The 72,089-nt window shown below is 42.3% G+C and overlaps 1 protein-coding gene and 1 pseudogene across 7 annotated transcripts; both read right to left on the bottom strand.

Moving 5' to 3' along the window:
* Positions 1-12,619: 12,619 nt before the first annotated feature.
* Plek (pleckstrin) lies at positions 12,620-71,701 on the bottom strand. 7 transcript variants are annotated; one of them, XM_052734779.1, is made up of 12 exons: positions 70,525-71,701; positions 60,756-60,825; positions 58,249-58,511; positions 44,439-44,594; positions 43,935-44,116; positions 41,595-41,686; positions 38,369-38,553; positions 36,632-36,736; positions 32,405-32,488; positions 25,923-25,992; positions 23,503-23,635; positions 12,620-14,637 (listed from the first exon to the last, which is right to left on the bottom strand). In XM_052734779.1, exons 3-12 carry the CDS (start codon positions 58,288-58,290, stop codon positions 14,634-14,636), a joined length of 1,053 nt encoding a protein of 350 aa, XP_052590739.1. In that variant the 5' UTR covers positions 58,291-58,511; positions 60,756-60,825; positions 70,525-71,701; the 3' UTR covers positions 12,620-14,633. The 7 variants fall into 7 exon arrangements, with proteins under 7 accessions (XP_052590739.1, XP_052590743.1, XP_052590738.1 ...); XM_052734783.1 differs by lacking the exon at positions 12,620-14,637 and adding an exon at positions 56,950-57,030 and having other exon boundaries at positions 22,241-23,635; positions 70,525-71,455; XM_052734778.1 differs by lacking the exon at positions 12,620-14,637 and having other exon boundaries at positions 22,241-23,635; positions 70,525-71,412.
* LOC128108996 (S-formylglutathione hydrolase-like) lies at positions 25,999-32,250 on the bottom strand (annotated as a pseudogene).
* Positions 71,702-72,089: the final 388 nt, after the last annotated feature.

The raw sequence follows: 72,089 nt of genomic DNA, 5'->3' as shown, positions 1-72,089 counted from the left end.
AGTCACAGGATCTAGCTGGTGGAGTTTATTGGTGATTTGGAAATAATGATAATAATGTGTTCAGGCAGATAGGAAAAAAATAGATGAAGCTAGATCAAAATAGAGTCTTTTGCCAGAAAACTAGAGGATTGGAGCAGGAGAGGGAGGGGAGACAGAAAGCCACAACTACAACGTAGGGTGAAGTTGAAAAGAAAAATGGGATATTATTTTTTTAAAAAAAGCTTTTAATAAATTGAGAAATAGCACCTGCCTTTGCCCTGCTTGAAGCCTTCCAGAGGGTGCCATTGCTTCAAGGCCAACACCAGAATAAAGCAGATGCCTCACATTTCTGTTTCACAAAGGATCTATTATTTTATTCTCTTCTAGCTGTCCTCTCAACCCCAACTTCTCTACCTTCCATAAAGTTCCCATGTGCCTCAGCCCTACTCTCTCTCTCTCTCTCTCTCCCTCTCTCTCTCTCTCTCTCTCTCTCTCTCTCTCTCTCTCTCTCTCTCTCTCCTCTCCTCTCTCTCTCTCTCTCTCTCTCTCTCTCTCTCTCTCTCTCTCACACACACACACACACACACACACACACACACACACACACACACACACACACACACTGGTCTACGTAGGACCCCTAGATGGTGTCAGAGAACCCATAGTGGTAACTGGTCCTCTGAAAGTTCCAGGGCCTCCTGAGGCCGGATGGGTGGTCTTCAGGGAGAAGAACCACACTGACTCTGCTCTTCAGAGACCCAGAAGTTGGGAGCTGTCCCCTCCACTGATACTTAGGCATGGGGCATTCCATAGGCTAGTTGGTCTTGGCTGTTGGAATGGTAACTCACCTTTCTCCACGTGTTGCAACAAGCTCTCCCTTCACTTGTTGGCCCCGAGCGTTGGTGGATCCCAGGCTCTTGTCTACTACTGAGCCCCAGATCTTCATCTTCTGGACTAACTGCTGTCTCGGTGCTGTCTGGTTCCTTAGGAGGGATCCACATCTTCATCAGATTGTGTTCTCGAACTGTTGGTTCTCCCACATACTCCAATAGCTCTCCACTGTAGAATTTCCCTAGCTCTTCCATAAGGCAGGCATTTGGCTGGGAGATCTTGCCTTTCCCTGTCAAAGTCCCAGGGACTTAAGCTGGAGCACTGTCTCTGCCAGCGCCCTTCCCTGCATAAACAGGTTTAAAACAGATAAAACCTTTGGCCTTGTTTGTCTTCCTTTGTCTGCCTAGTTGACACCCAGAGTGACTTCTAGGGTACTAAGGCATCAAAATGCTAATGGCTGGAGAACAGGTCTGATGTGGGTTTGTAATGCTTCTGCCTCGATGGATTGTGACTCCCCACCCTCTGCTCTGAAAGATGCAGGATCCTCAAGACATTGGAACTGAGATGCTTTGGGTCTTCCAGATTCTTCCAGGGAGTGTCACCCTAAGTTAGCATATTCCAGGCTTGCAGCCCACACTCCAGGGTGGGTGACAACTGGGCACAGAGGAGGTTCTATTCACCATGGGTTCTGATCCCACAGAACTGACAAACCCCCTGTTTCTACACCCTTCTAGGCTCCCATGAACAATGTGCCCTGCCCCTTGTCCTTGTCAGGGTTTTTCCCTTCTCCCCCTGAAGGGTCTCAAAGTGACACTGGTGTCCCTGGGTCAGCTGAGTCATGGCTAGGCTCCTGGCTGGACCCATGGGGAAGATCAGGTTCAACTTATTGGCTGAATTACTGTTTCTTTTTTCTTTTTTTCGCCTCATGGGCCATTTTTGGGTGACAAAAATACCTGTTAGAATGAGTATATCTGTAATATTGTATGGGTAATATTACACCAAAATGTTCCTTTTTTAATCTGAAATTCAGCTTTAACTGGACCACCCATATTTAACTTAGCAATCTCAACTCTAAAAGACAGGGGGATGTGCTGAGCCTAAATTAATGTAGAAATGTCAGAGTTACTATTAATTGAAAAGGCTACGCTTACACAGTGCCCATCCCTATCTCAACTCCACACTCCTCATGAAACTAAAATGGCGACCTACGTAATCACATGGTGTCTCGGTCTCTTCCCGATATACTCTACCTGATGGGACAGCGCTTTGTCTTTTGTTCTCATTTTTATTAGAGTTTATTAATTGTGCAAACCAATGGGCTTCACTGACACTTCATACATATGATAGACTTTGATGATCTTAAATCCCTTGTATCCTATCCTGTTCCTCTTCTTCCACCTCTTGAAGAACCAAAGCACCCCCATTTCAAGCAAGCCCCTCACCCCAGCTTGAAACAGGCCTGAGTTTTGAAATTCTCAGAGCTGCTGGCATAGGTCCCAGGACAAAGTCAGGATGTTTGAAGAGCCATCTGGTAGCAACTGATTGACCATGGAATGCCCCAATGCTGGAGATGGTCAAAAGTACAAGGTCAGGATGTTTGAAGGACTATGTGATAGCAACTGATTAACCACAGAATGCCCCCAATGCCAGAGGTAGTCTGTAAAGTTTGACAAACAACTGGTTTAAACTACAAAGTAAGATAACACAGAAATTCTGGAAAGCCCCTAAAACTTGAGCCAATCAGAATTGTACCCGTACTAGCACCCCTAAATGATGTAACCTTGTGGTTTTTGCTTTCAAAAACTGAGCTTGCAGAGGGGCGGGCACCTCCTCCAGCCTCTACTGTGTTGCATGGCTTGAACTGCTCCAATAAAACTTGCTTTTGCATTTCGGTGAGTTCGTGTCTCTGGTGGTCTCTTGGGGGGGGGGGGGGGGAGTCTCATGCCCAGGGCACAACACTCTAATCCCTCCAGATTTCTCTGTTGTTCTTTTCATTATTGTTATGCTACATACATGTAAATATATAAATGCAACCTGCTGAGTCCATTCAATGTTGCTTCTATGTATGTTTTTAGGGCTGACCACTTGGTATTGGATAACCACTTAAGGGGTTCATCCCTAGGGAAGCCTCATTCTCCCTCCCTCAGCAGTCGGCAACACCTGGAGTTCCTCACCTAGGGGTGGGCCTTGTGAAATTCTCCTTTTTCAAATTGACGTGTCAACTGGTGCTGTAATTGCTCAGGTCTTTTTCAGGCCACCACATTGCTGAGATTTCATGGGTGCTGTTTTCCTGTCCTGTGTAGAAAATACAAACTCACAGCAGATGTCCTGGTCCTCTGGATCTTACAATCTTTCCCTTCCCCCTTCCATAATGTTCCCTGAGCCTTAGGTGCAGGGTTGTGTCTTAGATCAATCAGTTGGTGTTGAGCACTTCTTGGCCAGTTGATCTCTGCATTTTGACTGGTTGTGACTTGCTTTAACAGTCTCCATCTGCTACAAAAAAAAAAGAAGTTTCTTTGAAGAGGGGTGAGAGCTACAGTTAATCTGTGGATATCAGGATACGTATTTAGGATGTAGTTAGAAATTACACCAGTTTAGAAAAAGTGGACGTGATACACTTTTCTCCAGGTCCCGTGGTACCGCCAGCCATGAGTAGTTGGCTAGGACCACCAAACCAGACATGGATTCTCTCCTATTAAGCAGGCCATAAGTCCAATCATGTTGGACCAAGCTTTTAGTTACCACCAAGACAGGATACCTTGCTGTGCTGGTCATTGTTGTGATTACTGGCATCACATCTGGGTAAGACTTCTAAATGTTTTCTCCCTTGGAAGTTTGCATAGCACTTGAAGAACTAATCCTGAGGGATGGGGCTTCCAGGTCAGATCCTGCTCAATTCCTCCAAGTCCTATGTCCAAAGTGTGAGGTATCTTCAGCAATATGGACTTACCTTTGAATTCTGGGAGACAGCCAAGAGAAGCCACAGTAGCCTGTAGCACGAATTGTTAGAAGGTCTTATTAATAAAATCAAACCCGAAGCCAGGTATTGGGTTAAAGCTAGAAGATCGGAGAAGCAGAACAAGCCACAGCTTCCTCACCTCACCAATTCCTCAGCCGATCCTGTTTCCTCAGACTGGAAGCCTCTGAGTCCTCACCCAAATGAATCTCAGCCAAACTGCTGCTCAAAAGCCTAAAAGCTTAACCAGGCTCTAGTTCCTGGTTTTCACACCTTATATACCTTTTTGCTTCCTGCCATCACTTCCTGGGATTAAAGGCGTGTGTCACCATGACTGACTGTTTCCAGTGTGGCTTTGAACTCACAGAGATCCGGATGGCTCTCTGCCTTCAGAATGCTAGGATTAAAGGCATATATGCCACCATTTTCTGGCCTCTATATCTAGTGGTTGTTCTCTTCTCTGACCCCAGATAAGTTTATTAGGGTTCACAATATTTTGGGGAACACAATATCACCACAATAGCCTATATTATTTGGCAGTCTCTTGGACTCTCCTGACCAACAACAAAGAAGGTTTCTCATGTCTGGTCCTGGGATTTTGTTGGACCACCCATAATGGCATAACTTCCTGTGTGTGTGTGTGTGTGTGTGTGTGTGTGTGTGTGTGTGTGTGTATGTACACATATGTATGTATGTGTAATTTTGTACATAAAATCATAGGATTTGTGTGGTTCCCTATGGCTTTTTCCTTAGTATTATGTATCCCTCCTCCTCTTCCCCACCCCTTGTTTGCCCATTTCCTCCTTCACAGCACCTGCGACCTGCTATAATAGTAAGGTATTGAGGATGATGAGGGTATACTATGTAACGTATGAAATGTCATAAGGAAACATTGTTTTGTACAATTAATAAAATGAAAAAATATAGGTAGGGTTTATGAAAGTACCTTTATTAGGGCCAAAATAAAGTTTATCCATTTTCTCTTCTACTTGTAAATCAGAGAAGAAAAAAAGATCTTTCAAAAACCTCGTCCTCCAGACTGGCTCTAAAGCACAGGGCATCATCTTTGAGACGGTATTTAACCCTCTGCCAGCAGAGGGAACAATATTTCAACTGAAACCCAAAGTGCTTGACCGAGAGCCGAGAGTTCCTCGTTCTAGCCACGTTTGCAGAAGAAAGGATCAGCTGCTTTAAAGTTTTCATTGTAGATTCCACAAGATGGAGCATCAGGTAAAGGTGCTCACAACACACAACGATGGAAGAGGAGAACCACCTCCACAAAGCTGTCCCCTGACTCTGCGCATGCCACGGTGTAGGCATGCACATTCACACACACACACACACACACACACACACACACACACACACACACACACACGCACACATGTTCACACACACAATAATAATAATAATAAATTTTTTCTCATTGCTTCACTTTATTTTTGTAACATGGATTGGGAAACAATATATATTATTCAAAAACTGGTTTAAACATCTGTGGAAACAACAGCAACAAAAATACTCATTTTCTTTCACCTAAATGAAAGCCAGGAGTTTAGAGGGAGAGGCTGAGCATGCTGGGAAGGAGCCGCTCGCTAGCATCAGGACAACTGTAATACCCGAATCTATCCCTTGTGAGGAAAGGTACTGTATTCAGACATACAAATGCTTCTCAAACCTGATAGTAAACACTGAAAAACATTTTCTCAAAAGTGTGAATAGCTTTATTCTCCCAGATGGAGAAAAGCTACCAAGGCGTTGCAGATGCATTATCAGGGGTGATGTTTTGATACTAGTCCCTTCCAGAGATCTTTTCCTTTTTTAAGAAAGCAGACCTGATATCTGCTTTTTCTCTTTTACTAGTAAATCATGTTTTGATTACTAAAAATTCCAATTGTAACTTTGAACATTTATACTCTTGATAAAAAAAAATACTGCAGTAACTTCAAATTGTCACAAAAACCTGTGCCCAAAACTGCATTTAAAAGTGAGTATGCCACAGGAATATCTTAACTAAGGCATTTATAGCAACTAGCAATGGGAAGCTTCCTGGTCAAACGAGTGTAACTTAAAAATTAAGTTTACTTGTAGAGATTATAATTACATCATTTCCTCCTTTCCCCCTCCACACTGTCCCACGTGCCCCCTTGTTTTCTTTAAAATTCATGACCTTTTTTCTTTAATTGTTGTGACATATACATGTATGTTTGTATACTGGTAGCAAAAGCCCATGGGAGTATACAGCAGTGACAACTGGAGTTCAAGTGGTCAACCTATCAGAACTCAGGGTTCTGTTAGAGGAAACCATCACCCAAGGCATTATGGAATTACTGCCTTTTGAATGAACTGGCTGTCTCTTGTTGTAAACTTCTTGTGCAATAACAGCTATGATTCTCCCCATGTATCGTGCATCTCTATGTTACCTGTACATGTGATTTCATGATCGCATCTCAATCTTGGGCACAACTTTCCCTATACATTTGGGGTAATTGGACAACTGTCCCCAGCTGTGTTTATTTTTCATTAACATAAATCTGGCCAGGGCCATTCTCTGGACAAAGTATTTCAGCAAAGATACTTTTTTTCCAAGGACAAAACTGCACACAGATAAACATTAGCTCATCTCACCCACAGATAGAGAAAATAACCGCTAACAATTAAATTCTCACTCCTTACCTTCACCCCGGGTTATTTACACTAGACCCTAACTTAAGAGACTTACTGCTCACATTCCTGGGATGAAGTTTTAGCCATTTGCTAGTTACTGAGTTAAGGCAGTTACTTCCCACTGACCCAAGGAGATTGCCTACAAGGCCAGGCAGGCGATAGGTGTCAAGCTTCTTTCTTTCCTCCTCAGCCAGGTGCTATTCCTAGATTCCCTAACTGATCTTAGCCTTCCGTTGACCCTACTAGAGAGCTCCCCTTAGTCACTCCCCTTTTGGGTTGTAATTGGAAGCTGACATTTATTGCTTTATGTGTGGCTCCTTTTCACCTCTCTCTGCGACCCTGAAAACTTCAAGCCTCGCACTGCATTGCCAAAGAATTACTGCATGTGTGTATATATACTGGCTTCCCAACAGCACTTGGGGAATTGATTGAGAAGAACAGGATGAGGATGGAGATGGAAAGAACTAAATAGAGATGAGAGAACAGCAGGAGGGACTGAGAGGAGCTAAGTATGAGAACAGGAAAGGAACTGTGCAGACAGAATTTACTTCGAAGAATAAAACGAATGGACTAAAGAACTCAGTGCGCTCAGATTCATTTGATATCCCTCAGATCAGAATCCTAGCCGCTTGTAGCATCTGTTGTGAACCCCAGGAGAAAGCTCCTCAGGACAGGCACCTGAAGAGAATTCGTTAAGGCATGTGGGAGAGGCCAAAAGAGTCCATTGCTAAAGGTGCAGCCTCTGTTGCAGTAGAAGCTCCAGGACTGAAGGGGTCATGGAAAGAAGCTGAGGCTTGGCTCCATGTGGCAGAGTGGGAGTCCTCAACGAGAGCTCAAGAGAGGCTGTTGATGAAGGTACAGCCCAGTTACATTGAAGACCCCAGCATTCTGGAGATGTCAATACCATGGCATGACTTAAACGAGGTACTAGTTTCCCGCAGGTGGTAGCACTGCTTAGGAAGGCTGCAAAGCCTTTAGAATGAGGGACCTAGTTTGAAGAAAGTAAGTTGCTTGGGGTAGGCTTTCGAAGGGTGGACCTGAGCCCTGGTTCCGGCCCACTGTCTGCTTCCTGCTCCACCACTATGTGAACAGTCCATGTCAGACACTCCCCACTGCGGTATATTGAGCTGCCTTGCCCATTATGATGGACTGAAACTCTCTGAAACCAGGATCCAAAACCAATCTCCCCTTCCTTATATTGACTGCTCTCTGCCAGGTATTGTGGTCACAAAAAAAAAAAAAAATGCAAGTAACATAGAAAGTATCCTGGACCTCCACAGAAGTCTTCAAATTGGAGGAAGGGAGACAGATGAGTTAAACCAGAGAAGTGGTATCAATTGGCTATCACTGGCTATGAAATTGGAAGGGGTCGTATTAGGGTTCTCTAGAAGGACAGAAGTGATAAGATATAAAATTCCTTACATTAAGAAGGGATTTATTGGATTGGATTACACAATAAGATCCAGGTAATTCAACAATGGCTGTCTCACACTGGAGCAGCCAGGAATCCAGCAGTTGCTCAATTCACAAGGATAGGTGTCTCAGCGGTCCTAATCTGGCAAGAAAGGCCTGGAGGATTCTGAAAGATCTCCAGGAGAGATTCTGGAAGAGTCTTCAGTCAATATCGGGACCCCAAGAAGCTAGTTCTAACATCAGTGAAGGAATTCAGCGACAGTAGCATGGCTGGGCTTGTCAGCGAGAGTGAGGACAAGAAGGCACAGCTTTGCTTCTTCCATGTCCTTCTGTCTGGGCTGCCGCTAGAGGGCGCCGCCCACACTTAAGGTGAATATATATATATACATTTCAAAAGATTTTGTTGTTGTTGTTGTTTGGTTTTTCAAGACAGGGTTTCTCTGTATTGTTTTAGTGCCTGTCCTGGATCTCACTCTGTAGACCAGACTGGCCTTGAACTCACAGAGATCCACCTGGTTCTGCCTCCCGAGTGCTGGGATTAAAGAAGTGCATATAATTTTACCCAAAAAAAATTCTTCATGGCAGTGCCCAGAAGCTTGCATTTTAGTTGATTCCAGGTCTGGTCAAGTTGACAACCAAGACTGGCCATCTCAGGGACCTTCTAGTCAAGGAATGAGGGCAGATTCGATCAACTTTAAAAGGTAAGAAAATGAATTCTGCCCTAGCACTCCATCAAGGAATGTAGCCGAGCTCATACCTTGAGACCCGGTTCAGACTTACAATCTCCAAAGCTATAAGATAGTAGATTTATATTATTGTAAGCCACAAACTGGTAATTTCTTAAATGAGCAATAGAAGAGAGGGGACAGAGCCAAGATGGCCATGGCACACACAGCTCCTCTGACAGGCTAGAGGTGGAGACTAGCTCTGGGTATCCTGCAACAGGCCACAGCAGCCATTCGGGGCTTGGTGCATGGATGAGAGATGCCACTGCCAAGCCAGTACCCGCTCCCCACTTCGCCTGTGAAACCCAAGCCTGAGCCATAGTGCTGCCCTCCTTCGAGAAGGAGTTTACAGAGCCTGCATATATCTAGAACAACTTTTTTAAAAAAAAGGCAGACTTGATGGGAGGATGCTTTTAAAAAGTGGTTTCACAAAATTGGAAGGAAAGACAGTGGAGCAGATAGATGTACTTGGCTGAGAAGGCGAAACTAGAGACGTGGTGGGGAACGATATGAGAGAGATATGGGAGAGCATGGCCCAGCGGACCAAGAACGCGGCATTAATGAATGCCAGCCTGTAGCATGGAGCCACCGCTGCTGCTCACCCTGTTGGAAGGAGAGCACAGGCCACGGTGCTGCCTGATGCCCACGGGGGGGGGGGGGATGGCAGTTGGGGAGATGGGGGAATAGAAGGTGGGAGGTTCCTGGCATCAAAGACAGAGGACAGGATGGGGTCATGGCAGCAATAGCTCAGCTGCTCCCCCTGCTGGGAAGAATGGGTTCCAGGCACTGCCCACAAGCTGCAAACACAACGGTGAGCCTCTGGGCAGCCAGCGCCACAGGCAGGTAGGTGTGTGGTGGCTTGGAGCTGGAGCTGATCCTGCTCTCGGATGCCCTGCTCAACCGAAAAATCACCCTGACTCTGGGCAACAGTAGGCTATCAAAGACGAGTCTGGGCCATGGTCCAGTAGTTATGGTGCTTCAGAAACCAGAGACCTTGAGCCAGACCAATGACCCGTTGCAATGAGTTTTTGAATGTAAAGCTAAACAAAAAATATACTATGTGGCATGCGTAGTTTGCCATTTCACTTTGATGAATAAATATGCAATGGAAAAGTAGGAAAGATGGAGGAATGGAGCAGTGGGCATGTAGTGGAGAGAGGCAGAGCTAGAGACTTGACAGAGGTGATAGGTATGGGAGAAGGCTGTGATGGATGGGAGAACATGCCGTTGCCAAGTAGGGCTGGCAGGGTGGTGTGCAGCAGCCTGGGGCTTTTGTAGGCACTGCCCCTGAGCATGTTGCCCAGCCACATGAACCCCTGGCTCTGAGCAAAGACAGCATGTCTGAGATGAACAGTTCATTTTCAGGATTTGGCCTCCTTGAAAGACCTCCAAGCTCTATGCTGCCCCCAAGACCATGTTGGTATCTCTGATCCACACTACAGCCAGGAGATGTGCTGGTGTCTGTGGTCTATGCTGCTGCCCCAGGCTTTGTTGATGCTCGAGGTCCATATAGATGTCCATGCTCAGTACTGCCACCAGAGGCCATGTTGAGGTCCACTGTTCATGCTGCCATGTTGGTGTCTTGGGTCCTGCTGTAGCCGAGGACCATGTAGATGACTGTGGTCTGTGCTCCTGCAGGAGGTCATGTTGATGTCCATGGTTCGTATTACCACCGATGACAATGTGGATGTCCACGGTCTGTGCTGCCACCTGAAACCATGTTATCTCTGTATTGGGCTGTATATGTATATGTACAGTTATGGGCTGTATTGTCGCTTGGAACCAGTTGATGTGCATGGTCTGTGAAGCCACCTGAAGCCACATTGATGTCTGTGGTCCATGCTGCTGCCAAGAGACATGTTGGTGTCCATGATACTGCTACAGCCAGGAGCCATGTAGACATCCATGGTTTAGGCTGCCACTAGAGGTCATGTTGATGTCCATGGTCTATGATGCTGGCAGGGTCCATGTTTGATATGTGTGGCCTGTACTGCCTCCTGAGCCCATGCTGCTGCCAAGAGCCATGTTGGTGTTCATGATCCTGCTCAGCCAGGACCGGTGTGCTTGTCTGTGGTCTGTACTCCTTCCTGCAGGAGGTCATGTTGATGTCCATAGTCCATGTTATCACTGAAGGCCACATGGATGCCTGTGGTCTGTGCTGCCACCTGAATCCATGTTGATGTCTATAGCCTGTACTGCCACCAAAGGCCATGATGGTGTCCATGGTCTATTGAAGTCCATAATCCCTGCTGCCACGGACTGTAAAGTACAAGGAAGCTCTCTTTTGCAGTGGTATTGATGACTGCAGACTCAAAATTGAGAATGAAAGACATAGAAACCTTCTGTGATAACCTCTCTCCACTACAACCCCCTCAAAAAAGAAACAATGTGGAGCCATTGAAGAAAACTTTAAAATTGGGATCCTGGAGTGTAGCTTTTCACAGCTGATGGCTTCTGGCAGGGGTGGGATGGAAAAGGACTCAGTTTGCTTTTTTTTTTTTTTTTTGGTTTTTTCGAGACAGGGTTTCTCTGTGTAGCTTTGCGCCTTTCCTGGATCTCACTCTGTAGACCAGGCTGGCCTCGAACTCACAGAGATCCACCTGGCTCTGCCTCCCGAGTGCTGGGATTAAAGGCGTGGGCCACCACCGCCCAGCCAGTTTGCTTTAAGGGGCTGGTCACTGGGAGTTTGACCATGCTCCAGTGACTACATGGGCAACACAAATTGAAGTTGCTGTTTTTTTCTTTTTCTTTTTCTTTTCTTCTTCTTTTCTTTGGAGGCGGTCACAAGGGAGCAGGGGGGTGGACCTGGGAACTCTGGGAAGTGAATGTGATCAGGGTGCATTGTGTGAAAATTGCAAATAATCAATAAAAATATTATATTGTTAAAAAAGAGCAATAGAAAACTAATACAATAAATTTTGTAGAAAGTATATAATTAAATATAAATATACTAATCTTATGTGAGCAGCTTTAATTTTTGCCTTTTGTATATTAATCCACAGATAGATCCAACTTCTAGCTCATTCTCTGGAAAATACACATGGTGCTCTCCTACACCTTCCCAGGTCACAACCCCTAAAAGAAAAAGAGGTATTTATGTTTGCTTACATATAATGCTTTGACAATAAGTGTGTGGGACTTTCCCTCACAGTAAGTAATTCTGTAGATACCATCTGTGTCCTATAATTATGAACCAAGAGTTAATGTAGGCTCCACAAATTAAGGGTACAATCTCACAAGAACATGTTACAAAACCCAGGAAAGTGGTTTCTGTACAAATGCCAGTTTATTATAACGGCATTCATTCAAGAACACCCAGATGGAGAGATGCCTAGGGCAAGCGAGAGGGCCTATGTGCTTCCACACTGTTGACACAGAAAATACAGCTTTTACCTTCAAGGGAATAAAAGTTTAGAGCTTACTCTACAGTAAAATATGACTGACCATGGCTTAGGAATATAGATTGAGGTAACTTCAGGGTTCTTATATGAATTTTCACTGTATCAGAACAAAGTCATAAATCAAGGCATTTTTCAGATATTGGTAGAAACATCCAATTGGTTATGAGGATTACAGCAAGGTAGAGAAATCTCTGTTGTAGGCACTGGATTTTGTCTGAGGACATGCTTAGATTTTTAGACTCATAGACACCAGAGGTGTTTTCAGAAGGCGATTTGATAGGCACAGCATGTCTATTTAGCAAAACAATAGTAATAGCCCCCCTGGTAGGGCCTATGTTCTCCCCAGACACAGGCATTAGACCAACTAGAGTACTAAACACGAATTTTCTCCTCTGGAGTGGGCCTCAGATCCAATCTGAAAGCCATTGATTACACCCCTAATGGTCATGTCACTACTGCATCAATAAATACTTACTGCCCGTACAGCTCTTTGTTTACTTTCTGTTTTAATATAAGATCTTATTAAGTTGCCCATCTGACTCCTGAATTTTATGAAAATTAATGTGTTTGACCAATAAGGACACCCCCTTGTTAATGTGCAAGTTATATCGTCTTACTCCTATGACAAAATGTCTGTCAGAAGCAACTAAGAATAAGGATTTATTTTTAGTTCACAAATTCAAGGGTTTCAGTCCACCATGGTCACTGAGGGTAGTGAACCAGGACAGGATACATTATGGCATACAGGAATCAATGCAGAGTAATAATGAGAGACCAAGATATAGTTCCCCAAAGACACACCCACATAGACCTACTTCCTTCAACTTGCAGAGTTATACCATCTCCCGGTAGTTAAGCTATCCATTCATTTAGTCAGAGCTATCATGAACTAATTATCTCTAAAAATTCCCCCTACAGATATACTTATAGGTGTGCTAAACTGATCCCTTAGGCATTAGGCATCTCTCAATTTAGTCAAGCTGACATTATTAACCATTACAGTTCACCAACATTGGAATCCATGGCACAAGCAATGGAACAGTTGGAGATGAGCTGAGGTCTGGAAGATAAGCAGCATTAACTATTTAAGGGACCTCCATTTCATATGAGGTTTGGGGCTAAAATAGATAAAGTAGATAGGAGTATGGTTGTGAGGTAGGAAAGCCCATTTGGAGGCTCTTGAAATGATCCCAGACAATAAATGGTAGGGTTCTTATCTAAATGCAGAGGTGTGAATCTATAAGAAGGATGATCTTAACATGTATTAAGAACAAGTAACTCATGAACTAGGCAGAGGCTCAAGGAGATGTGATTGAGAGATGCACTAGACAGATAGTTAAACCCATTTTATGGGCCTATTTCCTCATTTTCTTTTCCCACCTAGAATAACTCTCTAAATAGATGTTATAGTATGTGGACTCTTTGTCTATAGATTGAGCACTGTGAAAGAGAAATCTGTAGCTAGAATCAGAGTCTGTTCTTGTGAGGACAAAACATTCAGAATGAAATGTTGCCAACTTATCCAATGACTTGTTGATCTCCTTGAAGAATGTCACATGATGCTCAGCACTGGTCTTCACTGCTCACATGCTGGATACTCAGAGGTGGCAATATCTTAATCAGCCGTGGAAAGTAGAAGCCAATGCCGTTGTCCCTGTATGTGGCCTCTATGTCCACCACTGTGGCCATCCCATTCTTGTGTCCTTTGTGCTAGTGCTGTGGTAATTGCAGACAAGGTCTACCTCACACAACAGGCCAAGTGATTTGGGGGTGGAAGCTTCTGGGAATACTAGGATATGACACACACATCTTCACACTTTACACCCACTCCCAAATGTCCATCCATATGCTTCTTCCCTAGAACCCCTTGGCTCTGATCCCTCTGTCTTTTTTCCTCACAAGACCCCGAACAAGCAGAGAGACAATTCACTAGTGTTCATGAGTCCATAGATATATCATCACCTTGGTTCACTTCTCCACCTGATGTACTGCTCAAATGTCTGCTGGGGAAGGTGGTCCTTTGCTACTCTTTCTAGGGCAAATGTTGTTAGATTTTCATTGAAGTTTCCTCACCCAATCTCTACTTCCTTGCACTTTTGTGTATTTTGGTAATGTCCTTTCCCCTTCTCAATAAGTTTCTTTCATACCTTATCCTGTCTCAGGATCAGCTTCTCGAAGAATCCAGCTGACATGTAGAGAAGTGACATTGAGCAGAAGTGTGGAAGAGCAAGGTGCACATGTAGACTGAGGCTTTACATGGAATGTTGTGGTAATTATTTTATTCAAGGGGGCAGGTGATAAGAAAACAGGGAGGTGAACTCGGAATGAGGGGGGATGAAAGGGCTAGTTCTCCCCTAACCTTGAGATTTTTTGGAAAATTTGTGATGGGTCCAGACTTCCCATGGAAAGCTGTGCAGGCACAGTATCATTTTATTTGAGTGCTTGGGGGGAAGTACAGCCTTATAAGGCTGGAGAGTTCTTGCTACAGGGAATATTAAATAGACAGTAGATTAAAATCATACACCCAGGAAGCATGTGAGGAGAGTGAAAACAAAACAAAATGCCAACTAAAAATTCAGAATCTGACTGTGAAGTCCACCTCTGTTATCCTGGTTGTAGAATCTTGGCCAGTCAGATTCACCTTGATGATCCTCAGTATCCTCATCTGTTCAACCATAATAAAGACGGTTTAGTGTGAGTTTGAAATAAAGCAGCACTTATAACAACATATTTGATATGGTTCCTGGTCCAGGCTACATGCTCTATAGATGGCTGTTCACAAATCTCAGGAAACATGTCTTTCCTCAAGTAATAATAACAAGGGGTATTTTCCCCAAGAAGACTTGCTAGCAATTCTGTGCCCACCCAAACTATACCAACTTTACCCTTGCAAATAAACCATCCATCCCACAAGATAACTCCAACACTGAATCAACAACCCCCCACACACCAGGGAAGACAAATGGTTCCTTAGAAGGCAGACTGGAAGCTGAGCATGGTGGCCCACGCCTTTAATCCCAGCACTCAGAAGGCAGAGGCAGGCAGATCTCTGTAAGTTTGAGGCCAGCCTGGTCTACAGAATGAGTTACAGGACAGGCTCTAAAGCTACACATAGAATCCCTGTCTCAAAAAAGAAAAAAGAAAAAAGAAGGTAGACTGGGTCCCTCACTATTCTCTCACACATAGATACAGCATCGTTGTATTTCAAGTGCGATCTATAGCTAAACTTTGGAAAAGAGCATATTTACCAAATGCGTAAGTATGTAGTGTTTTTACCCTACGTGTGCCTGCTGCCTGATACATTAAGGCTGAGCACTTAGGGTCGTATTCTCCAGTGCTCTTATAAATCTGTGCCTGTGCCACAGAGCGTGAAGGATCTCAAGGTTGTTTAGCTTCTGTTCAAGTGCCGTTGGAGGAAACTCACATTTACATCCTCGATTTTGGGGCTTGTATTCACAACTGTGTTAGAGAAACAGCAATTATATTGGTGCTGTAAGCACAGGTGACAAAGAGAAAAACTACACTAGTAAAAAGTATGAGACCCCAGTAGATTCTTGTAATTTTACCTCAGAACTTGGGCTTTGGGCTGTATTGCTTTCCAACTACCCATATCTAAGTATCTACACCTTATTCCCCTTGGCTGAGATCTCAGCTTCCATTCTCCAAACAGCAATTCGAGGTCAGGGATGTCTCTTACTACCTTCAAATTCAGCATAGCTCTGCAATCAATCTACAGATACTCAGTTCTCCACTAGAAGAGGCATCTTTCCCTTGGTTCTTCCCATTTCCTTGAACCTACCGTCTACTTAAATGAGTCAAAGCATGTCATATGTAAGAAGACAACCCCTCAGTCCTATATGCTACCACTCCATATAGAAATAGGATGAGAAGCTGATGAATGATTCATTTAAGAAACAACGGTGACTTAGACCAAACATGGTACCCCTGTGGATGTAAGGAGTCCCCACTTGGAATATATATTGGTGGTAGTCTTAACAGGATATACTAAGAAATCCACATCTTTCCATCTTCCTTCTTCAGCAAATAGTGCCACTTTTTATCCAATACTCTGGGTAATATGTAAGAATCACCCTCCATTTGTCTTTCTCTTTATTCATTTCTCTCACATGACTCAGTATGTCTTATTGATGAGAGTACCACCAATATGTGTTCCAATGGGACCCTTTCTTACATATGCAGGACTACCTTGTCTGGCCTAAGTCACAGTTGTTTCTTGAGTGAATTATTCATCAGCTTCTCATCATGTTTCTAGCTTCACCTTTTACCCTCTGCAGTCTATTCTTCATGCAGTGGCCAAAGAGAATTTGAAAGGCCAGCCAGATAAGGGAAGAAGGCACACTGCCAGCCATCTGGGTCAGTCACTGACACAAGAAACAAGTGAGTAAGCCAGGCCCTGAGTCTTCTGCTCTTACACTGCCTCAGGTATAACCCACAGGTAGAACAACCGGAGTGTTATTTCCCTTGTCTGTTAAGACACTGACAATAAAGCAAAGCTCCACAGTGACATGACGTGCCACTTTGACATGTCATGACATGACATAACATGCCACTTCTGACACTCAACTGGACCCTTAACAGGATGGTAAAATGTTTCTGATCATTCTGTTTATAGTTAGACTTGAAGATGCAGAATCTAAAAAAAAAAGTAGGTGTTTGGTGAGATGCCAAAGAGTAAGGTCACAAGTTCATTTCTGCCCCCTTGCTTCTTACGAGGTGAACGAATCAGCATAGTTAGGGTGTTAGTGATGCAACCGTAACTGCAAACTACGTCATCATAAAACACAGCACTTGTCCCTGCTCACCATGTCTCCAGTGTGGCTGCATGCCACAGTCACGATTTTCACATCCCCGCTTTAGGAAATTGCTGGACTAAGTGCAATGACTATGAGAAGCAGCATTATTTTGTTTATTGTGCTTAATCCTCATATCATGATGCAAAGTAGTGTCTTCATCTCAATGTTACAGGTTCATATGCAGGGATGGGGGAGATTTGGCCTGTTTGATGACTGTAAGTTATGAACTCCCTGCTAGGGTGAAAATAGAAAAATTCAGAATCATTTTAAAAGATTCTGCTTCCCAGTTGATGTGCAGTTAGAAGTGTTGCTGAGAGGACTGCATTCACCCACACCTGAGCACAAGCAGAGGGCATCCCTTAGTACCTGAGCTCACCATCCCACCCACCTTGTTGACTTCTTTCTGGTCTTTCTTGAGCTTGGTCAGCTTCATGAGTCTGTACACATCTGGCAGTCTGTTTCCTCTGAGCTGCCATTCAGAGGGAACTTCTACAGTTAAAAGAAACTAAACAAAAACTAACTGACCTGAATTCCCAAGTAAAAGAACTCTTTTCTGAATTCTGATTTCAAAATAAAGAAGCAATCACAACACAACATGGCAATCTGAGAAGTTTCAGATGTAGGCTGTCTTAAAAAACAACTTTTTTGGTGGTGTTAGGGAGTAAACCCAGGGCCTTAGACTTGATATACGAGTGTTTTATCACCGACTCACACACACACAGCCCCAGAAAACCACTTCCTTCTACATTTACCCGTGTCCTGTGTAGTAAGGAGGACCATTTCTACTGTGGCAAGGTCCTTAGTTGGTAAGAGAGCCTCAAATGTCTTCACACAGTCCTCATGCCGTCAGGAGCCTAGGCTCACAGCTTTAGGAAGGCTGTCAAGCTAAAAGCAATGGTGGGTGGGGGCATCTGATAAATGTTCGAAAAGCAAGACGTCTCAGTCTGAACACCACACTTTCAAAGCATCCTGGTTTGTGCACGTCTAATCGCCAGATACCTCCTGCCTCACCAAAGATGAGGGATGGTGCTTTCTATCCTGCTGGCTTCCCCGAAGCCACGTCCTCAAGAATGCCAAGTGTGATGTGGGAGGGTTGGCAAGAAAATTTGGGGGCAACTACTCATGCTGACCCCAAATACAAAGCCTCCTGACGCACAAATGGCATTTACAATGCACAACCTCGCAAAGTACTTATATTCCTGTGTACGTGTGACACTAACGCAGCCATGCAGATGGGGGTTTTCATTCCTCTCAAACATTTTCTCCTTCCTTTGTGCTTCCTTCTACTCACTTCTTTCTATCCTCTTCCTCATTCCCAAACACCCACTGGTCTCTTTTCTATCACTATAGACCAGTGCACATTTTCTAGGATTTCATGTCATTATGATTATACAGGATGTACTTTTTTTGTCAACAAGCCTACTTGTTTTGACATTTCCTCATGTGGTACATACCAAGAGGCCACTTTTTTTTTATTGCTGTGGGATGTTTCATTGTATGAATATATACAGTTTGCTTTTCTACGAACTATTTTGAATATCTGGGTCATTTCCTTGTTTTGACAAGTACAAATGATGAACCCTCATAAAAGTTGTGTATGGACATACGCTTTTATTTCTCTTGGATGTAGATCAAGGAGGGAGAAGATAGTGTATATTTAATGGTTTAAGTCTCCCTCAGGCTGTTCTTCAAAGGGACTGCACCGTTGTACTGTACCATTGTACTCTCCCTGCACTATGTAAAGGCTCAGGTTTTCCATCCTTGTCAAACCCCAGCAAGTTACTCTTTGTTAGCCAATGCAACCCACCGAGTCTACAGTGCTGCCTTTTTGTGACGTCAGTTAGCATTTCCCCAGTGGCTAATGATGCCATGTTTCGTTTTGTTTTTCATGTATTTATTTGCCAGTCACACATCTTTGGACAAGTTCCCCTTATGTTATTTTTCCTTATTATGGACAAAACTTGGATTTTTATCCATGAAGCAGGTTTTTCCTATATATGTGTGTGAATATTTTTTGCTGTTCATCCTCAGAGTGAAGTTCAAAACAGTTTTAAGTACACACATGAGTACACAATGGATGTGTGTATAAATACATCCTAATCTGTCCAGGAAAAAAATGTTTTGCAAGAATATGTCACAGAGTAGAATCCACAGAAACCTCAAAACCAGAGTCCATGGTGTGGAGCCCCTTGCTTAGCTATTATCTGGCCGTAGAGGTTTCCCTTTAGGCAACGGAAAACCCAGAACCCAGAGTCGGGGCCTGGCTGTGTGCTAACAGGAAATGCTGCTGTGGCTGATAGGACAGGAGCCAGGGCGGTTAATAGCGTTCCTATGGAAACAAGATAGGTACCCAAAGCTGGAAAGAGCCAAGTATATCCACTACAGGACAGTGAGCTTAAATGCATGGATTCAGAAATCAGGCAAGCTGGGCTTTGAATCTCCTCTGACTATAGGCCTGGTAATGTTGAGCAAGTTTTGTACAGAAACGTTCAACAAAAGAATTCTAGGCAATTCTGATATAGATTTAAAAAACTGGAAGCCATTGCCCACTACCTTAGATTACCACGAAAGCCTTCTATGGAAGATGCGTGAAAGGAAGGGAAGCGAGGGTAGTGTGTCCACACATGCCAGGTTGTTTAGGCAAGTTCCTTCACTTGGTCCTAATAGCAACCCCAATTTTATTTTAGCAACAAAGAGACTGCCACAGCTTGAATTGAGTGTTCCCCAAAGGGCCATGTGGCTAAGGCTTGGGCTCCCATCTTAGGGGACAGGAGAATCTGTAAGAGGACTAACAGAAGATCATCTAGTCGCTGGAAGCATGCTCTTGGAGAGGACTTGAGGGCCTGCAAATCTTCCTCTCCTTTTCTTGTCTGTTTCCAGCCACACCCACAATCAGAACCTGCTAGTATAAGATAGTCACCGCGGGCCCCAAACGAGAGGCCAGCCAACCGTGGGTGAAAACTGTGAGCCAAAAGAAACCTTTCTGTCTCTAAGTTGATGTATTTGAGGCATTTGTTACAGTGATGAAGCTCTGGCTAACACAGAAGCCACTTCTAAGAGAGGCTGTGCTTATACTAAGTCACGGCTTGCATCTGAGCCCCGACCCCCGGCCCTGGCAGTGCCTTCCCCACACACTACTAAGCCTTCCCACAAACATTCCTGCGCCCTTCCCCTCAGGACAGCCCCTCCCGTCTGCTTGGTCTCCTCCAGGGACTTCTAAATTTTGTTTCCTCTGCGCTGAAACGGGGCCGAGCCCAACGAGGGTATAATTTCACACTGTTTATTTTTAAGCACGTTTTAACATTTTTGAACTTCCTCATTGCTTTCTTTTTCCACTGCCCTTTCCTCTACTTCTCCTAACACTTCCTGCATGGTTGTTAAACCCTGTGTTTAGCGAACACAAAATTAAATCTGAAAACACTGTGCAATTACTTTTCCATTTCCTTTTCGCCCTAAAGGTCGTGGACAGAGGTGTTTCCGTCACTCTTCAAAGAGTCCAAAGGTGGCAGTCCAAAACTCTGTTTAGCTTTCTTTAGTGTCTCCTGACAAGCACTGGATGTCTACTGATGTCTTCATTCGAAGTTCCTCATTCTGTTTTGAAAGTCACTCGCTATGGTGCAGTTTGAGCCACTGAGTAGTGTGTGTGTGTGTGTGTGTGTGTGTGTGTGTGTGTGTGTGTGTGTGTAAAACTAAACATTGATCCTTGAATCAGTGCTGCATTCTATGCTATAAGATTTAAACATTTTTGTCTCCCAGAGCGTGTTTTAGTTTTTAGAATGATGTTTTATTTGTCTGACTCACTATTAGTCATATAAAGCGAGAAGATGGTTACCTCCTTTCATTATCTTTTCTTCTTTCTTTCCTTGTTTCAGTGGTTTTTAGGCATGGTCTCACCATGTTGCCTAGACTAACCCTGAACTCACAATCCTCCTGCCACGACCTCACAAGCTCTGGATCTACACGTACATACCACCATACCTGGCTTGTGTATTATTTCCTAATTCCTCTATGGTTTGTAATCAAACAAGCTGTTTTCCTCTCCCTTTAAGTTGGAAAACCGAGTAAAAAACCTTGTCAGTCTTTCTTGCCAGCTTCAGCTGTCCTGCAAGAAGAATCACGAGCCTCCACACCCTTCACACACACCGGGTGAGGGCAGTGGCTATCTTAACCGAGCTCAAGTTATGTCTGTTATCTTATCGTCATGTCCAACAGGATCTGAGCTTTATTTGTAAGCCAAAAAGTGGTTTAGATAGGAATAGCACATTTCCCTATTCCCTGATTAACTACTTTGTCAGGGACGGCTTCTCCCTGAGAAAAGGCTCTTGCTTACATTAGGAAACCTTGACAATACCACAGGCCACTGTGCACACCTGCATTTCAGTGCAACTGAAATCTCATGGGAAAACAGTCACTAGGTCCAGCGGAGTTGAACTTGCAGCATGCTTAGCAGCCCAAAGGAAGGGAACCGTTATGTGTACTTCATGGGTCCCTTCATTTGTCTGAGGATTATAGTTGAGGTGGTACATGTTAAAAACAAGAAGTACACTCTGCCTTATCCTTAAACCTCATCTTCAGTGTGGGTATGCTCCTATAACACCCTACAGAAAAACTGACTTTTCAAAAAAGATTTATTTTTGCTTTATGTGTGTGAGTGCTTGCCTGTATGCATGCATGTATTCCACGTGTCTGCAGTTCCTTTGGAGGCCAGAAAAAGGTGTTGGAACTGGAATTACAGACAGTTATGAGTCACTGTGTAGACCTGGGAACTGAACCCTGGTCCTTTGCAAGAGCAGCAAGTGCTCTTAACTGCTGAGCCATGTCTTCAGTCCCTGACCTCCTCTTTGTTTTAAATGACAAGTGTTTGCAAATGAGTTGAGAAATAACATAAAACACTGCTCAGAAGATGAAAGTGAACTGCATAAAGGGAGAGCAGTTAAAGAGAGGCAATCACACCCAAAAGACACTAAATCTTATGTATTTCAAAACATAAGGCTGACTCTATATTGATAATTATTTGGACCTACTGTAAATAAACTGTTGTGTGTGTTCTACAAAGACAATGTGCTGAAGAGTCAAAGAAAAGGATAGTCCTTTGCCTTTCAGCCACTGATAAAATAACCTGGGAATAGGCAGAACCTCACAACTGGTGCAGGGGAATTAACAGCATGCAAAAGAGACTCAATAGGATCAGCAAGAATGTTCTCCTTTCTATATTGGGACCACAACACTAAACCTGGAATTATAGAAATATTCCTATGGTTAGCAAGATGACTCAGTGTTTGAGAGCACTGACTGTTCTTCCAGAGGACCTGGGTTCAATTCCAGCACCCACATGGGGGCTCAATCACCCACAACTCCAGCAGAAGGATATCCAGCGCCTTCTTCTGGCCTCAACAGGAACCAAGCATGGCACATGTTGCGCACACATACATGCAAGCAAAACACCCATGCACATAAATATTATTATTTTTTATTAATTTTTTAAAAAGAAAAACACTCTTTTACATGAATACTTTGTTTTATACTTTGGAACAGAAGTAATTAGTGATTAGTCAGAGTGAAAAGTTACAAATAAGCTTCCATTTTGAACAGGACCAGGAAGCTCTCAGAGCCCAAATGGAAGCTGCGTGCACTTCAGACTAGGGAACTACGTGGTATTGAGAACTGGAGGTTTGTAGGATCTCCATGACTTTGACAGCCTGCACCACAAGCTCTGCATAGATTCCAGGCCCTCAGTACTGACACTGCATAGGTCTCTCATCTGTTCAGCTTGCCTTGCAGCCCAGTCCTGTCCACTCTCTGCAGATGAGAGTGACACACTAGCCAGACAGCTGCCCGGGCCTCTCACACATTCAAGGACCCCTCAGGAACCACTTTTCTGTAAACCTCAAGAGAAACTCAAGGGCTTAGGGTCACCTTCTAGTTATAAGAAGTGATGCATAATGCTCCAGAAAAACACAAGGGAGACTTCCAGACCTTAATGTAAGCATCTGCAGCACCTGGAAGACCCTCAGCTGCCCATAGCTTCCTTGAGTCCATTTCTCAGGAAATACTACAGCAAAGGCTGTGGAAAGTCCCTGAAGACAGAAAGCTGCTCTTGAGAAGTGTCTGAGTGAGCAGACTAGAAAGCAAGAATGCTGCCTCATTACTTCATGTAATCTCAGCCAAGAGCGACAGCTAAATGACCAGGGAACAAAGAATCACTCAGTATTCTCAGTACACCTTGGCAACAGTTTCAAAGACAGGCGATGTCTAAGACCTGGCACATGTGATGAGAGCTGAGAGCCACTACTTGGCCCAAAAAGGGACGCCAGCAGGACAATTGGAGACAATTTCACTTCTATGGGTATTATAATCACAGGACATTATGTATTTATTTGCTATTTGGCTTTTTTTTCAACTAGCAAGGACCTCAGAGGTATCCTAATCCATGCCTTCATTTTCCACAAGAGGCCCCAAGGCCTGGAAAGCCTGTATCACCTCCTCTCATAGTTCCTTCTATGGCTTGTGAGGCAGACGGGGTAGAGAAACTAGAGTGAGTGCATGGTGCAGGTAACATCATGTGGCACATGGTTAGTTACATGGAGACAAACACTTCTCACTCCTACTTTTTTCTGGTAGAATTGTCCTGGGCGTGGACAAGTCATGGACTGGGCTTTTTTATCCACACAAGTGCTTCCCTCAGGAGGGGATGATGACTGGAACTTTGTCCTTACTTCCCAGTCCGTGAAGCCGCTTGGATAGCTTTGATCCACTCAGTACGCTCCTTGGGAGTGGCCGCCTGCAAGTAATAATGAACTTCGTCTGCTGTGATGATCTCAAACAGGTTCTCGTCGTCGCTCTTCTTGCCTGATGAGAGAGAAAGCACAATAACATGTGGGTGCCAGAAACTCACCAGCCTACATCCTTCCCCAAGTCATGAAATGTTCCTCAGTGTCCTAAGAAAAGTCTGCATTAGTATTCATTACCTAAGGATACATTCAGTATTTGTAAAGACAGCTATGTAGTATGATCATTAAGAAACACATAAAATACTCAAGGAGAAACATTTTCTTTCATAATGTGTAAGGAAGCTAAATTTCTTGCCTTTGCACACCGATAGTATCTATTGAGTACCTTTGTTTTGCTCATAATATAAGCTAAGAGCTAATCTCAATATACATTATATTAAAATGTACATATATTATATCCACAAGCGTACATATATAATGAACCCAAGCCAGATCTAACACTAGTCTTGTAAATATAGTATAAACTAAGAGCTAAGTCTGAGCTCCTTATGAAAAATGAAAAGGCAAATAAACCCAAAATGTGAAGATGAAGCCAGAATGATCACATGGTGTGCTCCCTTTTAAATGGCATGTCTTCATTTGAGTCAAGATAAATTATCAAGACAGACAAGCACACATCAAATAAATTATTGTGTAGAGGTGCTTGTTGAAATTTGATAATTGTTACATACTTTTCTCTATAATTTTGTGTTCAAAAATATGATTTTTATAACAACACAGAAAAAAATAGTCTGATAAATGACAGGGGAAAAAAAGAAAGAAAACAGGATTTGGGATGTGAAAAGTGCATCTCCAGTGATTCTGTGTGTCCTCTGCAGCTGACAAGGCAGTGAAGCCAAGTGGTTAACCCATGTGTCAATCATAGGCATGTGAGTACAAAGGTACAGAAACCATCTGGTGCAGCCCCTTATTTTCAGAGCAGGAACTGAGATCCATCAGGGTGTCATGCTCACAGTGTACTGTGTGGCAGACTGATGTTGCATAAACTGGACATGCAGGACCCATAGGAAGGGTGACCCATAGTGACCACTGAACTTTGCAAGGCAAGATAGTCCTTCAGGTTCCTGCCTCACAGAAGAAATTGCCAGACATTCTACAGAACACAGAGAGAAGTGACTGAGAGACTCTAGACATATAGGCTGAATATGGATGCCCCAACATTGCAGAGGAACTTGGGGTGACTGTCCAGGCAAGCAGCTGTTTCTGTCATTCTAGATTTTTGGAAGTTGCTTACAATGCTCTTCCTGTTTACTTAGGTAATATTATATCCTTCTGAGGTCTTTGATGTAGTTGAAGACTAGATAGTTACAATTATAGTTTTCCTCAGTCATGGTAAAAGATAAATTAGATATGAAACTTTAGACTCACAAATACAGGATAGATGATAGACTATTTTCTTTAATTTTGCCAAATACAAATAGACTAGATATTGTAACTGTAATTCTTGATTGCTAACTGTTCTATTATATATAATTTTACTATGATAAAGTTAAAATCTTCCTTTTTGATTAGACAGAAAAGGGTGAGTGCTGTGGAATATCATTCTGTATGCTGTGAATGTGTGTTGCTCTGATTGGTTGATAAATAAAATGCTGACTGGCCAGTAGCCAGGCAGGAAGTATAGGCAGGATAAGTAGACAAGAAGAATTCTGGGAAGAGGAAAGCTGAGTTGGAAGTCACCAGCCAGACACAGAGGAACCAAGATGATAAGGCAGAACTGAAAAAAGGTACCAAGCCACATGGCTAAATATAGATAAGAATTAAGGGTCAATTTAAGTGTAACAGCTAGTCAATAATAAGCCTGAGCTAATGGCTGAGCAGTTATAATTAATAAAAGCCTCTGTGTGTTTACTTTGGGGATGCAAGTGAGAGAGATTTGTCCCAACCACCAGCTGGCCAGGACACAGGAAAACTTCCAACTACAGACTGAGATGCACAGACCTAGCAAACTGTACCCAGGTATTCCTCCAACTAAGCATTTTGACTCATTTATAGTTACTCTGTTTATTGCAGAACATTTCCCTATATGGATAAGTACATGATCTCCTTTAAGGAAACCTGCAGCATCAGGAGATGCTGCCATCCAGCTCTTCATGGAAGCCAGGTTGGAGGTGATGGATTTTTCTAGCATTGTTCAGTGACACACTCAAGGTATCCACAAATTCACCCCTATTTCCAAAGTTCTGAAAGACAGGCCAGCTCTTTGGAAGGAATGACACTCCCCCTGAAGTTTTTGGACAGTAAATTTATACATGCTTGTGCCTCATGACCGATTGATTAGCTCAATATGCACAGGTGTAGAGTAGCAGTAGACACATTTCCCCCCCACAGAAATTCATTCTTACCATCGGGATTGCTCTCCACTGATGTCACCACACAGCCTCTCAGGTGAATTGCTCCCAGGGGATCTTCACCCTAGAAAAGAGAAGGGCAGCTGTGTCTCCACTGTACACAGTGTTGATTTACCTCATCCTCTTGCTGCAGACACACAGGTTCAGTCAGGTACATGTCAGGTAAGAACAGAGGGAGATGAAAGAAAATTCTTTTCAAAACGTCTACCCTCCCCTACAAGCTGCATGAGAAGATGCAAGCCAATTGGGAACTCAGATCTGGAGGAAAAGCATCAGGGAGATGCTCAAGTTATTATGTCCCTCTGAAGAACTGCCTGCTCTTGTCTTTGACATAGCATTTTAGCGCTCACAGGACTAAGCCAAAGAACACCGAGTGTGAGCAGAGCAAGCCCTCAATCCCAACAGCTGACATGAGCTTCTCTTTACTTCCAACTCAGATCTTTCCGTTGAGGGAAAAGCTTCTTCTTTGCTGGACCTAGATTGATTGTCCAGTTGTCCTGGAAGATGAATTATCTTTTCTTGTATATTAGACCATGGGCACAGTATTGGACAAAATGTGTTGCTACAAAAATATCAAATATTACTTTGGGGTAATATAGTGGACTAAAAGCTGCTTTCTTGCAACCTAGTAAAAGGGAAAATTAGAATAAGAAAAAAATAGACCTTACTCTGACAGCAAAGGGGAGGGAGAGCTTTGAAAATTCACAGCGGTAGTGACAGAACAAGTAAAGAGGGAAGAGAAAAGTATAGGAGACACAAGTGGATGAGGTGAAATCCAAGCCTTACTCAAGGGCCAAGGAGATGGCCCAGCAGCTAGGAGGGCTTTCTACACTTGTATGAGAACCAAGGTTTTGATCTCAGCACAAATACAACACCTACATATGTTCCACACACACCTATAATGCAAACCCATGGAGACAGGAGGATTGCTAGGGCTTCTTAGCTTTCAGCCTAGGCAGAAAATCACAACAAAACTGAATTCTAGTTTCAGGGAGAGAACTCATCTCAAAGAAATAAATCGAAGAGTGATAGAGGAACATCTGACATCTATCCTCTGGTCTCGACACACATGTTTACAGTCATGTACACCTGTACACATATATGTCTATAGAGTGCATAGGCACACACACACACACACACAAGCCTTGTCCAAAAGTACTTTGTTTTCTCCGATGTGGGCAGTAATACCCTCTACTGTAGGCTGCTCAATAAGAAAATCCCATAGTACAACCAACATGTAAGCCAAGAAATGCGCAGATCATAACACAGAAACACAAGAAACAAAGCAGTATGACTCCTCCAAAAGACCATAATAACTCCTCACCAACTGAATTCAGAGACGCTGAAGTAGGTTCAATGTTGGATGAAGACTTACTAGTGAAATGATTAATGACCTCAGATAGTTTACACACAAGCAGGTGAATTCAATGTAAGACTGGGGAGGAAATTCAGTCACATAAAGGAAACAGCAGAAAAATGGAAAACCAACAATGTAGATTGAAGAGTGACAAAGGAGGATGTTGAGAAACAACAACAAAAAACAGAGATGTTGAAAATGTAAATCCAAACCAACTAAGTGAAAATTAGAGCACCAGGTACCACCAATGGGTTTGACCAAGAAAATAAAATATATCAAGGATGGAGGAGAAGACTGGGGACTGTGACATCCAAACATCAATTAATATAAATAAATAAACAAACAAAGCACAGTGCCCAAGAACTCCAGGATACAGTCATAAGACCAATCCGAAGAATCCAAGGAGCAGAGGGAGATGTGCTAGAAACCGAAGATAGATTATCTATTTGATGAAATCACAGCAGAAAGTTGCACAAACCTAGAGAAAGTAAAAAGCATACAAACACAACAGGCACTTATGATTAAACATTGACATGCCCAGAGAAGAAACTTCCCACAACATATTATAGTCACAATAGTAACAAAACAGAGCAAAGAAACAGTATTAAAAACTGGAAGGGAGGTGCAAGTATGTCTGTAGTGGGGTGTGGAGTCCTGTGGGAATGTTAGTGAGTGCCATAGCTGGGCCACATGGTGGTTCTCTTTTTAATTATTTGAGAAAACTCCATGCGGATTTCCATGGTGGCTGAACTAGTGTGTACTCCCATCATCCTTGAATTGAAGTTCCTTTCCTCTATAGCCGCTCTGAGTGGTGTCTCAAAGAAGTTCTATAATGACAAGGGCTGTTGAACACTTTTTAAACATATTTATTGGCCATTTGTAATTATTCTTTTGAAAATTATCTGTGCATTCTTTAACTTGTTTGTTGATTGGTAGGTTTTTTTCATATTTAATTTTTTTCAGTTCTTTGAAAATTCTGGATTTTATCCCCAATCTGAAGTTCAGTAAGTAAATACTTCCTTCCATTCTGCTGCCCATCTGTTTGCTTTGCTCATAGTTGCTTTTGCTGTGTAGAGATTTTTTTTTTAATTTTAGTTTTGTCCCATCTGATGATTCTTGGAGCTAGCTCATGTGCTGTTGGAGATATCTCAGAAAGCCATACCTAAACCTGTACTGTGATATACATTTCCTCTTTTCCATGATTAGTTTCAGTGTTTTAGGTTTTACATACAGTTAATTTTCTCACACAGGGTGAAAGATGTGGTTCTAATTCCATTCTTCGGCACATGAATAGCCAATTTTGCCAGCACCATTTGTTGAATAACCTCTCTTTTCTATGGCATGTTTCTTGTTCCTTTGTCAAAATTCAGGTGGCTGTAGCTTTATTGGTTTATTTCTGAGTCCTCTCTTGCATTCCATTGGTCTAAATGTCTATTTTATGCCCATATCTGGCTGTCGTTCTCATTACAGCTCTGTTGTATAATTTGAGAGGAGGTGTGATGATACCTCCAGGCATGTTCTTTCTCCCTAGGACTACTTTGGCTATTTGTGGTCTTTCATGATTCCATATGAATCCTTGGATTACTTTTTCTAGCTCCATGAAGAATGACATCAGTGTTTTGATAGGACCTTCATGGAGTCCGTAGTTTACTTTTGGTAGTATAGCCATTTTCATACATGAATCCCACCAATACATTCGTGGAGGGTATAAATGAGATAAAATTAGGCCAGGCTTGTGGACAGAGAGAATAAGTAGGAGGAGAAATCTAGGCTCGAAAAGAGAAGAAGAAAGGAGAGAACAAGGGAGAAAGAGATGGAGACTTCCTGGATTAACCAGCTAGGCAGCTAACAAACAGGCAGGAAGAAGCAGGAAAAGTAGGACACACAGAAAGAAATGGTATAAAGTCTGAGAAATACATAGATGAAGAAAAACAGGTTTAGTTATAAGAGCTACCAAGAAACAAGCGTAAGAGGAGGCTGAGCAGTCATACCTAATAAGAAGTCTTTGCGTCATGATTTGGGAGCTGATTAGTGGCCTAAAAGAAAAAGCCTGGTACAGAGGAAGAAAGACATTCTCACCTGAGAGCATAGGAAAGAATAAACACCATGTGATGAATAGAGAAAGAAAATCCAGGAAAGGATTCATCATGTCCAACACAGTCAGCCAACAAGCCCCTAATTACTAAGGATGAAAGAAAATAACCAATAATGTTGTGACCAACAAGAAAAAAAGTTACAGGAGTGGGTAAACACCTCTCAAGAATAAATTTAATTGTAAGTGGCCTCAACTCACCTTTAGAGACAGATTGCCTGGCTCTATTAACAAACAAGATTCACCTCTCTATTGTCCCAAGAAATGCACATCACTAGCAAAGGCACTGACAGGCTCAAGCTCAAAGGATCAATTCAATCAGTCAAGCAAATGGCAGCCCAGAATAAGCTGTTGTAGTTACTATGGGATCTGACAAAGAATCCAAGCCAAATTTAGTTAGAAGAAATAACATATTATTAAGAGAAAATTCATCAAGAATGTATAATTATAAATATGTTTCCAATCGTGGGGCTCCCAATTTTGTAAAGCAAACATGAATGGTGAGTAAAGGTTAATCATGGTGAGTGACTTCAGTGCTCCTCCCTCGTCTGTAGAGATGTCATACAAACTACGAGGAAATCCAGACTTAAACTTAGCTCACATGCAGAGTATTTGATCCACAGACAGAGAAGATGCGTCTTCTCACAGCCCATCAAGTGCTCTTGAACATGTCCGTCAGGGAACCTGAATAGGGTTTTACCAGACAGGTTGCCTCATTACCCTTCCATTACTCTGGTCTGTTCCCAACTGTCCTTTAAAGGCTTGTTTGCCCCAAGAGCAGAATACTGGATGGTAAATTTGAGCAAACGCTGACACAGATTTGTATTTTCCAAAGCACAAATCAGAGCTCTGTGACTTTCCCTGGAATGACCAAAAATAGAAAACTTGATGTCTTTTGGGGTCCACTGGAAAACTGGCATAATTTGGGGACAGATCCTCTGTCATTTAAGAGTACATTCTGTGATTAGTTTTCCAGAACCTTCAAGTGGCAGTCATGTGAAGCCCAGCATTAGTGCCACAGTTCCAGCTGTCATCTTCTCCTTTGAAATTCCAACCTGGAATCTGGAATTCCTGGCTGGAATCTGGAGCAACAGCAACATGGCATTGGTGATACCTAGACTTTAAGAGGAATGTCCATCCTGTACAGGTTAGACCAGACAGCCAATACAGTGAAGACTCTTTCCACTCTTGCCTTTGGTGGTAGCTAGACAGCTCGATACTGTCTTGATCAAAAGCTTTCTTTGGTCCTCCAGAGTGCTTGATGCTGGAAATCTGTCTCCAGTGCCATCCTCCTCCTGTTCAATTAATATTTCCTTTTTTCTGTGTACCAACACACAGATGATCCAGTCTTACCTCAGGCAGCAACACCAGACACACCAGAAGGTAAGGGTCCCAACAACATTGTTCAGAAAATTAGGGGGGGAACCCTAAAATTCACATGGAAATACAAAAAGACTGAAAATCCTAAACAATTCTAGACAGAAACAACAATGGTGTAGGCATCAAGTTCTCTAATTGGACTTGAGCCATAATGACCAAGATGGGATTAGCTCAAATAATGGATACACAGAGAACCAAGAAATGCTGTAGCCAGGGAATCTTTTAAACGCTTTTAAACAAAGGTGCCAAAAGCACACATTTGAAAAAAAGATGGCATTTTCAACAAACAGTGCTCAAAAAAGACCTGAAACTAAATTCAAAGCTCTTACTCTGCACAAAATCAACTCAGAATGGATAAAAGATCTTAACGTAAATTCTGAAACAGCATAGGTGAACCATTTCAAGATGTTGCTTAAAAATATGACCTCAGGAAAGGATTCCAACAGCACAGAAAACAACAAGAACTGACAAACGGAATGCAGGAAATGGAAAACCTTCTCCACATCAGAGGACTACAATCAGCAGAGTGAAGAGGCAGCCTGCAGAACGGAAGAAACTCTTTGCCAGCTCTACACCAAACATATTAACATCTGAAACAGATGAAGAACCCCTAAATAAAATACCAAGGAAAACAAATCATCAACTTAAAAATTAGGCTAGTGAAATGAGTAGACAGTTCTCAAAAGAAGAAATACAAGCAGTCAGCAAGGAGTTGAAGAAGTGCTCAGTGTCCTTGACCATCAGAGAAAGGCAAATCAAAGTCATCTTGAGATTCTATTTCGCCCCAGTCAGAATGGCTGCCATTAAAAAGAAATAGTAACTATTGGCAAGGATAGGGAAGAAAATGAACTCCGACACTCTTAGTGGGGCTGTAAACTGAGGCAGCCGCTGCTTAAACCAATGTAGAGGGTCTCAACAGACTAAAACCAGAAAACACACTCTAATTCAACCTAGAAGTTGGATTAGATGGATGGGTAATTAAAATGTGTCACATATACAGCCATAAAAAATAACAAAATATTGACATGTGTAGGAAAATGGATGGAACTATAGACCATTTTGTTAAAGCAAGATTATCCAGACTCAGAAAGATAAATAGTCCTCATGTTCTCTCCTATGAAGAAGTTAGAAAGCAGAATGGGGACTGCAAGTGAGGGGGAAGAGGTACAGGGGAAGGAAGGGAAGGGGTGTGACGGACGGGACATGCCATGGAAGCAGAGGACTGTTCAAAGGAAGGAAGGATCGCATGGGTGTGAAAAAAAGGGAGAAGATAGGGCAGTGGGGCAGAAGAAAGTCAAGGAAGGAGGCAGATACAGGTGTGAAAATTTCACAGTGAAACCCATAATGTGAGTGCTGAGAGAAATTAAGGTAATAACATATATCTCAACTGGGACAAAAAAGCTATACTGAGTTAACCAAATGCATACAATACCCTGATACTTTCTCCCCCTGCTGAGTTTTTGCTGGTCTAAGAGGCACAAGAACTCAGACATTGCGGTGGGAGGTGGCAGAACAGTTTAACAGAGAGCAGGAAGGGAAGAAGGATGAGAGTGAAAATGAAAGGCATCCAAACAGAGGGTGCGTGGCCCCAGCTCATCACCACTGCAAAGCTTCTGTTGGATGGACTTATCAACCACATGACCTCACCCCGGCAGGGTCATAGTAATGCAGGTAGGCCGGGTCTTCTCTCAGAACGAACTTCCTCACTTTCCAGTTCTTCCTCCTGTGCCCCTGTATCGAGGAACGGGAAAGGGAGGATGAGTCATTAACATCACGCGGTGCACGCGGTGCCCAAGTAGGAAGTCTGCTGAGATACAGGATAAAAGAATGCCACGGTGAATTACTAGGTGCTGGCCCATGTCTTTCTCGGGGAGAGAGCACCAAGATCAGTTAATGAAACACTCGCTGTTGAATTACATGGATAAATTAAATTACTTCTGCGCTGTCTTCCGACCTCAGAACTGTGTGCACTGGTACAGCGTGTGTGACATATTTGGTGGTGCTGGGCATATGACTTGGTTCAAGACTCTGTCCTGTTTTTTGAGGAGTTTGTGATCCATATGGAAATAGACTATGACAAAATCCAAATAAAACCCTAGATGTAAATAATGGATTTCAAAAGAATTAAATGAGAGATATGTCATTGTAGACATGAGCTATCAAACAAAGCATAATAAAGATGTCTGCTTGCTGTCTATCTGTCTCTGTCTGTCTGTCTCTCTTTATCTATCTATATCTATATAGAAATAGATACATGTCTTTGCCTGTGTGTGTGCACGCACATGTGTGTATGCACATGTACATGCATGCACATGCATGTATGCCCACGCAGGTGCATGTGTGTGTATGTATGCATGTAGATGTGAAGGTCAGCAGTCAACCTCAAGTGCCATTCCTCACTAGCTGTCCAACTTGTTTTCTGATACAGTGGCTCTCGTTAGGATCTGGAGCTTGTCAGCGAAAAGTGGGATAGACGGCCAAAAAGGCACCAATGACTTGCCTGTCTTTGTCTATCTCTAGTACAGGGATTACAGGTATGTGCCACGCCAAATTTTTTACATGGGTTCTGGTGATAGAACACAGGTTCTCATTCCTACATGTATGTATGTATGTATGTATGTATGTATGTATGTGCACCACGTGTGTGCTTGGTGACTCCAGGTGTCATAAGACATTGGGTATCCTGGAACTGGAGTTAGAGATCTCTGTTAGCCTCCGTGTGAGAGCTGGGAGCTGAACCCCAGCCCTCTGCCAGAGCAGTGAGTGTTCTTAAGTGGTGAGCCATCTCCCCACCTCAAAATGACTTCTGAGATCCATCAGCTTCTACAAATATGGGTATTTTCTTTGCCTTAATAACACTGCCCATGAGATCTGAGCATGTAAGTTTCCTCACACAATTTCTTCTGTATTGGAAAATGTGAAAGCCATGCTATCTTGTGGAATTATTAAGTGACCACCAAATTATCCTAAGCTGGTGGGTCAGCCAGTCTTGAACAGCTGTCATATTCTCTCAAAGCCTTCTCCAACATCACAATGTGGTTTATTGAAAAGTTTATTCTGAGTGTCTGATCACCTTTCTATAAGGATTATTTACTGAAGGACTTCAAGAATGTATGCACACCTGGGTTTTCTAACAACCATTATCTGAATTATCTGCTTTATCAGTTATCCATTATAGTTGACTGTTAATTTGACAAGTGCTTATTGTTTATGACAGAGCAAAAAAAAAGTGTGTTGAATTCTGTACAAATAAGAAAAGCATATCAATACATTGTCCTTCCCCGCGCAGACACCATACGTGGCCAAGGACTAAACAGCAAAGTATTTTGTTCATTGTTATAATAGAAAAATTATACAAAAGGGATTAGACTGAATATAACCCATTCATCCTTGTGCTTGTTCCATTTGTCAATATGAATGTTCTCTTGAGTCTAAAAGTGGGAAACGGGAACACAGTCCTCCAGTTAGACACAGCTACTTCCCACCTGTGGAGTGTGCAACACAGGTATCCTTTCTCATGTTTCGCCTTCTCTACAGGTTAACCTGGGCAAGCTCCCACCGTCAATGGTAGGAGAGCTGATACTTTGAAGACCATAAAGACTTTTTAACATTTGCTCCCAAATGATTCTGGTATGAACCAGGGTTACTCGAGAGCTAAAAGATTGGAGCGGCAAGTGTGAGGAAAACTCGGCAACCCAGACTGTACTTGGCTTGGGCTACACACACACACACACACACACACACACACACACACACACACACACACACCTCTTTCCTTACAATGCACTTGGTATCCTGGGATTCTCACCTGCCCGGAGCTTCACAAACACCAAATCTATTCAAACATGTCCCGAAATGTATGTGGGAACCAGAGGCAGGAAACAAAAGCAACTCGAACAAATTTTGGGTTCATGTGGAATAAAGTAAACTTTTAGGGAAAATCCTCTATATTCTTATGTCTATAACTCTGAATTAATTTGATTAAATTTAGATGTGGTATGGCAAAAAAAATACATGCAATAAAGAAAAACTTACATAACCTGAGACCCAAGTTTGTCAATCAAAATAGAACCACCAGAACTAAACCCCCTAGAAACTAACACATCCTCCTCTGGACTCCATGAAAAGGGCCTATAAACAATAACCAGTGTCCTTGGGGTCTAGTCCACCTAGCTTGTTACTTCCTTGTAGTATTTCCTGCACTGTCTCTTCAAATAAAGCCATTGCCTTTCCATTTGTGTGCACTTTTTAAATTCTTTGAATAAAATGCAAGGAACTTGAAAACACCCAGTCCAGACACACTCATGCTCACTCATGCACACGTACACACGCACGCACGCACGCACGCACACACGCACCAAACGTGGTGACCCCAGCCAGGAGGTAAGATTAATCTCTTAAGAAACTTTGAAAACTAAATGTTTTCAAACTCCTTCCTCTTACCAAGATCATCATTTCCCACTCCTTTTTTAAAATTCTGATCCCTGTGGCTGCGGCAGGAGGCTGCACTAACCAGTTTGATCAGATAGACCCCATTGCCCAGTCCATGAGAAAATGGGCATGGCTGATGATGGAGAGTTTCTGGCAGCTGTTTCTACTAGGATAAAGACAACTATGAAGGGGAAAAAGATTTCACAGCCAGAGGCTCCCCACATGGAGTTCAGAACCAACACAACCAGTTCAATGGCATCAGTGGCTGAAGTGGTTATGACATTGCGGACTTTCTCACACATTCCAATGCCATCTCTGCTCTCTGGAGCAGAGCCAAACTTTGCTGCCACTTGAATTCCCCTCCCTCCCTCCAGTTCTTTTCCTTGTTCTGTACATGAGTCTGCTTTACATAATGTCACATTCTTAAAGGAAATAACAAATATAGCAGGTGGTCTTAGACAATGAGTGGTCTGGATAAAAGGGAAGTCAGAAATCTTTGTGGGCACAAGTGAAATAAAAGTCACAGCTACCATGATATATACCCAAAGCCATCCCATATCGGGAGCTGAGATGGGTAAGGAGACTTCTGTTACCCTGTGTCTGGTGGTGGGAGGAGCCAAGCCACCCCTGCAGCACAACTTCTTCTTAAGAGACCCTGTGCCCTCTTAACTCTTACCATCACATGCCTTGACACCTAGAACTATGTAGAGCTTCAGTTTACCCCAGCCCTTACCTCCAAGACTGATTATGGATACCTGAAATTGCACATAATCCCCCACACACACCTGTACTGTGCCCATGCACTCAAACAGGACCTGACCTTAGCCCGCTACTCCTACAAAGTTGGCCTCAGGCCATAGTTTTCCATCTCACCAGGCTTTAACACAGTCTGGACTGGCACCTCCTTGCTCTTAAAGGTTACCATATAGTGTGGCCTCGTCCTGTTTTCTGATCACTTTGGAGTACTTTATCATGAAATAGCTTTATCTTTTGAATGGCATCTCTTGCCAACTTACTTCTTCCTATTAAAGAAAGGGCAATATTTTCTTAAAATACTTTTCATCATTAGGACATTGGCAAAAGAAGAACTTCACCATTTACAAGGGAATTTTCTGCCCTGGCTGCCCCAGTCCTAACCCAACATCATGTTCATCCTCTACTTAGCGTTTTGTCTTACATGTTCTCAGTTTCATTTTCTGGTTGATTGTTGGTCAAGTAAACTAAATTCTATTTAATAATGTCAGCCTTTTTCTTTTTCATTTGTTTCCTTTGTCTTTTTTAGATAAAGTATCACTATTTAGTCTAGCCAGGCCTTGAGCTCACAGCAATCCCTGTGGTTAAGCTTTATGAGTGCTGGGATATGCACCACCATCCTCCACATTGGTAATTTAGAAAAAAAAAATGAGAAGTCTTGAAAAGGGGCAGAGGAAACCAGTCACTCACCTGCTTCAGTAAACATCCCTGCTTGATGATAACCCCTCTGAATTCTTCTCTCAGAATCACATCGTCATCACTGGAATTCTCTTCACAGAAGAATCCACTGTCTGGCTGTTGAGAAACGCACAGCAGGCTCTTGTAGGTCTCAAACATATTGCTACACCTGTGTCCACACCCGCTCTTGCCAGCCATGCTTCCTCCATGCTGCTGTGTGAATCATGGCAGGAAGCTTCCAGGTGACTCTGGGCTTGCTGTCTAAGCCTCCCCCATTTCCCTGCCCCTGGATCCTGCCCTTTTGTGTCTCCATTCAGGTGTGGTCTGGTCAATATCCTTTCATTTTCTGTGATTCTCCAGGCCATATCCTAAGTCTATCTCATTTTTCTTTTACCAGGCACATTTCTCTCTTCAAAGTCCTCCTTCTCATGGGACTTCACGGCCACATGTTTGAAATCATAGTGACAACACCCTGATGCAACTCTCTCCACCATGACTTGTCACTCAGCTCCAACTCTAGCCTGGAGAGAACCAAGAGTTTATGCAGCACCTCGGCCCCTGAGGTCAGGATAATTAGAGACTTTCTGAGCTGTAAAAGAGTGACAAACCACACAGAGGAGGAGCTGCTATGGGGAGTTAATTTAGCACCCTTAATTTAAATGGCTATAAAAAGATAGAGCAAGGGTCTGAAGCAAGAAAAAGTACTGGCAGTGGAACTCCCCCAAAAGTGAAATGAAACGCTATCTGGGATGTCCACCTCATTTGTATAAGAAGGATGGTTCTTTATGTAGCTTTCCCAACTTCTACATTCTGATCCAAAATAGAAACAAAACTGTCAAAATCCCCCTAGAAAACCACAGTTGCTCAAATTATCATGTGATCACAAGCTAGGCTCATGTTATGTAACATGCAGTTGAGCAGTCTCAGTAGGCATAACACAAGAAGCATGCAAGGTTATGGGAAGAAGTGTACACAGAAGCATGGTGTGCATTTGATTGTACAGCTGAGCACAGACAGGCAGCTCACCACATCTGCGATTTCATAGGCAGCCCTCTGAAAAGGACAGCATACCAGGACTTGTGCCTTTGCCTTTCCACTGCTGTGTTCCCTTTGCCTAGGACAACATGTGCCATGCAGAGACACACAATACACTTTTATAGATGGATTGATTGCTTAGAGGAAGAATTAAGGTTTCAAAAGTGAGTTTAGAGAAAACTATTCAAGTAAACAATCGCTTCCTCTAAACCGTTCACTTGGAGAAGGCAGCATTTGAGGGGGTAGCTGGGAAGTCTAGAAAATGCTGGCGTAATAGAAGCTGTAGGGGCCTGTGTTTTCATACCTTGTAGTATTTGTCTTTAAAATATTTGTGTGTGTGTGTGTGTGTGTGTGTGTGTGTGTGTGTGTGTGTGCGCGTGAGTTTCAATATGTATGCACATGCACATGCCATCGAGTGGGTATGGAGGTCAAAGGACAACTTGCAGAAAGCTGCAGTGTCCTTTTACCATGTAAGTTCTGGGGATTGAACTCAGGTCATCAGGCTTGGCAGCAAGCACCTGTATCTTCTGAGCCATCTCAGCAGCTTGTTACTAACTTTTTGTCTCTGGTTGGCTTCTTCTCTAGCCTTCTCACCCCTCAGTTCTCCTTAGGACCAGACACTCTGTTTGCATGTGTGCCTACAAACTGATATCCACAGAAAATCTACCCTGGTCCTGTGTCGGGAAAAACAAGTGGGTAGCTATTCCTACTTACAAAGAAGTAGAAAGCATCGGGGTTGTCCAGGAAAGGGTTTTCAGCTATTCCATCGGCCGCGTTCTTAGACAGATCCCCCGCAGGCTGCAGGTACCCTTCGCTGAGCAGTGATGCAGCGATCATGAGGCCTTCCTGGCGATTCCGAACCAGCTTGTTAGAAACCAGCCAGTCAATGACACCGTTACCTGAATGAGAACATCAATGGAAAGTTAACTCTTTCCCAAGTCACAAGTCACTGACTGCCAACCACACACTGGCTCCAGTGCTCACCAGGGTCCATCTTGTCTCAGCTTCCCCACTATTCCAAGAAGGAGAAGGAAGATTAGTGAGATGGATACTTGGAAACAACAGGAATCATGCAAAAGTTAAAGCACACATGAAAGTTAGTAAGACATATATAAACAAATCATTCTTATTAACTTACACATTTATTGAGCTTGTACAAAACACTAGCTGGGCAGTGGGCAGGTTCCCTAGCGAAAACGTAAGCATTAAAGTTATAGAATTCTGCTCTAAGTCAGTACTGTGGTACAATGGATGACTGGATCAAATCAGAAAAGGATTTATAGAGAAAGTAACTGGGCTGAGACCTAAAATAGGAGGTGTCTGCAAGCATTTGAGATAGGAGCTGAGGGTCCAGCACAGGCAAGGATGCAACAGTATGGACAAACTTACAAGCACATCACAGCCCATGAGAACAGAGCTGGGGCTGGTGAGAAAGTAAGAGGACTCCAGAGGAGGAGGAAGATGAGGGGCAGTGAGGCAAGTCTGGTGGCACATTAAGAAATCTGTCAAGCCCAGGCATAATGGCACACACCTTTTATCCCAGCACTCGGGAGGCAGAGGCAGGCAGATCTCTGTGAATTTGAGGCCAACCTGGTCTACAAAGAGAGTTCCAGAACAGCTAGGGCTGTTGCACAGAGAAACCAAGAAAAAGAAAGAAAGAAATCTGTCAATGAAGAGATACTGCAAATTTTAATTATCAAATAACATAACAGGGTGTGTGTCCTAAATTAAAATTTGATTACAATATTTGTGTGTATTGTCATGCATTTTAAAGAGTCTGTCAGGGAACTTGAATAGTCATTTTATTTAACTTTTACCTCAAGAGAAAATAACACAGGGAATGAAATGAAGAAAACCTATCAGTTGGATTATCAGCAAGCTAAAAATGAAGCTTTGTACTCATAAAGTGTGTTCTTTATAAGTCCACCAGTGACAACCAACATAGCAGCCTGCTGGTCCTGGGTCACTGGAGCTGGAACATTGGGTATGGGACATCTGAAAGAGTCATGACCCCTTTCAGAGAATGATCCCTCCTTGAGTTTCACACACAAAGATTTTTTTTACCCACTTTTCTTTCTCTGTGAAGACAAGCATTTCAGCTTTCAATCCTCACAACTCTACAAAAGAGGTAGCAGTTACTTACCCCATTTGAAAAGTAAGAAATGTAAGACCCCAAAAGCTTCAATAGCCTTGGGCTGCAGTTGCACGTCCAGTTCCTGGACCTTCGTTGGTGTGTTCTCACACTTGAGTCTGTGCTTTTTGACTAGGTGTCCTGAAGTCTGAAAGACTTCAATCGGGTTTCTCCGTCATGTGATAGTCAAGGTACTCCATTGCATTGAGTGCTTCCTATTTCTGCCTCTCGGCTGACACCACCAGACTCTCATGAAGGTTCCATTCATGGGGAGTTTTGGAATCCATTATGATGGTGCATGGGAAGGACTTGAGTGTTAGTGAATGCTCTGGGACTCAGGGATGTATTCAACAGAAAGTAAGTCTGGGCTAGATCTGGTGGCTGAGTCTCCGTAGGAACCCCTTATTCCTTTGGCCTGGGGCTGTCTCATAGCGACCCCAGCCCCACATCCTTAGGGTCCTGCCTTGCTTTTATCATCTCCCTAAGTAGCTTGATGGTGAAGCTTGGTGCTGACTTGATGCTAAAGGCTACTGCCTTCATTCTCTGAGGCACACTCTTGGGAGATACTGCCCCACAGTGCAAATCACATCCTTTCCTCTACCCCTTCCTAACTCTGACCTAAGCCATTTTCATGGGTTTTCTGTGGACCTAACATCTTCTCAGATGCTTACACTGTTGTAATTCCTCCAAGTTGTATCCCTACGGCATATCTTGCAAACATGCTGGGTGTCTGACCCACTCCCAAGCTAACATCCCATTTGCTGTCTATAAGAGCATCAGCTCTTCCAGGTGGTCACTTCATTTTTCCAGATGCACATGCTGCACTTTTCTACTCATAACTCATCATCAGAAATCTTCCCCACAAACCACCTCTACTTCGAGGTCCAACTGAGGCACCGCCTCCTAATCACCTCAGCAGCTCTTAGTTCTTTCTCTTTCCTGAATTCATGGCCCTGTTACATAGCTATAACCTCTTTGATCAGAATGACTATTTGAAAGCTTAGCACTCAAAGTGCTTGGTATGTGGCAGGGACTATTCCACTACAAAACACCAAGCCTGGGAGGTAGGTGCACTGTGATTTCCCATCATGTAGACAGTAAAGCACAGAGGCAGTTATTTGGCTGGAGGTTTTGTGGCTAGTAAGTTGCAGATGCAGAGTTTGAAAACCAGGCAGCATGTTTCTAGTGAATGTGCTTTCACCTCTATACCACACTGCTCAAACAGAAGACACTTACTAACTTACTGGGTACAGTGTCTGACACCCCCAACATTATTATTTAAATTTTCTACTACATATCTTTTTTTAATTGATTTGTTTTGTATACACTGTTCTGTCTGCACACCAGAAGAGGGCATCAGATCTCATTATAGATAGTTGTGAGCCACCATGTGGTTGCTGGGAATTGAACTCAGGACCTCTGGAAGAACAGTCAATACTCTTAACCTCTGATCCATCTTTCCAGCCCTCTACTACATATCTTAATTCTTGTTTACCATAGTGTGGTTACAGTATATTAAACTGTTCCTATTCCTAATCCTTTTTTTAACATAATGCCAAATATTGGAGAAAAGGGATGCTTGATTGACATAGCTGTGACTTCTGAAGTCTTATCTTGAACAAAAACAAAGGCTTTTTCTACCCTGGTTTCTGTTTCTACACAGGCAGAACTCTGATCTCTTGTTCACCAGTCTACATTTTGCAATCCTGTGTACCTACTATGTGCCACACCCCACTGCGCACAGATAGCTGTGGGAGAACACCCCATTCCCTCCTCAGTTGCCCACTCTGGGAGTGCAAGTCATTTTACCTGTGAAGCAGTGATTAAAAACCTTCTTGTCCTTCTCCAGATTCAGGTCCTTTATTCCCTTTTCAGTGTCTTTCATGGACAGATACAAAGCCCTGCACAGGGATAAAAGCAGAGGTGAGCAAGAAGCATTTAGAATGGTGATCCACATTAGAGAGACCTCCAGGAGCTACGCTTCCCCACCCCTTGGAGTAGCCCTGAGCCTAATCTCTCTGCCAGACCAGCAGGAGTTAAAGGGTGATGTTCTAACTTACACAATCACATGGCCTGTAAAGCATTTAGCAGATGCATTTAGTATCTCTTAAATTCATTAATCTCTTTGTTGATTTAATCCTGGTGCCTAAGATGGAGAGTTGCCTTGTTATGTGTCAAAGGTCAAGAGTTCCCAGGGCCAGTTTTGTAAGAATAAAGATCTTTAAAGTCCCTGCAATCATGTGGATCTGTCATGTCCTGCAAATGCCCATGCCTTAAAGGCTTGTGCCCCAACTTGGTATTGTTCAGAGGTGGTTGAAGTTTCAAGAAATGTAGCCAGGAAGGGGGTGGCTTTTTTAGTAAATTGCTCACCAGGGAAGCATGGGGACCTGTGTTCGGATCCCCAGCACCCACAGGAAAGGCAGGACACAGTCCCTTACAATCCCATCACTGTGGGGGTGGAGACAGGAGGATCCTGCAGCAGGCTGGCCAGCTAATCTCACAAGTCAGTGGGCTGCAGGTTCAGTGAGAGACCTTGTCTCAAAAAGTGAGGTGGAGAGAAATGAGGAAGAGATCTGAAGTCAGCCTCCAGTTTCCATATTTACCTATATGCATTTGTGGGTGGACCCACATATGGGTGCACGCGCGTGTATACACACACACACACACACACACACACACACACACACACACACACTCACAAGCAAGTTGAGTGAGAGAGTTTTTCAAGTCATTGTGGACATGCCCTTGAAAGAGATTTGGGAATACAAGTTCCTTCTTTCATATGCCAACCACAAAGTGAACAGATATACTATATTATACATGTCTGCTATGATGTGCTGCCCCCAAACACCACTGTGGGACTAAAAGTAATAGGTCAAACTAAGCACTCAGAGCCACAATAGATCCCCTTTTTCAACTCGATTATTCTAGATATTTGTTAAAGCAGTGCAAAGATAACACAGTCTCCCAATTCTCACAAAGTTTTCAGGAGGCCAGTTGCTACAGATAATTGCCTTCAAGAAAGAGATTTTTGTTTCTAAGCTTATCTTTTTTTCTGAAAATGATAAGGTAAAATAGTGAGCTCTTACTGTGGGCCCTGGAATAATAAACTAAAAATAGCCTCGTCAGAATAGTTCTGTCTTTGTGCTTCTTTGTAGTTTGAGCGTCATTTCCACTCAGTTCTGACATCTCCATTCAGGAATGTGGTCTTATGATGTCTGAAGCCAGCAGCTATGGCTAGACCAGATTTCTTCTCTTGGGGTCTTACTCAAGTGAGAGAAGTTCTAGTTCACGATTCCATTCCCTACATTAGTTGTACAGAAAGTATGTCTCTCACCCCCTCCCAGAGACTGCTCTCAACCTCCCCCATGTCAACTGAATTCTTGTCAGACATATTAAGCAGCCAACATGGTATTCCTTCTAATGAGTCTTTTGCTTAACACAAAAGGCAAATCTACCAAAAAGAATAACAGTCCTGGAGAAAAACACTTAGGATTGGAGCAGAGGTAAAGAACACTAGAAACAGCCCCATTCCCAGCCCCTATCAGGGTCTTGGATTACCTGCTCTTCCCTGGCCACCTTTATATTACAAATGCCACCTGCATTCCAAGTCATCAGTAGCGCACCTTAGAGGCCACTTATCAAGTCACCACACCAATGGCTTCCATCCAGGATGAGTGTGCACCCTGGCTGGCCCTTCCTGACTGCGAGTAAAAGCATGAATCTGAACTTGAACCTTGGTCTGCTTGGATGCATGGTCCCTGCTTTTTCCTTTCTACCTACAAATCCTGAAATGCTCTTTCAGGACCAACTTTAGATGGCTACTTCATAGATAAAACAATCGCTCTATTACCCTATCACTTTTCTTCATCCTCTCCTCTTCCTCTATGCCATTCTCTCTCCTCTTTCCTCTTTCTTATCTCTCCTCCATTCTTTCTCTCACATTTTTGTCTTCTCTCTCTCCTCTCTCCTTTCTCACCTCTGTCTCTCTTCTCTCCTCTCCATACACCACAAGCCTTTCTTCTCAGCTACGAGGCACTGGAGATGCTGTCATCAAAGACGCCCAAAGCAAGCTTTGAAGCAGTGTTTGTCAGATCAAAGAGGAAAGGAAAATCAAAGGGTGGAGGGAAGCAAAACTCAGAAAATTACCCCAAGTCAACAGTTTCTGGCAGACGAATGGACCTCCGTGTGGATTTTCTTGCAAACTTCTGGCCTCCTTCAATGCATTTAATGGCTTTCTTGATGTCCCGAACCCAAGCATCTCTCTCCTCCAGGAAGGCTGCCTGGAAGAAGTGGTCCTGCTGTTTGGTTGTAGTGATCTTCAATACAAACTGAAAATCAAAAGATATCCCATTAGACATGGTCCCTTTCAAGGCCCCCCGTGGAACATAGCGGTTGATAAGAACTTGTTCCAACAAAGAGAGAGTCCAAGGCCGGGGTAAAATATGGATGTTGACAAGAGGGGACAATTGTTCGGAACGCACTGCTAAGATGTAGATAGACTTTGAAGTAAGCAGGTGGCACAGCTAGGCCCATAAACTGAGCCTTGAGGATGGAGAGAGGAGGAAAGAGCTAGGAGAGGTAGAATTTGGAAAGGGCATTCAAGGTCAGCAGGTGACATGGTGGTTATTGTGACTAGTGATGTCAACTCACCATCCTTTTGCCAAAGTCCTGACAGGGGCTGGTGAGAGTACTTCCTTTCAGGGGGATCATTCCCTTGGGGCTGTTGTCGCTTTTCTTCTTATAAAACTCAATTCCGTCTTCTAGCAGTACAACCCACATGGGTTTCCAGGTGCTAAACATGCTTCCCTGTAACGGCAAGACAGAGATGAGAAGCTGGGGTAGGCAGAACTACTTGTGACCTGTATTTTCTGATTAACAGAACAGATTCATACTTTCTTGGAGTTGACTTTTAAAGTGTTTTGTGACAATCTCTGTTGACTCGACATAAATCCTCCCAAAGTGATGACTTCTTGGGACACCATTATATGTCTTACCTGTTGCTGTTTGCTTGAGTTGGTCATATTCTCTGAATGCCCTTTTCAAACTCGGCCTCTCTTAGACCTCTCCCCCCTCTCCATCCTTAAGGCTCAGCTTATGGGCCTAGCAGGTAAAGGCTTTCCAAGCTGCACTTTGTGGCCTTGATCTGAATGTCACCCCCCCCCTTTTCTCACTGACTATCCTTTGTATCCTAAAACCTTGCTGTATGCCTCCTTTTAGAGTCAGTGCAGGTTAGCTTTCTGCTGCTGTGATAAAACACTGCCCCAGAGCAACCTGGTGATGGATCCACATACCATGGTTTGTTTCAGCTTATAGTTTACAATCCGTCATGGAGAAAAGTCAGGACAGGGGCTCAAGACAAGAGCCTGGAGGCAGGAATTGAAGCAGAGACCATGGAGGAATGCTGACTATTGGCTTGCTTTCCCTGGAATGTTCTGCTACCTTCTACCCATCCACCTTTCCAGACTGAGCCTTTCTATATGCATTACTCACAGGCCAGTCTGATGGAGGCAGTTCCTCAGTTGAGATCCCCTTTCCCCAGATATGTCTAGATTTGTGTCAAGTTGACAAAAATCTACCCAGCACCTTCAGTTAAATTGCTATAGTGTGGTTGTCTTTCCTTGCCAGAAATTGGCATTAGGTCCTTTCATTCATTCATATTATTGAGCACATAGCTCATATTCATTAAAATGATGACAAAGAAGACTATTTTCTAAGTTTCCAAATGCTAGTATCTAATATACTTTACTGAGAAATATGACTAGTTCTTCTTATTGTCTACCTTGTCATCCAGAGTCTTTACCTTTTACTGCCCTTAACCTAAAAAACCACATTCTCACCATACTGCTATGAATAGGAACTGTCAGCACACTTTTCTGTTTTGTTTTTAAATTTGTGTGTGTGAGAGTGTGTGTGCATATGTGTGTGTGTGTGTGTGTGTGTGTGTGTGCACATGCATTGTCACAGTGTATGCATAGTGGTTAGAGGACAACTTGTGGGGATTAGTTGTCTCAAAAATAAAAATAAAAACCTTTTCAACAAAGTATTTATGATCACATTTTTTTTTCTCTCTACAAGGTAGGCAGATAAATTCTCAACGATAAGGTTTGTGAGATGGTTCAGCCCATAGAGGCTCTTGCTGACAACCCTGATAACCAGAATTAAACCCGTGGAAGAAAGAGGAAATCAATCGACAACCGGCTACTGCTTGATTGGGCTTAAGGTACACTCCGTAGGAATAAAGGCATGTCTGGTACTGTAAACCTGACCAAGAACCCATGGTTGGGGAGCTCTCAGGTGCTGTGGGATAATGCTTTTGTACACAGGTTTAATAAAATGCTGATTGGCCAGTAGCCAGGAAGGATGTATAGGCGGGATAAGCAGACAAGGAGAATTCTGGGAAGAGGAGACTGAGTGAGGAGATGCCAGTCCACTGTCCAGAGAGCAGTATGTAATGGCACACAGGTAGATTAACAAAAATGGGCTGAGTTTAGTCAGTGGTAGACCTGAGCTAATGGCCAAGCAGTTTTAATTAATATAAGCCTCCGTGTGTTTACTTGGGGGACAAGAGTGGGAGAGATTTGTCCTGTCCAAGTCAGGCGGGACCAGAAAAACTTTTAGCTACACGCAGGCTCCAGATTTAACCTCCTGCTGTTAGTCCATTAAACAGACGAAGTACCAAAGTGCCTCTAAATTTGTCTCTCTCTTCCTGTAGATCAGGGAAGCTCTCAGACCTCATCAGAGGATTCTTTTTTTGTGCAGTGGACGGCAGTTAATAAAAAGCACAGACCTGGTTAAAGTGCAGAGAGCACAAGACAGTGGGTGCTCGGCCACAAATGGAAACTCTATATCACACCCTCTACCCAAGGCTTCAGGGACCACGATAGAAAAGGGGATGGAAAGATGATAAGAACCTGAGGTTGGGGAGGACCAGAGGCAAACAGTATCCTCTGATACATTACAGGGACATGGAACTCATGAACTCAACAACTGTGGTTGCCTGTGTAAGACCCTCAAGAGATCAAGCCAGTCACCATTCTAGCACACAGTGGAAAGAGTTCACAAGCCTCCACACCTGACTGGGGAGCTATAGACACTCTGTGACTTCTCTGGAAGGACTAGTCATCTTTCATTAAGGGTGTGGACCCTGATGAATGAACCACACTCTGGTGGATGGCTCCACATCTAGGAGTAAATGGTTAGCATGAATTAGAGTTAATGAGTAACAACAACAAAAAAAGGACAGGAAGCTGTAGAGAACAGGCAAGGATGTGAATACAGGTCTGGAGGTGCTAAGGGGAGGCGTAGGGTTGGATAGAATGAATACACATTGTATGAAGTTGTCAAAGGTTTAATAAAACTATATTTTTAAATTAACCATGTGCTAGGCCAAGGAAGTCCTTTCTGGTCTCTATGCTCAGACAGTTGGGAAAGGAAGCGGGTAAGTTCTTGGCCTGTATCCTTTGACTCACAGTGACAACCTGCTCTAACTACCACAAATAGAGTTATCAACCACTTCCCAGCAGATCCTGCTGTGAATCATGACACAAAGGCATATAGGGGTCCAGTTGTTAAAAGAAAAAATACTTATGCAAAGACGATAAATGCTATAGGACTGTCATTTTGCTTGTTTGAACACTTCCTTTATTCTAGTCCTAAAATAATATTTTCTGCTAACATGCACTATCTTTTTCCACCCCAGAAGTAAAACTGACCAGACTAACAGTGATTAGCCTTTTCCAAAAATGAACGTGACTTGGTAATACATGAAATAATTTTGATTAAATTCTTTCCTGGTTTACAACTTCAATTATTCTAATTTACAATCCATATGTCCTGAAAACTAATAAGTAAAAGCAGTCCTATTTTTAAATGGACATGAGAATTAAATGGGTATATCATTCAAGAAGACATCCAAAATTCTACCAAAAAAAAAATGTTCAACATCATTATTCATTAGGGGACCAGAGATTCTGCCAACCACATTTTACTGTGCATTCAGTAAAATGCCTAACATTTAAAAAGGATAAGAAGCCGGGCAGTGGTGGCGCACGCCTTTAATCCCAGCACTCGGGAGGCAGAGCCAGGCGGATCTCTGTGAATTCGAGGCCAGCCTGGACTACCAAGTGAGTTCCAGGAAAGGCGCAAAGCTACACAGAGAAACCCTGTCTCGAAAAACCAAAAAAAAAAAAAAAAGGATAAGAAGATCCTCACCGGACAAGGAGGTGGGAAAGCTAGAATGCATGCATGGTGCTCTTGGACAAATGTCTGGCTGTTCATGTGAAAGCTAATGCGCGATCATTATGACAAAGAGGAGGCAAGGACTTTGAACAAAAAGAGCTCTGTTGCCCTCCAAGCTTAAAAGTGGTATGGTGAATTATGGTGGTGGGATTTAGGGTAGCTTCTCTGTCCTTTATGCAATTGCTACAAGCCACCAGTTTGTCACTCAGACAGCCTACTATAGCACCTACTCTTTTTTTTTTCCGGAGCTGGGGACCAAACCCAGGGCCTTGTGCTTGCTAGGCAAGTGCTCTGCTGGCTGAGCTAAATCCCCAACCCCTATAGCACCTATTCTTGTTGATGCCTATATAGTTCCCTTTCTGTCCTCATTCTTCTGTTCACCCAAAAATAAACCTGAGGGAGAAGTAGCTTGTCCTCCTATACTAACCCAGTTAACAAGGAATTGAGACTAGAATCCTGGTCTCTTAACTCCTTGTTACCTCTTTCTCTTCCCCTCAGATGCTTCTTCATTTTGGTTCTTGAGTAACTTTGAGTAATTTCAGAATCTGGATCAATTTCTCAGAACAACTTAATGATAGGTAGGTAGGTAGGTAGGTATGTGGATGGATGGATAGATAGATAGATACATATATACATACATACATACATACAAATACATACATACATACATACAAATACATACATACATACATACATACATACAAATACATACATACATACATAGAATTCTTCCAAAATGATGTCTGGGACCACCATTGCTCAAGATTTTTGTGTTTTCAGGTTTTGGAATACATATATTTTGATAATGGAACCCAATCTTAAACATGGAATTCATTTGTGTGCCGTATACACCTTATGCATACAGCTAAATGGTAATTTCATGTGATATTTTAAGCATTTTGTACATAAAACAAAGTCTCTCACAATAGGTAGATTTTAGGTTGTGAGTTATATTTAGAGTTCCCAGTGAGTAACTGGTCATCCTCATAGCACCTGGTATAATGTATCTTAGTGCATTACATGACACCAAAAGAAGTTATGAAGGATGAGACATGTGATCATATTTCAAATGAATTTTGGTATGCTTTTGAAATACTTAGAGAAACTAAAAACAAATTGAAAGTGCATATTTATAATATACCATCATTGGATTAAAGGTTAATGTCCTTAATATGAACTATTAAAACTCATTAGAATTAGTAATAGATATATACACACACTCAAGTTTTTTAAATAGAGAATAATATGGACAATTGATTTTCAAAAGAATTACATAGGGCCCAATAAACAGCATGGACTTTAACAGCAATCCAAGGACTGCAGACTGAAATTAGGTAAGATAATCTTTTCTACTATGATTTTTTTAAGATTTGTAAAATATATTGGTGAAGAGTTGGGATGTGAAACCAAAGGAGCTCTGAGTCAGAAGTTTGATGTCATTTGTCAAAGACACCACCCTTGCCATAAGCTGTAGAGATGGTGCAGGCCCTAAGGTGAAGAGGGGTGTCTTCTTTTCAAATGTGCACAGAATATTTCTAAATCATATTTTGCTAGGCCAACTTAAGATGTAAATATAATGTCTCTAAGATATTATGTCTGTGGGGACTGCAGGCCCTGAGCTGGTCTGTCTCACACCCAACACTTGCTAGAAATACTACTTAAGCACATTTATTTTTAAGCATCATTTTCTACATCTGAAAAAATGGAGATAATAATATCTACATCCTAATGGTTGTTTGGAGATTAAATAAAGCTACCCATGTACATTGCTGGGCATGATATATGGCATCTAGAAACTACTGCTTAAATACTGCCAATTCTGTTGCAGAGTTTACAAAAGCCAAGCCAAAGACCCAGCCTAGGTGTCCTTCACCAGCTGATGAATAAAGACACATACACAGTTTTACAAAGGTGTAACAAAAATGAAATTACAACATCTGCAAGAAGGTGGATACAGCTGGAAATTATTGTGTTACTTGAAGTAAGCTAAAGCCAAAAAGCATCATGTGGTACCTAGATTTAAAGTTATATATGTGTGTATATGTATATATGTGTGTATGTCTGTATGTGTGTTTCTCTCTCTCTCTCTCTCTCTCTCTCTCTCTCTCTCTCTCTCTCTCTCTCTCTCTCTCTCTCTCTGTGTGTGTGTGTGTGTGTGTGTGTGTGTGTGTGTGTGTGTGTGTATCGTGAAACTAGAAAATAGACTGTGAGAAGGAGGAAGAGATTACACCACAGTTGGGAAATAAAGAGGGTAAGATAAGCAGAAGGGTGACCAGCTGGCAACAAAGGGAACCAGATGGAGGGTGTGAGAGGGCATGGGGGAGGAGATGGTGGAGGAAATGAATAGGAGCAAAGTATAATGACTCATATCTATGAACGCCACTCATATGTCATTTCTCTGTTTGCTAGACTTAAAAAAAATCCATTTAAAAATACCTGAGCACAGAGTATTCATTAGTCTTGGGCTATGTATAACTAGGTAAATAAGCTTTAAATCACCAAAATAATGAAAATAGAAAGTCAAAAAAGGTTTCTAGGGCTGGAGAGATGGATCAGTGGTCAGAAGCACTAGCCGCTCTTCCAGAAGACTTTCTGAACACTGCAAAGTGAATGAATATGTCACTGCTTTGAAAACAAAATGATGGCCATGGCAAAATCTTTCTCTGATATTGGGGAAATAACTTCAAAGCTTGTGTCCTACTTACAGTGATTAACCATAGAAAAGACAATGGGATTTGAAAACTACATTAAAATGGATTGCAGTTAAGTATTTTAAGAAATATAGTTGAGTAGAAAAAATAATGTAACAAAATATTAAAATAACTTTAAGAAAAAGAAAGAAACATGAACTGTGTCATTAAGTTCCAAGTCCTGTCATACATTGGAAAGATGATTAAGTTCTTAAAATATCCTTTTGTAAATGTGTAATGAATATTTCTAAATCCCATTTTTCTAGGCAAACTTAATATGTAAATTTACAAGGCTAATTTTAGAATTGTTTCCTATAGCTACATTTATCAGCCAGTCCATAAATGGGTCACAGGAGGGACGAAGTTCTCAGAATGAAAATGAAGTCATGTTGACACGGTGGAACTTGCCTGTAATCCCGGCTGAAGCAGGAAGCTAACAATTTTGAGGGCAGACTGGACTTTATCATGAGCTCCTGTCTCAGAGCCAACAACAAAACTGTGCCAGCCCTTCAAAACTAAAGCTGAGAGGCTACAGAGATAGTTATTATATATGCTCACCTGACATTAATGTCTTCTTACTTTGGTCCTACTTATGTTTTATTTATCATATTTGTTTCAGCTACAGGCATATTTCAGGAATTTTCACACCAAATTAATCATATCATCCCCTCAATCACTCAAAACTGAGATACAAAAACAGAGAAGAATCGTAACTAACATTACAGGAAAGAATACTTTATACACATATTTCCCCTACCCATGGCTATCAGAAAGTTGCCCTCTAGCAATTAGGATTTCCTCAGACATCATGTGCTGGCCACGGGGTAGGGGAGTGTGGGAGGGCTGATGCTCCTGTGCCGGCTCAAGGAGAAACTTGCCACCCTAGAAGAGAGTTCACACAGTTCTGACAACTTACCAGGCCATCTTCCAGGACCTCCTGGAGCCCAGATAATGATGGGCAGTGATGGGCAGGGTCAGCAATGCTGCTTCATTGTGTATACTTTCCTATTTATACCGAAACCTCATATCACTTCATGTAAAGAGACTGGCCTGTTCCTCTTCCCAGTGTGCCACATTGAATGCATCTCTTTGCCCTGCTTTTCACAAGCATAGACTAATTTTGCAAATGCTTCTCAGGTATCTTGGGGACAGATGCCTCATTCAGGGACCAGGACAGCTACAAAGTAACTGGGGCCAGTTCACAAGAGAATTCCATGATGGTACTGTCTCTCCAGGAGAGCTGCTGGAGAAACTGAATAGTTTTAGACCAAGAAGAGACATGTAAAATGGATAAGTATTTTGCTCAAAGGTGTTTAATTTTTTTATTTTTGTTGTTGTTGTTGTTGGGGGTGATTGGTTAGGATTTGAGTTTTAGCTTTGTTTTTTGAGACAGTGAAGGCTGGCCTCAAACTCACTATGTGGCTGAGTGTGACCTTGAACTTATCATTGTCCTTTCTCCATCCCCACCTCCATTGCTCAAGCTAGCCTTGAACCTGTGGCAATACTCCTGCCTCAGCCTCTTGAGTACTAGGATTATAGGCATGAGATAGCACACTCGGCTTCCAGATTACTTGGAAGTTCCACTAGGTAGAAGTTTCAGAGAACATTTTTATTTGCATCAATCAAAGGAAAATATTAAACTTGTGAGCTCTCTGACGAGAGAAGTACTGAATATTAATGTATTAATAAAAATATATGCCACAAATAAGAAACTCGATTTCATGTTTCACAGCTCTTTTTACCCTTATTTCTACATATTTTTTTCTGTAGCACTGCTAACCCTTTAGACTTCTATTACCAGGTCTCGCTGGCAACCCTGATCTTCTCCCTTAAATGCAAAAGTAGTAGTAACTGCTGGGAACATGTGTTATGTGATCATGGAAGGACCACCTTAGCTGAGCCCTCTTCCCCTTTTTTGAATACCTTAAATGTTACTGCAGTAAAGAACCCTGATTCTCTGGTCTCTTTTAAGTCTATTTTTTAAAGTCTATTTTATTTTTTAAGCCTATATGTTAAATCTATTTTAAGCACATTTCTTCCAAGAGAAAAGTTCAGTCCAGAAATGATAGAACATTTCTTATATTTTAACATTACCTGGATGTTGAGAGCATAGAAATGAACACAATGGTGTGTCCATTGTCAAACAGCTCAGGATCTAACAGAGGGGAGGGTAACCTCTTGTTCAGCATGTCCATCTGCATTGACAGAAGCCAGGACTGGAGGCTTGGTGTGGAGGTAAGCGGACTATTGTGTTTAGGGCCCTCCCAGACACTTCCCAAAATGAAGACCTAACTTCCCCTTTCCTTTAAACTTCTCATTTTATACGTCGATGCAGAGCTCAAGCTCAAAGAATTCTATTATGACCAAAACTAAGTAAGAACTGTGCATCATTATACTACTCCCACATACTTAGGGGCCATTTCGTTTTAAGTGAGGCTATATTAAATCAGTCTTTCACTTCTGTTGTATCATAAATTATATCATCCACATTCCTGCTTGTACAACTTCTTGGAGACTTGTTTTACATGTCAGACCCTTTGGAAGCAAGGAGACAAGCCTATCCAGTGATATATTTTTATATGAATACATTCTATGAGACTGGACTTTCTCTAACAAAGGCACATTAAATAAGCTGTACAGAAGAGCAGTGCACTTAACAGACTGATTTCCTGAACTTCAGGTCTGTTCTCACATTTTACCTTTGTCTTTCCCAGGCTCTGAGACCTTAAGCAAACTATTCATTTCTTCTAAGCATCAGTACCTACTTCTCCTTATAAACACTAAATGATATGATACACTTAAAAGTGATTAGCACAGTGTTAGCTTTTAGCAGGGCCTCAGAAAGGGCCACAACATAGACAGGTCAGAGCCCAATTTTGTAAGCAATACCATCTGAATGATTCTGGCCTGACAGCGTCCCAGGGCCCATCTATCAGAGAAAAAAATTCTTTGAAAAAGAAGGTCAGTGCAGTTTCAGCTGATGAGGACCACATGAAAACCGGTTACGGTGGTGACACACAGCACTGGGCTATGCCTGGTTCTACATCAGCTGTGCCAAGGTTTATCTTGGGGACCTTAGGCAAGACCTTCTGCCTCTCTGTACCTCAACTTCCTCATCTGCAAAGAATAGATAATTGTATCCATTCCCTAGGGTTTTCCTCGGAATGGTCTATAGAGCACTAATGCACCAAATGCTAGAACTGTCCCTAACGTTGTGAGCACAAATATTAACTTCCACCAGAAGGGAATGTAAGCTTCTAGGGATCATTTCATTCTGTTCAGAAGACAACATGGCTGCAGGAAAGAATTCTTGGACAAAATCCTCAGTCTGTTCTGTTCTCTTTATCCCAGACTTGCCAACTTCTGGTTCAGTTACTTAGTTACTTATTCTTTAACAATGTCATACATTGTACTTGGATTAACACCTCTTCCCCAGTCAGCCTCTCTTATGAGGCTTCTACCCTCAACAAACCCCTCTTCCCAACACAAGCTCAACACTGGGCTCAACAATATACACCTTCTGCCATAAGTCTCTGGAAATTCATTCCTGGCCCCCTGGCCTTGTATTTCTTACCACCCTGATTTCTGTGCTGTCTATCAACAAGTCTTAAGCCACTGTTTGAGTCTGTCCTTAAGTACCTTGTGATTGCTGGGCTGTTGTCATGGAAACTAGGTTTTAGCAATGAGAGACATAACATGGAGGAATTTTCTCTTGTTTTAAAGCTATGGTTATAAGAACATCCAGTTCATAGGTAATCAAGAATAATCAAACTCATTATTTCTCAAAAACTAATCCCCTAATCAGAAAGAAAGAGCTGAAGTTACTAAACGCAGTGTTATTTGCAATATACCTGTGCCTTTCAGAGCATAGATGGGGCTTTGCTATTAGGCAAGCCTAGGTTTGAACCCCAGGTCATCATCTTACAGCTGTCTGATAATGAGCAAGTCACCTACTCTCTGTGAGGTTTGGGGGTTGAAGAGAGATCACGTTGGCATATCCACAGGGCCACAGATGCTACTGAAAATATTCCCAAGTGACAAACGCGGCAGCGAGGAGTGCTATTTGGAATGAAGGGTTGAAGAGTGATAGTCACATTCTTCTCTCCCCTTCTTAACCGTCCTCTCTATTTAAGGATCTTAGCCAGGAGGCAAAAGAGGAAACACAAATTGTGAAATGCGGACAGTTATCTCTAACAGAACAAAGAGAGAAACATGGGCTCATGGGATGGCTCAGGAGGAAACGCACTTGCTGCCAAGCCTGATGACTTGAGCCTAATCTCCAGGGACCACACGGTGGAAGGAGAAAACTGACCTCTGCAAGTTGTCCACTGACCTCAGCACACACACACACTGTGTCACAAGCCTATATACAGAGAGAGAGACAGAGAGACAGAGAGACAGAGAGACAAAGACAGAGGCGAAGATAGAGACAAAGAGACAGACAGAGACAGAGAGAGACACAGAGAGAAAGACACAGAGAGAAAGACACAGGGAGAGGGGGGACAAAGAAGAGACATGTTACAATCTATACCATTAGCCATCAACCCTAAGACTTGACAAAATTCCTACACCAGCATTTTCCAATGTTACATTTTTTCCAACCATAATATCCTAACTCAAAAATAATTATTGAGCCGGGAGGTGGTGGTGCAGGCTTTTAATCCCAGCACTCGGGAGGCAGAGCCAGGCGGATCTCTGTGAGTTCAAGGCCAGCCTGGTCTACAGAGCAAGATCCAGGACAGGCACCAAAACTACACAGAGAAACCCTGTCTCGAAAACAACAACAAAATATTGCATAAGGCATAGGAGAAATGCATGTTTAATTCCTACCCTGGAATCTTCAACTGAATAGGACAATGAAGCAAAGAGCAGGAAATCACTTCCATTATTGTTACTTGGCATGCTTGCATCTAAGCAGCCACACCCATGACTCCTAAAGTCTCCGCAGAAGGAGATTCTCATGGTTCTTTCCTGTATGCTAGGTTTCTAGGTATGTAGGTAGGTAGGTAGATAGATAGATAGATAGATAGATAGATAGATAGATAGATAGATAGATAGACAGACAGATAATAGATTTTTAACCCAATATTATATAACTGAAAGAAACTTAAAATATAAGGAAGTTAAGAATTTTGATGCCTAATTAAGAAACCCTAGCATCAAGTTTACATCTACAGTTGACAAACTATTTCTGAAGCCAATGGTTCTGTAAAATGCCAAATTAGAGAGTTGGGGGTACGGTTCAGTGGGAAAGGACTTTTACCTAACCATGTGTGAGGCCGTGGATTTAAAGTCGGACACAGAAAGAAAATTCAAACAAAAGTATCAAGATAGAAAATCTAAGTATATTATAAGAAGGAGTGCCCCTGAGGAAACGCAAGGCAATGTGAAAAGATGCATGTTAGGTTGAATATCATGTAAATTGAAGTGTAGTGTGAATGTGATTTCCACAGGAATTTTGGGAGACATACATTGTAGAAATATTGATGTGAGATTTCACTATGCTCTCTTCTAGTCTTTCCTAGATTTACACTCATCGGTAACCATCTTAGAGAATTGCTGACTGATTAAAAACTATTAAGTCCAGATGAGTCACAGTCCTGAGTCTTCCACCCCCACTTTCTAGGGAAATGGTCTTACTTACTGCAGATTGAATCATCTGTATTTTTGTAGTATAGTGACTATAACATATAAGCACACCAACTTTATAACAGCAATTTTGTCATTTTGTATTAAAACAAGGCATGGCCTGTGACATGGCTCAGCATGTAAAGGTGCCTGCCAGCAAGCAGAAGGGCCTGAGCCAAATTCCCAGAACCCACATGGGGTACAAACAGAACAGACTCCCGCAAGTTGTCCTCGAACCTTTGTACACACACCATGGAAGATGTGCACCCATAGAGATACAGAGACACGGAGAAACACACACACAAAATGAGCTACTATTCAGTGTGATCAGGGAGGAGAGCAGTGAACCACAGTTCCTTTCGGTTCTCAGAGAGAGAAGGCATGGGTGCCGGTTACCAAAAACCTACGCCCAGCTGTTTCTTTTACATGTTCTTTTTAGAAAGGATGTTTCAAAATACATTGAAGGCCCATGTATTCTCCAGCACCAACTCATAACTCTGGCCACCACAGGTACACAGTGAACCCTAATGAAGATTAGCTTTGCTTCAGGAAAACCGTAGGGCGCTAAAAAAAAAAAAAAAAGAAAAGAAAAGAAAAGAACTCACTGCCCAAAGTTAGAGAGGGTGTTTCTCCGGACTCTGTCACACCTCCCTGCCTTGGCATCTTGATGTCTTCACTGTTTCTTTCTAACCCAAAATAAAAATGGAACCAGATCACAAGGTGTACTGTTTAGTGGCCATAGACATAGACTGTTTTAAACTAAAAAAAAACAAATGCAACTCTAAAATATAAAGTCACAGCTGGGTGTGGTTGTTCATTCCTGTAATCCCAGCATTTGGGAGACCAAGTCAGGGGGCTTGCTACCAGTTCAAGTTCAGCCTTATGAATACATTAAGAGATGTAGAGTAAAACTCAATCTCAAAATTTGATTAACCAGCTAATTACTGAATTTAATTGAGTTTAAAAGAAAATAATAGTCACATTGCCTGCTTATTTGGTTAGAAAGGCACTCGTGAATTTAGTCAGAAGCAACATTTCTGAGCTGCTGAACTCACTTGGCTTCATGTAAGTGTGTTTATGCGCAGCATATTGCCCACAGGATGCCAGCAACCCCTACGTGTGAATGCACCATGCAAGGAACTTTCACAGCTCAAAACACACACAACAGCAGGAGAAAGAGAAGAGACATTAATAAAATTTGATTTTCCATGACATGAAGCAATTTTTAGTGTTCTCACGTCTCCACTTGTGTTTTGTAAGATGATACATCTACCACTTTGGTGATCTGTTATACGAATTCACTAAAGTTGTGAGTAAGAAATTGCAGCCCACACTCACCATCACCACCTCCAACTACCCTCACACCCTTGAAACAAAAACATAAGGTCTTTCTTTCATGGAGTAAGTCCAAGAAGGTCCAAGAAATTAGCTCTTCTGTTTTGTCAGTTTATTGTTAGATCTCCTGAACTGTAACTAACCCCCACCCAGCCCACCCTAATCCTTCCTCCACCCTGAGATGTAAATAAGAACTGAACAGTCCTCCAGGTAACGTCTGTAACAGAAGAATTTGAGGCTTTTTTTTTACCAAAAAGCAAAGTGTTTCAAATCATGAAAAAGTTCATCTGGATTTTCGCCTTCCACACCCGGCAGTCTGGAATTCTCAGGCTTGGGAGGGCAAACTGCGCTGAAGCCTGAGCTAGGTCAATTCGTTTTTGAGACAAAAAGGGTAGTAGAACATGTGGAGGCAGCCCTACCCCAACACACTCTCTATAGTTCTCATTCCAACCTAAGAGATCCAACGTGGAACACCCCTGCAAGTGATGGGCAGAGGATGAAGCAAGCACTAATCCTTGGCAAGCCCCTCTCTAGGTCTATCCACCCTTGGAAGTGGGTTCCCTGCTTACCTTCTTCACGAGGTAGCCCTCCCTGATCCGCTTTGGTTCCATGCCTAGTGGACAGACACACTGGTCCACTCCTCAGACACATTCACTGAGGAGCTCAGTCTCCTCTGAGAGCCGAGGTGGTTGTGGGCTGCCCTTCTGACAGTGAGGTCTCTTTCGAAATTTCTCTTCTGCTGGTGACTACATGATGACATCCTTTTCCCCTCACTGGGGTGACGAGTCAGAAAAAGGAACTATACTGCCGAACAGCCCATGCTTTCCTAATGCTGGAAATTAAGTAGAAAAGCTGATTCAAATAGTTAACAGATGTAAATTTTTATTATCATATGTAAAACTCTTCTCCTAAAGAGGAAAAAAAATGATGAGATGAACAATAAAACTTCCCTGCTTAGAAATTATTCTGGAGATTTTAAAAGTTCTTAATAAAAATCCTAAGAAGCTGTCTCCATCCCCACACTTCCATGTGCACCAGCCCAGCCAAGTGAGTGCTCAACCCCCTACACTGTCTGCACACTCTTAAGAGGCCCGGGTGTAAAGAAAAATGAAAGCATGAAATTTGCAGGTAAATGGATGGAAATGAAAAATATTATACTAAAACAACCCAGCCCCAGAAGGACAAATGCCACATGTCCTCTCTTATTTATGAAACCTAGCTCCAGATCTTTAGATGTGAACATGTGAACCTGAAGTAAGCACAGAAGCTGAAAAAATAGAAAGAGATCATGGGAGGGAGGGGGGCAATGCACTGTAAAGATGGGTTTAATAGGATGCAGGGGTGTGAACAGGGCAAAGGGAGCAGGGGAGGGGCTTTAACTGGGGAGAGAGGAGGAGGAGAGGTAAGACAGAGGGAGAGGGGGGAAGGAAAGCCAAAGAACACTGGGGATCTTTGGGAAAGCCTTAGGAAAAACATTATTTTATATGTTTATTTAAAAAAATATATGAAGTGTGCGTGTGTGTGTGTGTGTGTGTGTCTATCTGTCTGTCTGTCTGTCTGTCTGTCTGAAAGGCAGTTGTGCCACAAGATTCATAGATTACATCACAGAAACCCCAATGTCAGGCAGGCATGGGAAACTTCCCTTCAAATTTCTGGTCAGAATGGTCAAGGAAACTCTCAAAACAATAGATCGAAGCATGGTGATCCACACTAGCACTCAGGAGGCAGAGGCCGATGGATCTCTGTGAGTTTGAGGCCAGCCTGGGCTACAGAATGAGTTCCAGGATAGCCAGAGCTACATAGTGAGACCCCTGTCTCAAGTAGGGGAAGAAAAAAATATGGAGGCTAATTGTTAATGCCCTTGGTGGGCTCCAAGAGTTTGAAGGTAGAATCCTGTTGCTGAAGACAGCACACGCTTCAGACACAGGCCCTGGAGGACTTGAGATGGAACTGACCTGGAAGCCCCCTCCATGAGGACTGGTTCTCAGCATCAGAAGCTGCTATGCAAACTGCCACGGGAGAAAAGCTAATCAACAGTCCTACCCAGCTCTAAAGCCTACGAACCACAGCAGTGACCTGCATGGCAAGACCTCCCCAATGGTACAGTAGTGGCACTTACATCTTGGGGGTAACCAACTACTGTCTAATTGGATTTAAGGGTCACTTTAAGGGAGGGATTCATGTTTGATACTGTAAACCTAGCCAACTACCCCTGGCTGGAGAGAGGTCTTAGATCCAGGAGGAGACCCTGTTACGGTCATTTGTCTAAGTCAAAATAGCATAATTTCTAAATGTATTGTTGATACTTACACCCACAGATAGGTGTAGCTCTTGACCCTCATCAAAGATGCTTCTTTTGTGCAGCTGACTAAGATCATTACAGAAATTCACAACTGGTCAAATGCAAAGAACAACAGATCACAGGGTTCCTAGCCCCAGTTGATACAGCCACAACACAACCTCTACACCTAAAGCTCAGGGGACAGTGTGAAGAGGGGTAGAACGATTACAGGAGCCAAAAGACCAGGGTGCCTGCAGCTGGATAGTGTCTTCTAGACAGGACAGGGACGCTGCACCCACGAAATCTCAGCGTTATGACAATATGGTTGATTAAATATGACCTGTATAATGATACCAGTTGATATACCAACAGGGATGGGGGAAATCTCACACGACCACACCCTTAGTTGAAGAGCTACAACCAATCAATGGCTGCTGAGAGATGGAGAATCAGTTTTCTCCAGGGATAAGCCCCCTGATAGGTTATCCAACCCCAAGAGGTCAGAGGTGTATATAAAAGCAACAGCAAACACCAAGTGGACCCCGTAGGATTTTATGGTTTTTTGTTGTGGGGGTATTTTCCAAGGAGCAAGAAGAATAGTACAAAGGAAGGCGCCATTAGGTTGAGAGGGTCAGGAAGAATATGGGAGAATTTGGAGGTGAAAAAGAGGAGTAGAAATGTAAATATTACTCACATATGAAATTCTCTAAAAACAAAAATTTAAATTAAAAAACTGCCAAGAAATTCAGAACCATCTGGCGAGCATAACAAAAGTGCCTGCTCTTAAGCGCCTACCTGTTTCTATGCCAGACACTGGAGCGGATGTTGTTCAGTCAACCTCATTTAATTTACTCCCTCGAGAAACCTGTGGGGAAAGGATAGTATGGTTTCTTAGAAATAAGGAAACTCAGACTCAAAGAGGAGTGCTTGTCTCAAGTGACACAGCTGATAAAAGCGAAAGCCGGAGGCGGGGGAGGCTCCCGCACCAGGCTTGTCCCAGCGGGCTGAGAACAGACCAGCATTACTACACCCCGGGTTTCACTGGAGAAATTCCTTTAATAGTGTGTCTCAAACTTATTCAACTGCAGAATTCTTTTTGAACAATCCTTAATAAGACTATAACAAAGTCTGTAGATTAAGTTAAAGAAAGAATTCTGGCAGCCCAGTACATCAGAATGCAATGTATTTGGAAATAGGGTCACCATAGATACAAATGGTTAAGGAAAATGAGGTCATACTTGAACAGAGGGGCACCAAATAATCCACTATAACTGTTCGTATGAGGAAAAGAGATGTGCAGAAAGGAAAGCCCATTGTGATCACAAAGGCAGAACTGTAGTAATGAATTTATAATCCAAGGGAACCAGCTAGAAGATGTAAGCAAGGCCGTCTTTCAGAAAACATGGCACTACAGACTAGTAGAAGCATGAGATAAGATGTCTCTGTGTTTAAGGCTACCCACTTAGAGATACTTGATTTTGGCTGCTCTAAAAAATATAACGCAGTTTTGAAAAGCTAATATTCTATAGAATAAACCTTTATAAGATAATGGGAAAGCTACTGCCGTTCACCCTCAGATTTATCATCTGTTATACAGGGATAATAACGCCTGTCCAATGAGGCCATTCTGAATATTAAACAAGATAATACAGGTTAATGTTTAGGACATTGTGTGGAGTACAATCGAGGTCTGTAAATGATAGTTATTCGTTACCTCTCAGACCATCAACCTGAGACCAGCCCTTCTCAATGGTAAGTTTAACAGAGATTTTATAGAATCCATTGGGATGGTTTCTGAAGGGTTAAAACCTTTATCCCACTAGACTAGTCCTGATCTGTCGGCTGCAGTCAACAGAAGCAACTATGACTATTCTTGGTATGACAGAGAGTTCCTGGGAAGAAGCTGTGTCTGCAAAGACTGATGCATTGATTTGAACTGCAGTGGTGGGGATAGGTTCAGTGATGTGGATGGGTTGGGACATTTTGAGGACAGAGAGCCTAATGACTCTGAATCTTGGGCTAATTTTCACTCCCTAAATACCTCTGTGTGGGAACTAATATCCTGTGACTAATAGACAAAAGCCTCTGTATTTTACTAACTCAGCAGACCATTATTTTCAACCAACTCAAAAGCTAGCAATGTGACCAGGGAGTATCTGAGGCCCATAAGAAAGATTTCCCTCATCTTGCTTTAACCTGCCTCTCTGATGGCCCACAAATGTATTTTTTTAATGCCTTGATTTGTAATGCTCTTTTGTACTGTTACTATAAAACTCCACAAAACTGCTTCCCATTGGAAAACTATAGTTAGGAAGATCTAAATGTATGTTCCTGGACCATTGTCACTCATATTTGCTCCAGAATAAATCATGTCTTTTATTCCTTTGAGTTGGGAGCTTTTTCTTTTGATGACAGAGGCATATGTGAATTTGCTGAAGAAAACAAGATGATTCGTAAACTTAAAGGAACAATGAAGGCTGGCATTCTGAGGAAAGAAACAAACATGGCAGCTACAGGTTCTAGAAAGCAAGAACTACCAGAGCGTCGTTTTAAGATATCATAAGACAACATACCCATGACTTCCATGCTCCACACAGTCTCCAAACACTGAACTTCTGATGAGCATCACTTGACCTCAGACTCCCTTCTCTGGTCACTGAAGGGGAAGCATGTGGACTGACCACACTCAGAAGATCCTGAATGGTATAGAGAATGGACTCTTTCCCAAAAGTGAGCCCCAGGTGCTACTAAGCAAGGGAGGTAATGGAGAAAAGTGAAAGGCCTCTGAGAGCCTGGAAAGCTGAAAAGAAGCCAGTTCAGAAGCCTTCCAGTTCATTCCCTGCCATTTCCAGCCCTATTTTCAACAAGCAGTTGATATCTCTTTATTTTCAATGTTTTATACAAATACTCATCACATAAAATTATAAAGGGCTTGCTAACCAGTCCCCCATTACACTGTCATTAATTAGAAATTATTTAAAAATATGTGGGTGAAAGAATCAGCATTTGATGGTACTTGCACAAGGCAGAAACAGATGAAGACAATGATTTGTTGAGTCCATATTCAGATAGACATTTTGCTATAATAGAGAGAGAGAGAGAGAACGGAAGTCACCATTCATAAGTTCACCCGTTTGCCCCTCTCAATTCATGATGGATTAGATGTTGCCCCGCCTACCTCCCTCATGACTTCCTAGCAACACCTACTGGTCAGTAAAGGAAATTCTCAATGTCATCAGTCAAGATTTCTCTTTCTCAAGGGAGTTTGAGTTTGAGCAAATGTTCTACATTAGACCCCACTCCTAGACCAGATCACTAGAGCCTCTTACAGCATCTCTGTTACATAGGTGTCCAGGCTTTTCTTCAGATGTTTTCCTTGCTGATTCTCCCACACTCCCACACATCACCAATTGCTTTGGAAAGGGTGTAGGACTCATTCCTGGTGTAAGAAAAATTTAAAGTTTTGGTATGAGGAACAAAAAAGATTATGATAGGTCTACAGTATAACACTATCATTTACAGTAAATCTTCTAGATTATGCGTTTCTGTAAATGTGTGTGCCTCTCCTTGTCTAGGGGCCTTTTTATAACTGTAAGTTATGGATAACTGGTGGCAACACAAATCCTAACAAGAACAGAACCACATTTCAAGAGACTACATCAAGTCCTGCTTTCCTACTGCACTTTCCCTGGTAGAGCCAGGTTCCTGTCCATTTATGAGTGGGTTTCAACACTCCTTTACTCTGTATGTTTTTGTCTTTGACCTCTCCTTTAAACAAGTTGTGATGTTGAATTGCAACTTTTTTATTTATTCTACATGAGAGTTGCAATAGTATCCCTATTGAATTTTCCATTATCTCTAGTTACTCAAAAAGACCTTAAATTTATCTGGGAAATATCACAAAATTGCTATTATTGAACCTAAATTGAAAGGAAAGTATCCAAACCTTGATGAGTCTGGGATTTTACCCAGCTGCAAGCAAACGGTTGCCTTGCTGGTCTCATGGCCAACACATACAACAACTGGGCCTTTGGATGAGACAACAGACTTTGTTACTTATGTCCTAGTAAAGCAGAGTGGGAAAAATGTTTGTACAGGTACTCTTTGCCCTCAAGTGCTGTGAAGAGTAAAGATCTTTTCTGGTGAATACTGTGCATTGCACCTAAGGAACCGTGAACTCAAGAAGCCTAAATCTTTTACAATAAGCCGCACAAGTAAACCTGCCCAAATTTTGCCTCTGAGAGAGATAATCTTTGTTGTTCTGAATAGTAAACAAATCTGTCCCCTTCTCTGAAAGGTCTCTCTCTCTCTCTCTCTCTCTCTCTCTCTCTCTCTCTCTCTCTCTCTCTCTCTCTTCTTTCCAATAGATTGTCATTGTTGTTATACAAATATATTTTTTAAAAAAGAGAGTACCTCTGTTTGCAAAGATAATCATGGATATCTAAGATATTCATGGGAATAGCCAAAAAAAAATCAATTCAATTTCCTAACTCATTTAAATACATTAGAAGGCATCTAGTTGATGTCCAGGAAACAGGCTTCCAGTTCAACAGGCAGGAAAATTCACATGGAATTATTTTATATGTGTGTAATGTGTGTGTAGAATCATGTGATATATATGTCCATTTTTCTTAAAAATGTAGTTTCCACACAGAAAATTTCCCTTGCTTTATCATCAGTGAGAAACTGTTGTTAACATTCTGGGAGTAGTAACAAGCACACTTGGATCTCAGATCTTGATTTCTAATATTAATCTCCAGTAAAAAGAACTAGAGCTTTTTGGAGAAATGGATGATTTTACAATCCTACTATGAAGCATACAAGGTGACCCAGGATCATCTTGTACTGTCAAAAATAAAGTGATTTTAAGCAGTATTTAATTTGGAGCTGGAGAGATGACTAAGAGGCTAAGAACATTGGATGTTCTTCCAAAGGACCTAGATTCAATTCCCAAAACCTGTATGGTGTCTCACAACTATCTATAACTCCAGTCTCAGGGGATATAGGTAGCATCATGGTGCACATACACGCTTGTAGGCAAAGCATTGATATACACAAAGTAAAAATAAATTTAAAATATTTTAAAGAAGTGTTTAATTTGAAAAATTAATAAATGAATCCACAATTATGTGTTATGTCAAAGACAAAAAACTCTGAAAAAACACCCAGTGGTCAAAACTGAAACAATTTGAAGAACAAACACTAACTCTCCATCTGCAGATACAACCATTGAAGGAAAATATTCAAAAAATCATACCTATATGAAGTATGACAGAATTTTTGTCATTTACATAGTACTATAGCATGACAACTATTTGCACAACATTTATTCTTTTATGGTTCTTTGGCTAAGATCAAATGTAGCACACAACATTCATATTGCATTAAGTTTTATAAACAATCTAGAGATAATTTTAAATATATAAGAATATATATATATGCAATTACTATGAAATTTTACACAAGGAACTTGAAAACCTAAAGCCAATCCCCTGTGGGTGCCTAAGGGTGACTGTATTACATTATTGATCAAAGTATAAAATTGATAAATGATGTGGAGTTCAAAAAGGAAAGAGACATACATTCCAAGAATTTCAAATAATTTATGTAGTTAGACTACCCATGAAAACAAAATGAAATTCCCCATTTCTTTTTTTTTTTTTTTTTTTTTTTTGGTTTTTCGAGACAGGGTTTCTCTGTGTAGCTTTGTGCCTTTCCTGGAACTCGCTTTGGAGACCAGGCTGGCCTCGAACTCACAGAGATCCGCCTGGCTCTGCCTCCCGAGTGCTGGGATTAAAGGCGTGCGCCACCAGCGCCCGGCTGAAATTCCCCATTTCTTAATCTTAGGACTGTACATAATGACTTTCTTTCACCAAATAGAGGGGAGGAAGAAAATAACTTTATTAAGGAGAAATATGATAAACACTTGCTCAACCAGAGCCCAGTGGAAAAAGTTTAATAGTGGTGATTCAAGTTGGTGAAGGTAAATATTTTGATATCCAATCATGAGTGAATAATTAGATAAAGCCCCAATTGCTTTATATTCTACAAAATATCTGACTAAATTCCTCAAAAATGTCAGCATCATAAAAAAGAACAAGGCACTTCTGAAGTGGCAGGATGCTGGGGAAACGGAATCCTTATTCAGTGTTAGTGGAAGTGTAAAGCAGTTTAAGTCTATGGAGTTCTGTGAAGAGATTTCTTAAAAAGAAAAAATAGAAATACATATGACCTAGATATTTCACTCCTAGTTAGATACCCAATGTATTATTAATACTAATAATGTACTTCCAAATCCTTGTTCACTGATACCCCATTCACAATAGCTAGAAAATGGAATCAGCTTAGATGTCCATCAACTGAAGAACAGATAATGAAAGTGTGGTATAAACATATACACAATGAAACTCTATTCAGCTATGAAGAAAAATGAAATCACAAAACTTACAATAAAATGGATAGAACTGAAAATACCATGCTAAGGTAACCTGGACCCAGAAAGACAAAGGCTGTGTGCAGTCTCATATCAGAATCCTAGCTTCAAAGTTTTAAACTTGTAAGCTTAACTTGGAGTGTCTGTAGAGGCCAAGAAGCTAGTAAGAGGTCATGAAGGAACAAGAAAAAACACATTAAAGTGGCTAACCACAGAACACAGATGATGAAAGGATCATGGAAGACTCAGTTAGAAAGAGTTCATTAGGGATCAGGGCAGGAGATGGAAAGAGATATGGTGGAAGGATTGACACTTAGGAGATATGAAAATGCCATATGAAAGCCTGTAGTGGGTAGCCATTCCAGCTTTGATCCGGAAATTCCAACCCCCATTGAGGCTTTGGTAACTGTCACGCCTACAAGGCGGGACCAAGAGAGGACCCTGAAGACCCGAGATCCAGATGCACCGGCTCTCTTGGTTCCTGGACCCTGGACGCTGGAGGTAGACCGAGCAGAGTTCTCCAGAGAACACGGCTGAACTGCGCCATGCCTTTCCCAGACTTTGTAAACTATCCATTCACTTGTAAGTTACCCCACAAAATAAACCTCCCTTTTAACTATGTGGAGTGGCCTTAATAATTTCACCAATAAAAGCCTACTGTATAAGCTAATTAAAAATATAACTTGTAAAATATAGGAGTGGAGGTACCCTGCATGGATAGATAATGTGGCTCCCAGAAGCCATGAGTTTGCAAATGAAAACTGCAGTGCCTAGTGTAGAATACTTCCCCGTGCATTGTTGGCCAGGGAAATCCCAGAAGATACTAAGAAGCTGCTGCTGAAGACACAACATATTTTTTTGCAGGGCACAGAAAAATCTAGCTGGAGCTGAACTTGAAGCTTCTTCTTTGGAAGTGAACTTTTATGGTGCTGGGTGCTGAGCAGGCTGATGGCAGAGGAAAGCCATCAAAGATTTTGCCCAGCTGTGAACCCTGTGCACTACAGTACTTACCTGCCAGGCATATGTGCCCACTGGTACAATACTGACAAGACCTTTATGGGGGTAACCAACTTCTTCCTGGTTGGAATTTAGGGTCATTTCTAAGAGAGAATTCATGCCTGAAACTGTAAACTTCCCATCCCTGGCTGGGAAGGTCGTAATTCATGAGAGGTGAGGAGATAGACTCCTATTGTTTTACTGAAGGGACATGGTGTCAAACTGTCATCTAAATATTTATGTTTTTTATGCCTACAAATTATGCTGTTCTCTCCCTTGCTGTGAGGAGTTTTGACTTGCATTTGTCAACAGTTGACTCACAGCAGACTCACAACTATCCAAATGTTAAGAATAAGTGACTGGTGAGTGCTCAGCCCTATGTAACACAACTCTATCACCTTCTCAGAGGCTCACAGAGCATCACAGAAGATGGAGCAAAGAGAATGTAAGAGCTGGAAGACAAAAGGGAAGGACACATTATCTTCTGGACATGGTATGGCTTTTGCATCATGAAATCACAATAGCTTTAGTTACCTGCAGAAAATCTGCACAATATTAGACCCATTAATACTCCATCATGGATAGAGGGCTCTTAAGACCCTACCCCTACCTGAGGAGCCATTGTAAGTTAATTATTGCTGGGGAAGAATGAGTAATATTTTTTAGAGGCACATCTCTGGTAACCTGCATATGCACTGGTAAATAATCCCAAACTCATGCTCATGCAACAACCCTGATGAAATGCAGCAGGTCACAAAAGAAGATAAAGAAATAGGAAGGGACTGGTACAGTGGGAGTAGGAGGAAGAGAAGAGAAAGCAATGGATATGGATGATGGAAATGCATCATGTAGATGTATGAATTTCTCAGAGGATAATTTTTTAAAAAAAGAAATATAAACAATGTAAAATTGAATGGGGATATGCTGGTGGCCATTAATAATACGCAACAAATGGCAATTGATAAGTCAGGTGTCGACTACCAGAGGAATAACCCTCTGATGGAGGAACCTCGTTAAGCAAGGTTTACAGACCACAGACTCTGGACTGGTTGCTCTGTCTATAATGTTTTCATGGGCTACTACATTTCTTCCCAAAAAACAGCTGTGGGTATTTTCCCACTGCTTGTGTGTTTATCTCATGAAAATATTCCATCTTTGGGCACTCATAATAGCTGTGGATGATCAGGAAGATGATTTCTGTTTAATCTGTATAATTCCTATGACTAAAAGTAATACTAGGATATTTTTCATACTCAGACTGACATAGGAAAATAACTATATTCTCAGCTACAAAGACAGTTTTTCACACATTTAGCTAAGACCTCAGAACAAGTCCAAAGTAGACTAGTTGCCCCTGGAGACAAATTGCACAAGGGCAAGTTCCCAGGTGTCTATTGAACCAAAGCCTGGCAGATAACACTAAGACATAAGCTCCCTGTGGCAATTGACTTTCTGCATGTACTCCTAACCTCAAGGTTCAGCAAACTAACTGTTTGTTGTTTAAGTCCTGAATTTCAATGTCACTCTCTGTCTGGCCGCTATGGTTAACTAGTGACTAGCTATGACCTCTGATCTCCAGGCAAGCTTTATTTGTCAGAACACAAACAAAATACCACACAACAGCTAACCACTCAGAGCTACATGCCTGCTTTATTCACCGTGCCCAGTCAGCTCGACCTCCCAAACCTGAGAGAAACTGTGTGATTTCTTATGCATGTCAGAATGGCTCTGTCTCTTATTATTTACTCAAGAAATGCTTTGTGACCCTGAAAATGTAACTCATATTTGTCCAGAGTTTTTACTGTGGAGACAGAGATGTGTATGTAGGGCAGAAATGTGTGTGTGGAGGGAAGTGAGTGAATGAATGAGAGAGTGAGTAAAGAGTGAGTAAATGATGTAGTAGTGTGTGAAGGAATGTAGCAAAGTAGAGAGAAGAAATGTGTGTAGAAGAAAGATGTGGAGCTATGTAAAAAAGAGACATAGCCGGGCGGTGGTGGCGCACGCCTTTAATCCCAGCACTCGGGAGGCAGAGGCAGGCGGATCTCTGTGAGTTTGAGGCCAGCCTGGTCTGCAGCGCGAGATCCAGGAAAAGTGAAAAGCTACACAGAGAAACCCTGTCTCGAAAAACCAAAAAAAAAAAAAAGAGAGAGAGACATAACTGTGGACAGAGATGTGTGGCTTTGTAGGAGAGAGATGCATTATGTAAAGAGAGATATGTAGTTTTATGTAAAGAATGTAGCTGTGTGGAGACAGATTTTCAGAAAGTTTTTTATGTAATTTTTTATTAAAAAATTTTCTTTCCTTTTACATACCAACCCCTGTTCCCTCTCCCTCCTTTTCCCCCACTTCCCCTCACCTATCCCCATCTTACCTCCACCCCCTCCTCATAGAGGGTAAGGCCTCCCTTGGGTAGTCAACACAGGCTGCCATACAATGTTGAGGACGAACCTAGCCCCTCCCCCCTGCATCAAGGCTGAGTAAGACATCACACCATCATGTACCCAGGATAAGTCCTGGTCCCATTGCCAGGAGACCCACAAACACATCAAGCCACACAACTTTTACTCACATTCAGAGGGCCTAATTCAGTCCCATGCAGGCTCCCCAGCTGTTGGTTCAGAGTCCATGAGCTCCCATTAGCTTGGGTCAGCTATTTCTGTGGTTTTTCCCATCATGATTCTGACCCTCCTTGCTCTTACAACCCCAGAAAGAGATTTTTTTGAGATGAAGTAAAAGAGAAAGTTACCATCAGAAAGTGTGTGTTTCCTTATTTACCCCTCATATAGAAAAGTCTAGCCCTCACCGCATTTGTGGATTTTTTTGCATACCCTGGGCTGCTGGAGGCTCTCCCTGCAGTTAGTGATAGAGATACATGTTAGCCAAGAATTGAGACATATTGAAATTGGATAATGAATACAGCCTACTTTTCCATATTTGAAATTTTCTTAAATAATGTTATAGGAATCCTTGTGTTTAATGCCCATTAAATTATTTCTGTGTCTATGTAGTAAGAATGAATAGCCTAGGAACAGATGTCTGATGGTAGAAAGGCACAGAACAGGAGGGAAGACATGAAGCATAAAAAGAATCCAAAGAGAAAGAAATGTCACAGTTGGTGGCACTCTTATGACTTACCACTCACACAACTGTCCCTGATAAACCTGGAGACCCATACTCTGGCAGCATTCCGAGCTCACCGTGGGTTTTCTGATTCTGTGTTGCTGAGAGATAGCAGAAGTTCTACCCATCCTCCATTGTCAGTGCCACTGTGACTTCCCAGTCCTTATTTTTAGAGTGTGAGATTTCACAATTCTTCAGACCAATCTGTCCTGTCACTCCTTCTAAAATGAACCTGGATCACCATGGTAACAGCAAAGGCAGTCAGTGAGGTGTTCCTGTTTTAACATTACAAAAAAAGCAGGTAAAAAGCAAAACTCAGAGAAAGCTTCCTCTGTGTCCTTTAGGATCCAGCCCAGCCACCCTTCAGTAGATGCTAGTGGGGTGCAGATATTGTCTCCCGGTGACCCCCATGGTTCCCCTCCAGAGAAATGTTTATAGAGCTCAGTCCATGCATCCAAGGAAATCACCATTATCCACATTTTGCAGAAGGGTAAAATGAGCCATGAGATGACAATACCCTCTCTAAATCCAGTAACTGCCAAAACGGAGATTGAAGCCTGGATCTATCTGGTGCCAAGGCCCAAGTTATCTTTGACTCTGAGGCATTGAGGTGATCATTCAAAAAGCAGGTTATACTCATTGTCTGTGTAATCTTTTATGTCATAAAATAAACAGAGCACACAATCTAATGAAGGCCAAGGTGATCACAAGTGTAAATTGTGTGCAGTTAAAGCTCCAGAGTGTCTTGAAAATCTATATTTAAATCCTTTCCTCTCTCAAGTTTCTACCAAAAAAGAATATGATATTGGTAACAATAAGAAGAGGAACTACCTTTCCATTACAGAAAACTATGAAGAGATAAACAAAAAAACCTCATAAAGGTATGGGTCATAAATCAATATTCTGGGATAAATAAAAACTATATCACTCAGTTTAGGCTTCTTCACATAACTCCTTGAAGAAGCAGACCAATGTTAATCACATCATTTCCCAATGCCTTTAATAAATATATTATTGATAATTGTAGGTGGGGACTGGAGAGATAGCTTCAAGCATTAAAAGTGCTTGATGCTCTGAACGGGCTTTTTGGAGCCCAGTGCCTATGGTGGGACCCCTTGTGCAGCCTTGGTGCAGGGGGGAGGGGCTTGGACCTGCCTCAACTGAATGTACCAGGCTCTGCTGACTCCCCATGGGAGACTTTGCCTTGGAGGAGGTAGGAATGGGAGGTGGGTTGGGGGAAAAGCTGGGGGGAGTGGAGGGAGGGAGGAAAGGGGAATCTGTGGTTGGTGTGTAAAATGAATAGAGAATTTCTTAATAATAAAAGTAAAAATAAAAAATATACAACTAGAATACAAAAAAAAAATAAGTGCTTGATGCTCATCCAGAGGACCCAAGTGAGTTCCCAGTGCCCAAATTAGGTGGCTCACAGTGCCTGTAACTCCATCTTCAGGGGGATCTGATACTCTTTTCTGATCTCCACAGGCATTCACACACACACATGCATGCACACTCACATGTACACACATCACACATTCATACAAAGGTATACCCATACACATAAAATAAATCTAAAAAGATAT

Source organism: Peromyscus californicus, unplaced genomic scaffold (assembly GCF_007827085.1).
Source record: "Peromyscus californicus insignis strain IS unplaced genomic scaffold, ASM782708v3 Scaffold_13__1_contigs__length_99412109, whole genome shotgun sequence".
NCBI classification, from domain to species: domain Eukaryota; kingdom Metazoa; phylum Chordata; class Mammalia; order Rodentia; family Cricetidae; genus Peromyscus; species Peromyscus californicus.
The sequence above is the reverse complement of the archived record's forward strand: the minus strand, read 5'-3'. Positions and strand labels throughout refer to the sequence as shown.

Coding starts and splice junctions, on each gene's coding strand:
- Plek (XM_052734779.1), bottom strand. CDS start 58,290: ATGGAACCAAAGCGGATCAGGGAGGGCTACCTCGTGAAGAAG. Junction 41,687..43,934: donor CCAGAAACTGTTGACTTGGG/GTAATTTTCTGA, acceptor ATCCCTGTGCAG/GGCTTTGTATCTGTCCATGA. Junction 23,636..25,922: donor AGTGGAGAGCAATCCCGATG/GTAAGAATGAAT, acceptor CTCTCTCATCAG/GCAAGAAGAGCGACGACGAG.